This window comes from Vidua macroura, chromosome 4, assembly GCF_024509145.1.
Source record: "Vidua macroura isolate BioBank_ID:100142 chromosome 4, ASM2450914v1, whole genome shotgun sequence".
NCBI classification, from domain to species: Eukaryota; Metazoa; Chordata; class Aves; order Passeriformes; family Viduidae; genus Vidua; species Vidua macroura.
In genome coordinates, this window is record NC_071574.1 from 31,291,785 (window position 1) to 31,347,296 (window position 55,512).

Consider the following 55,512-nt stretch of genomic DNA (forward strand, 5'->3'; position numbering starts at 1 on the left):
CCTGATGCTGGGAGGCAGAAACCTGGCTGAAATGACAAGGTCTGTGTCCACAAGGATTCTTCAGAATCTCCCCATGCCAGGTAACAAACAAATAAATCCCCCAAAGATCTCCTGGCTACTAATGATTTTTTCAGCATTTAGAAATCCAGCCAGAATGAGGTTGGAAGCCCAGCTAGGCCTTTGGATCATAGACTTGGAACAACCTAAGACAGAGACCCTCAAAGGGTAAGATACTCTTCTTTCTCTGCTGATTACAACCCCCATCCAGAAAACACCTCAGCCTCCTTCAGATCTGGTTTCAAACATTTTCTTCCCATCTATGCTCCTTCCTCAGCTAACTCAGTGCAATGCTGCTGTTGATGGATTACACAAAACAGAGATATAAGATGAAGTATGTATTGTTAATGTGGTAAAGACTCTCCTATCCATATTTCTTTCCAAGGACCCCAATATCAATGAAGGCTGCTCCCCCTAAGCTAGAGAAGAACAATCCTCATATATTCTCTACAGGACTATTTTAGTTCATTCATGAATTATCATAACATATAAAAACATATGTAAAAAGTATCGGGTGAAACGCCTGCCTGACTGGAGTCAATGGCAAATCTCCCATTCACTCCAAAGGGACAAAATTTCATCCACTAAGTTCCAAAATGAACATTTTCTGCCTACATTTTCTTGGATATATATATTAGGCAGATGATCTGTGTTTGCTCAACAGCTAAAGAAAGTTATTCTTTTCATGCAAAATGCAGTCTTGTCTCCCCACTAGAAAACAGACTTTGAAAAATTTCTTCAGAAAATAATACCAAATTGTCAGGGTTTGTACTGTCTAATCTGGGTTTGGCATAACCAAGTGAACTCGCTGGCTGCTAGCCCTGCCATTAATAGTAACAGCACAGTTTGGGACTTCTTTGGTTTTCTACTTGTACATGCCTCTGTGTCCAATTTCAAACACAGTTAATCATGAAGCAAGGAATAAATGGCAAAGTGGAAAGGCTGAGGATGGGGAAATGCATCGAAACTCCTCTCGGTGAGTAAAAGGGCAATGAGCTGAGCACCAGGGAGATTAAACTGGGGCAGAAAAATGTGTTCAGAGAGGATACATAGCCATCCTGGCAGCAGTGTATGACTTGCCTCTCACAGCTTTCTGCTGCTCCTCCACACAGGTTGCTGCCCTGCAGCCACAGGACAAGATGCAGGCCAGCATTTCACGTTTTTGTGAGTTAACTTCAGCTGTCTCAATTTGCACCAATAAACTGGGCAGTGAATCACAACAGGCTGGGGCATAGGCAGACTCCTGCCAAGGGCTGCCTCGGCCAGGCCATGGAGGCCAGGCAGGTTCATGGGCGATTATCTGGGGATTGCAGCCAGTTCTCCCATGCACTCAAGTCACAGACAGCAACACGGCATATCCAAAGACATCAAACTGCTGCTGATCACAGGTAAAAAACTCCCCAAGAGGTGAAGATAACTGGGATAATAAGTATCTTTGGGGGGAGGATGAAGAGTGTTAAAATTCTCTCTTGAGAGACTTTGTTTTCCTACTAAATTACTCCTCTGTAAACTCATGCCTGGCTTTCCCTCTGCCCATCAATTAACATATTGAAAAGCCTCACCAGAGTGCTGGGAGATGCAATTCCTTCTTCAAAACCTATTTCTAAAGCAGCCATTCAATGCAGGGAGCTTTTGTGTGCCCAAGTTCAGAAGCCACTTCACTTTTTTTGACCTCTCTGTTAGAGAGACGAAACTCTTTGGCTAATATCTCAGCCTGGGGATTTTTTCCCTCTTTGAAGAAACACAGAGAAAAGGCAAAGGCACAACAATGAGAAAATAGTTCAAATTGGAATTTTAAACAGGTGTTTAGACAGAACAAATATTGATGCCTCGGTTCATCACCTTCTGAGGTGGGAAAGGACATGAAAGAAAGAAGCAATACATTAATGCAGTTAGAACATTTCAGAATTAATTGAAACACCCCATCCCAGCACACCCAGCATAGTCTCTCTGGCTGCCTCATCCCAATAAACATTTACTGATTATACAAAAATACAAAACCACTCAGTGTGGTAGAAATCACCTCCCCTGTTATGACTAGCAGATTCAGGGCACAAATGTAACTGCAGAATTTGCTGAAGAGGGCTTATGACCAAATGTGCTGGCAGAGAAAAGATATTTTACAAAATGCAGCCATGAGGACAATGTAACTTTTAAAGTTCTCTGCCAGTGTATGTTGGGTGGATTTATTTGGTCTATGAGGCAAGACTCAAGGCTTATCTGTTGGCTTAAATCTCTACTAAGGGAAAAGAGGAAAAATGGGGGTTCGATAGAGGAAATTTTATAGTATGAAGTTTGGGAGGTTTGATCCTATGGCCCTACTTCTGCGGTGGGTTTATAGGACACAAAAAGCACATGAAAAATCTTACTTCAGTGTTACTTCTCAATACTTATTCTCTTGTGTACTTTTTATTTCTACTTCCTGCTGTCAAAGGAGAAAAAGCCCAGAACAGATGTGGAAAATGTAAATAGATGGAAAGTGAGTGGATCAACCAGCCAAGACAGGCATTTCAAAAATGTTAGTGCTTCTTAATCACACCTTGCTCTTTTCACCATCTTGTCCCTGGTAACTCCAGTGTCCTGTTCTCAGCACACAGGTCAGCTGGGCAGAGCTCACGGCAGGCTTGGGTTCACACTGGGGGTTTCTGTGTGCAGTACCACACACATGAAAATACATTAAATGATGTATGCATGAGCAAAGCTGGCTTAAAGATGTGAATCAAAGCGAGAAAGAAGAAAAATGAGTGAAAAGAAAGACATGAGGCAAAGACAGCAAATTACACCAGTTTATCAGACCATTGAATGAGGGTGTTTTGTTAATTTAAAATGCAGTATTTAAAAATAATAATAATAAAGAAACTCATCATATTAACTGAGGCAACTAATGGAAAACAAATGCCTGGCTTCAATGAGCCAGATAACGGAAAAAAAGCCAAAGAAGAAATTTTGGCAACACAAAGAAGACTTCAGAGCAAAGCAAATACAAGAACACTTCCTCTCTCTCCTCCTGTTATGGGATGCAACAGCAAGGGTCACCATACCACAGAGTGCGTATCACAACATTCACGTCTTGATTTAAAAGGAGAAAAGAATGTGAAATAGCAACTGCAAATTTAGTTTCCCAAAATTTATTTCCTCAGGAATGTGCATATGCTTTGTTTTCTCCAAGCTTAATATCCAGCATGAAAAGTAGATGGTTGTATGGGGTTTACATGGCCAGGTTTTGGTAGTGTGTGTTGGTGGGGATGGATGATCAGGCAGCAAACAGCCCAAAGAGCTGGGCACATTTTCAAACAGCTGACACTGCCCTGCTGAAGCTGCTGTCACTGCCACTAGTTCCTAGGAAAGGGTGGCAAGAGGTGGGACATGTATGGAGCAGCACAGGCTGGATCTACCTCAGTACCTGAGCGAAAACCTCCAAACTAAGATATAGCCCCTAGGGCTGGTAGGTAAACTGAGGTACAGCCCCCAGGGCTTACACCACCTTGAGCCCTGTAGGAACATTTTGGTTTTTAGTAGCAAAAATGCTTCAATACTAATATTTGGAGCAATGGCCTGGATGCAAAGCCATCCTAGCAACCCCCAGAGATTTGTAAAAAACAAGCTTTGCAAGTAACTACAGTCGTGGAGCCCCTGAACAGCAACTAAGCATAGCATCATGGGGCAGGATCCATTCCTGTGCTATGCTTAGTTACTGCTCAGGCTGCGTATTTGTTAGGGACAATGATCACTGCAGGGAGGCAATGAGCAAAGCAGCTGTAGAATTTCTGTTTCCCAAACTGCATTGACCTTGCCAAAAAAAATTTAGAAATCCAATGGAGTGAATCAGTGATACTTCTCAGTCCCATTTCAAATGGGGAAAAAAAAAAAAAAAAAAAAGCATACAAAGCTATTTGGTGGAAAACGTGAAAAATGCAACTCCATGCTCAGTGCGCCTTATAATTGTGTCAAATTATAGATCACAACCATTATTCTTATTGTTGTGATGCTTTCAGACAGGAGAAACAACAATGTTGTCAGCAAAACAGCTTTAGAGTGTCTACAAACTGCACAGTGAATTTTAAAGACATTACCCTATAAACACAACTCCAGCAGGTGATCCCTTTCTAACCTCTAGGCATCAAGAAACCCATTTCTTCTTCCCCTGTAATGCACTCACTTCTCCGATGGTCTCTGGTGCTCAGGAGGGAAACAACAGATTATTATTTTATTCTGCTCATGAGCCAACAAAGAGGCTTTTGGTAGGAGTGGAAGAAGGGGCAGTGCTCTAGGCTGGGAGTACAGTGATGTGGCTGTGTCTCTGCCCACCACCTCCCTCCATTCTGGAAAGGGCAGGCTGAGAAAGAGGAAGCACAGGGTGAAAGCTGGGAGGAGGAAAGCAGCATCCCACTATGCTGACCACTGTCCTAATCAGACTCAGCACAGGGGGAAATTACAGCAGTCTAAGGAAAACTAAAAGCACTGAAAAGGAATTTTAAAAGCTGAGAATCAAATGTATTTTTGCAAGAGGCTTAGCTGAGTATAACTACTTATCATCAAAATGTGAGGCTAAGACTTTTTAATATTTTCCAAGGTAAGGTTCTATAGGAACATTACCTTTATTCTCTCTTGCATAATACAAATTATGTTCCCCTTGTACTGAAAGAGAGAAGTGACTTCACATGAACTGCATGTGAGAATCTACAGGAAAACCTTTCAAAAAAAAAAAAAAAAGGGAGAAAGAAAAGGAAAGAGGATGAGCAAAGTATATTCTTTATACAGGAACATTTCTAAATTCAACCACATACTACTTTGGTCCTGTCTACACTAGAGAAAAGCACCAAGTTAAAAAAAGTGAGAACTTACATGTCTTAAAGCAAGGAAAACAGTGTGAAAACACAGTACTGCCCTGAGGTAGGAGTGACAACAGCTGTTATTTTAAAACACGCTGGTCCCAGCGGTTAACTGTGAGGTGCAGAAAATCACTAGTTCTGTTTGTCACATCCCACACACCTCTCCACACAGGTATCAGTTATCACCAGAGTTGTTTCAGATTAACTGCTGCAGTATAAGCAGTGTGTAAGGCACACAGAGAACAGCACACAGACATTTATGTTCTGGCTCTTCATTTTATAAACACACCTCACCTCACCATCCTTTGTCTTCCCTTTGAACAGAGCAACAACATTTAGACTTTTCTTTTTGGAAGACATGTACAGAGATGCAATATCCTCCAAGCAGAAAGTTCTCCCATTTTCTACTTGTGACCATTATTGGTAATGGCTCCTTGCCTGCAATTTTTTCTTTTCTTTCTCTATAGGTAGAGAAACGTGTTATCATGAGACTTGTATGTCCTGAAATATTCCTGAGTCCAAAATTTTAAGACAATTTAGAAGTTTGACCACAATTTAAAGGTCTTTATTACCTGCAATACTAGATCTGTTTACTATTCACAGCAACTATTTATGGGGCTTAAGAAAGTAAGAAATTGTGAAACAATAAAGCCAGACATTTTCTCATCACAAAGACAGATTTTCACTCACAGAGATTTTGGGATTCTTCCACCAGAATATCCCCATCTCAGCTTCACCAATACAAAGCATCTGCCAGGACAGTCAGCCAGGTTGGCCTGAACATTTCTCAGTGGAATGCTGAGCTTTAGCAGACATGATTTACTTGAACATCTTCTTCACTTTGGTTTAGGTTTCAATAGGTGCCCCATTCCATCTCAGCCTTTACCACTTGCCTATTTTCTGTTACAAATGTGGAAACTGTTGTCAGATTTTGTTATTAAAACCAGTGTGAGGCATTGTTAACAACCACTGCTGCATCTTATACACAGTGTGCTGCAGTACTGTGATTTCTCAAGAAGAATCAAGAAGGGTGAGAGGAACTGTGAGGATGGAGGCAGAACTATTATCTATCAACATCGGGTTGTATATCAGGTTATTCAGTCAGTATTTTCTGTCTCCAAGAACAACTTCCCACCACAAAACACTCCCCCTGCATACTTCTGTCAGAGTGTTTGATGCAGCAAGGCCGAATCACACAGGGACCTGAAAGAGCAACCGATAGCACAGCTCACTGCACCTGGCCAACATGAAGCTCTCCAGAACAGCTGAGGATCTCACAGGCTCCTCAGGGATGTTGTTGATGGAAGAAGGCCAGGACAAGTTTGGGGGAAAAGGGAAAAAAGAAAGGAGTTACCAGATCATAATTAATCAGGCTGGAGATATGGGCTAGAGATAGTTTCCAATTTCTTAGCAGTGTTTTCACCATTAAAGTTTCCCAAGAACAAAAACTGAGAAATTGAAACCTGTGAGAGAACACAAAACTAAAATTGCACTGCCACAGGGTTATGTTACAGGCAGTGTGTGGACCTTCTCTTCAGTGTGTCAATTTTTGAAACTCACTGTGCCATTTTAAACACAGTCTTTCTATTTTAATCACTCCAGAAGAACTGCATCACTGAACTGGCAACTGCATGGCAACTAAAACTTCAGAAACACCAGGAGCAGTTTTCTTTCCTCTCATATAATTAAAGGACATTTACAACCTCACCTAAAAATCACAAAACAAGGAAAAAAAAAAAAAAAAAACAGGTTTGCCCAGGAAAACAAATAAACTGCACTTCACTACATTAATTTATGTGAGCAGCAAGCAATTTTATCTATGCTTTCATTTAGCTATTGTGATTGATTGCTAGTTACTTTCAAATTCCCTGTTAAAGTTTGATTTAGGGCAACACAAAACTCCTTCACTGGGATTCAGTTCCAAATAGAACAAAGTCATTAACAGAATTAATAGATTCTGGTCGGATCGCACTGCCAAGCTTTCTTTAAAAGAAACATGCTCATTAGCATGGTGCATGGGAAGAAAAGACATTGAATGAGCAGGAAAGAATTAATATACCTACAGGACATGAAATGTGACTCATCTGGCAGCTGAAGCTCAAATTTTTGTATGGAGTTCTTATATTCATAATCTGTATTGCTGCTTTATTGAGAGCAGATCTCTAGTTGTCAGTGCAGGAAGTTTGCTTGTCAAGGGGATTTATTTGGAAATAGTTAAGTCATGTTATGATTTGTAGTGTCTTTTCCCAGATTAAAAAAAAAACAAACAACAAAACACTTTTGGATGTAGCACAAAGGTTTTTCTGATCGCACAAGCTACACTCTTACTTATGACAACAGTCTCCCAACAGTAATACATCCTGTCAGCATGATATTCTGTGGCTATGAACTCACTTCTCGTTCCTCAGTTCACCACTTACCTGTCAGAAAAAAACAAACTCAGTGCTGTAAGGTAATCCCTACATTCAATCAGCTCTAAAAAAATTAGCCTTTTTAAAAGGATATTCATCATGCAAACTTTGGCTTCACTCTTCACACTTTACTTTTAAGCCTTGTTTAGAACTGTAACTGCAAGCGTTTCCTCAATGAAAATCCCAGTGCAGCTGCAAATCCCTCCAGGCTTATCATCCTGCAGTGCTCCACAATTCTTCACCTGCCACTGAATTTTCTGTAGTATACTGAGTTATAATTTGGAGCATGAGGGCACTGGAATATGCAGATACATACAACACCTGCACTTTTCAGAAATGCATTTCTAGCTTGGTGTAAAAAGATTTTTTTGCATAAAGGTGCCCACATTTTCATTTTCACCATTGGCTGCACCCCCATTAAAACACTATTGCTCCTCCATTCTTCCATTTATACTCATCTAATCCAGAAATGCCCCCTCTACTCCAGCCTGCCAGGTAAATATAGCAAGTTTTCAAATAACAGCTCTAGTCTCCTTTAGTCTTAATTCTTCCACGATCCTTTTCACCTCCCTGAGAGGTTTCAGTTAATTACAGTTTTCTCATCTGGTTTCTGGGAAGTCTTATTTTTCTCTACATGTAGCCTTTAGTACTCATAATTCATACTGATGCTGCATTGACTCTCCCTTGCTCTGAAGGACTTAACCCTTCATCCCTTCTCTTAGTGATGCATCACCTGGGAAAAAAAAAAGACATTTGCAGCATCTAAAAACTCAAGAATTGTTATTGGAGCAGAAAGAATACAGGTGACATGCCTTGCAAAGACATGCTCTCCCTAAAAAACAAAGGCTGCAAAAACACATTGGCAGAAATGAGCATTTCACACATTACCTGCACTTCTCAAACACAAGGGTAAGGTGTGGAAAGAAAAAACACCCCAGCACAATATGAATTTCCCAAGCATTTTCAACTACATTTTTTTTGTCAGTGATTTCAACCTTCCTTGCAAGGAGACAGACATTTAGCTCAATTATTTTACTGCTGAGGTTTAATTTGCAGGTGAGTGCCTCCAGTTAATCCACCCTTTAGATACAAGTTTGGGGCTTGTGTACTCATTATATTCAAACAGAAACTCTAAAGAAAGGTTAACAAAACCCTGGTGCTAATGTGCACCTGAAAGAAGTTAACTGACCTAAGTGCACAACTAAGTGTTACAAAGCCTACCCCACATAGATTCAGCAATAGAAGACAGTAACCTAAGGGATGATCCTGCCACAAAACTCTCACCCAGAACTCGTCCTAGAACTCACACTTAACTCCAGAGGTGTTTTGATATTTTATAAAAACACACTAGAGAAAATGCATGAACAATTCTGTATCTGTTTTGCTAATCCCTTCATGCAGACAGGAAGCTCTGCATAAAACAGCAATCAATAGTTTCTCTCTTCCCATTACAGCTGATGTGCAAAAGTGTTTCTTACTGTGCTATGGGAAACAGTCCATGTTGATACTGAGTTACTTTCACTTCAATACAGTTGTTTTTTCTTCTTCTTACTATAAAAACCATAATGGAAAAAAGACATGAATTCATATTGTATGGAAGGTTTTATTGATTGCTAAATTGCTGTCGCTTACATCAGGTATAGTACTTTAATTCCAATCCAACAAAACTAAAAAGAAGCTGCTGTTAGACACTTGTTTCTGTAAGCTTTTCAGTTGCCAAATACATATTGTTCTGCACAACTCTCATGTTGCCTGCAGCTACAACACTGTTGTGTTGCTCAGCTTACACTGTACGCTTCAGTATAAGCGGAGTGATCTGAAAATTCATCACTTTTACCAGTTACACTTTTTTATGTTACAAACAAAACCCATTTCCTCACTTCTCTGCAATTTTATACACAGTATAAAACAAATCTCAGGGTCTGTGGTAGAAATTATTTGATCCTATACAGAAGACAACATCAAATTTTATGAAATTAAGGAAAATAATTATTCTCTGTGATTAGACTCCCATTCAAGGTTACTCAAACTGACATAGCATTGTGACCCTTCCCAGAAGCATGGATAATCCATCCAGCAGATCAGATCCTCCTCTTTTCCTTCATCTTATGACTGACATGGACAAACCTAATGTCACTGCATATCCTACATGATCAGGCCCATGTGTGTCACAAATGACTATCCAGGCTTACTCAGCACCAGAGAAGTACTTTGATGAAATGTGATAATCTTGATGCACCATAAACAATACTTACATAAAAACATGTGATGATATTCACATTACTGTCAAGAGGAAGAAAAAACTGCTGGGAAGGAAATGAACAAGTCAATCAAATGTTCAAGAATACACTTAAAAAAAAAAAAAAATCACACTTCAAGCAGGGGCAGCCTATCCTAGGGCCAAAAAGGAAACACATTATCCCAATTAATAGTGCAAAGCCTTTAATGTATAAACAAAATCTTTACTGAGGGCACAAAAAAGAAATGCTCTCGTAACCACTGCCCTAAGGTATCAGATTCCTGCAGAAGTCCAGAGAAGAAACACAGGTTCTTAAGGAGACTTTCTGATCTCTCTTCAAAATTATAAAGAGTAAAATAAATGCAGTTTCTAAAGCAAAGTGCCCATACAGAAAAGATTTGCTAGAACTGTGGCACATAGCTAGAGCTGTAATTTCTCCTTCCTCATTCCAGACTATCAAAAAAAAATTAGACACTTCTTAAAAAAACCCAAAAAATGAAATGAAAAAAATCCTCAACAATCCCACTTCTTTTCAAGTTAAGTTGTTTCTCCCTGCTCTGGTTTCCTAAAGAGGATTTCACTGTGAGCAACAAAATTCTGTGTTAACACCAATAATTCATTGATTTGTGGAATGAAGCCTCAGTAGCAGTATACAACATGCATAAGCCACAATCTGGAATTTTAACTGTTATTATTAGTTAACATGGAAAGAACGGTCATCAAGATCCAGAAAAATTCAAATTACCACTCAAATAAAAGATGCTTAATCCAACTCGTAAATACCAAATATTCCCCCTCCTATTTTGTGAAGTTGCTTCTGATAGTAGCTGTCAACCAAAATTCAGTTATTTATGTAGCATGGACTCCCTTAAAATAACATTGTCAAACATTCAGATTATAAATACAAGACCTCCTATGTATCATAAAAAAGACAAAAAATTGTCATAATATAAACAACACCTAGTTTTACTAGCTTTTTGTAAATTACATTGCAAATAACTCTCTTCTCGAACATAAATCCTAGATTTGAAAGAAGTCAAACTGGTAGAGAATAGAAATAATTATTGTGAAGTGCTTGATATCAACGCTTTTTATCAATGAGGCCACAGACTAATTCTCAGCATCTACTCAGCGTAAAACCTGCCAGTGCAGCTATTAACACTGCTAGCAAATTTGCCAATAATGGACTGGCCAGATGACAATGATTTTCTCCACTGCCCTCTGAAAAGAAAGTACTTTAGAGCAGCACAGACATCACAGATAAGCAGTAGCAAGGAGGTTTACATGTTTACTGCTTGTTAGGTGACTATTTGTAAAGCCAGTGAAAGATTTGTCTCTTCAGAAGTACAAACTATCTTTCAGTAACAGTTTATTTTAAATTCCTTCCTAAGATCATGGGAGGACAGCAACCTATAAAAAAAGGTTTAAATGACTTAAGAGCTTTTCCTCTAGCTGAGTATTAGAAGTTCACTGCACTCTACTGTCATATATGCTTTAGATAGCTGGAAAAAACAAACAGTTCACCTACAAAGAAAGTCAACTGGTCCTGCAAACAAAATGATTTGGCAGCGGTCCTTGCTACAGAAGACCCATTCTGAAATAACTAAGTGAAAATGAATGCTTCCATTTGAACACTTTCCTGGGGAAAGATACACTCTGAAGATCCATTTCCGTCAATAACACAGCACCAGCAATGCTCAATGGCCATGTTTATAACAAGGTTTATACCATATTATTGTGTTGTTCTGCTTGTTTCTAAATTACTCTGTAACTCTAATTTAGTATAGATTTAGCCTATGCACAATAAACAATATTCGTCTAAAATCTGAAAGTGTCCCCAAGGAACTTCCAGAAGATGACTTCTATGCATAAGTTTGTGATTAACTTTTGAGGTCAAGCAAGGGTGTTTCAGACAACTTAGCTCATCAAAATATTTTTATAAGAATCTGCTGAGTGTAAGTCTAAAAAAAATAACCACCTGGACACCTATCTTTTTCATGAACCATGCATGCTCCACAAAGTTAAGATTCAACTGGTTTGCTGGAATCGCAACAAAAAAAGACAAAAGGAAAGAGAAATAAAATTTATTATAAAACATGTTGAAATAGCAATGACTTAGCTGACTTCTTGCTCTGCTGTTCTAGGCAGAACAAAATGTGACTGAATGCTCTCAGGAAAGCCAAAACAAAATTACAGAAGTAGTATGTTGCCACACTAAAATCGCTTTCTCTTGATAATTTCTGGTTTCCAGCTGACAGGATGGGTTTCTTCAGTCTAAAGGGGAAAAAAAAAAAAAGGATTATTTTAAACTTGAAACTCACCTATAATTAAGGTTTAGTTTAAAATACTACTTATGAAGTATATGTACTCTATTTCATATGTAGCATTATTAATACCTAATCTAATGTAATTAATTTATTCAAATTAAAATTTCTATCATCTCACTGTCTGAAGTACACAGCAATACTTGTTCTGTACTTGTCTTTTTTTTTTTCCAACAAGGAAAATGATCAGGTTGCCAGTGGCATTTCCAAAACAACACTGTGGTTATCAAAGCACATGAACAGGAGTTGCCAGTGACAGACATACCTACATCAGTATTGGTAGATGTCATGGAGTGTATTTTGCCCAACTTCAAAATAGATAAAAAATTCCTGATTTTTTATATCTAAGACTTACTCCTAGTTTAATTCAGTGCAAAATTCCAACATTTAATAAAAATTCTTACATTCTTTATATTGAAGACATACACTGATAGACTGTACAATCATCTGCTGTCTTCTCCACTGGTAAATTAATTCACATTTTAGAATAACAGTTTGAAAATAAGCTCTTGACTCTAAATTCTAAAAATTGTCAAGGGCAATAACTAATCCAAATAATATAAATAAGTACAGTAAACCTTAAAAGTGCAATCCTTTTGCTGATTCCCATGTTTTTACCAATACAACCCCACGCAGTTTCCCACTGGGTTCAAAACTCTATGTACAGGATCGTATTCAGATTTCTCCAAACTTGAACACAAAGGCCTTTTACAGAAGAGTTCAGAGACCTGACACTTATTTGTACTACAGCATATAACAATAATTAGGAATGCAGAAATTAGCTACTCTCCTGTTAATGCTAATACAGCGGTCTTTCAAACTTCAACAAAATGGTTTACGCAAGTCTGAACATGTTCCCTAAAGACATGTGTTATATTTGTCTGAATTTTCCTGATTTTATGAAAACACTTTAAAAAGACACTTTGACATACCGCAGTATCATCTTCTTTGTATACTTTTATGGTTTTATCAGCTTCAGCTGTTAGCAATCTGCTTTCTGACTGGTCAAAAACACAAGCAAATATTCCTGATTCACTGTCCAAAGAACCCGGCTGTACAGCTGCATGTACTCTCTGGAAGTTGTATCCAGTTCTCCAGTCCCAAAGGTGCATAGTGCCATTATCAGCTACAACAAACAAACAAACAAACTTAGTATTTTGACCAGTTAATTTCTATCTGTTTTCTAAAAACAGCATCATGAACAACTAGTAAATACATCAGGAATACATCACACAACATTCATGTAGAATAGCTCAGTACACCCTATAGATTTTCCTATTTTCTGCTGTTTTCCTTCCTCAGAATCTCATTCATATTTTCATCATATAACCCAGAGAGATGATACACTACATCACAGGGGAATTGCAGCAAGTTGCTTTGGAGGCACAGTAAGGACTGGTATTCTGAATATCAAGCTCCCTGCTCAGAAGTTGAATAAGGAGGCATCATCCTCCCAAAGAGATTAGAACATTAAGGACTTACTTAATGCAAAGTACATTTATTGTTTGCAGAGATTTTATTCCAAATCCAGTTTAAACCACTGCCAGTATTGCTGCTACTGGCATCAGCTACAGGGTATTCACAGCAATCTGAACTCTATTCAGAAGGATGCTCTCAAGAAAATTTTTCAGTTACAAAACCCAATATCCTTCAAAAGCATTATCTAGCCAAAACAGATCTATAAAAATTAAATTTCTCCACAGATACCAGCTAGACTAGAAATCCAGATGTTTCAAGAAGGGTGTTTCTACAGTAGAAAACTCCAAGGTAAAATCAACTTTTGATTCAGCATCATCTTCTCTGAAGCTGCTGTAGATAGCGTGAGGATGTAAAGGGGAGAACTGATACTCAAATTTTAATATTTTAGAAGTCACAATTAATATTAGTAAAAATGATAATAGGTTTTTTTAATGTGGAGAAGGTGTTTTTTAAGACTCAGCTACTACTAACATAAAAAAGTCTTAAAAGGATGCTCTGAAAGTGTCTTCAAATAATAATAATGACATGTAAGTCCATTCCAGTATTTTGTGAAGTTCTTGTTCTTACTGGGGATGAACCATTTGTAAAATACAGCTTTATCCAAATTTTAAAATCAAGGGCCCCTTTTACACATAGTTGGAAACATAACCAGAGTAAGGTGACTATGTAATTAGCTGTGTCCCAACTCCTGCTTAGCACATTTCCATCTTACTCCACATCCGTAGCCTACAGGACCAAGGGCACATTAGACCAAGTGCCTTATTCCAAATCACCTTCAGCAAGGTGCTTCTACATCCTCTATCCAGTCTCACTGCCCCAACATGCAGCTAACTCTAGAGGAGGCACTAATGACCAGCAGATCATAAAAGATGGACTCTGGAGCCCTGCAGCAGCAGCCAGCTGAGAAGAGGAAACCTCTTCCATGCAGTACGTTAGAAGTCCTTCAAATTTATTTTATTTGCATGCAGCTCAGAAACATCCAAGGAGATGAATGTGGCCCTGCTCACTATTAAATGAAATGATGTCCTGCAGCAGGCTGACAGGCCAAGGTAAAGCAGAGCTCCATGAGCATCCCTGCCTAAGGACCTCCAGCCACATGTACATGGGGGAGAGGAGAGGAATGTGTATTTCTCATTTTTACCTCCTGAGACCAGAACACCATCGGAATTTACAGCCAGTGTGTTTATAATAGCATTGTGACCAGAGAGATTCTGAATGAAGTTTCCATCTGGGAATTTCCACTGCTTAATATTATCTGGAGAGCCAGATGCAAATGTGTAACTGAAAGAAAATAAACACAGTATCTTAAAGCTCAAAATAGCTGTAGTGAGAGCAAATGTTCATTCTAAATGCTAGTTGCAAAATTACTTAATATTAAAACTGCTTTTCTGACATGTTTACTTCACATGAAATTAAACAATTTTATGAAGTCATGAATTACCTACCTACTGTTTTCCTTCCGCTTCATGAACTAAACTTTATAACATCCTATATGCCATAGGATTTAATATGCAAACAAATATTTAAAATGCACATTAAGTTCTCTTCAGTTGTTATTCTGGCAAATTTTCATGTATCAGGGCATCATCAGCAAAAGTAACAGGATAAAAAGGCAAGAAGCCGCAAGCATAGGTTAATGCCTAGTCTTCCAAAATTACATAAACAAGGAAATAGCCCTGCAAAAATGTAACTACGAAAGACAATTTCTTCCACTGAGTTACCCCAAAATAAGAATTTCCTTCATTTTAAGATGTGAAAGCAGTTACATGGGTATTTGGGTAGCCTGTAGGAATACTTTCATTTGCCACAATATCCAGAGAATTTGCTGTCTATTTAAAAGATACCGCAAATAAAAAAGTTGAGTATTACGAGAAAATACCACAACATTAAAAAAAATAGAAATACTGAACTACAGGCTGACGGTTGCTACCGTTTGACAAGAACACTTCAAGTTTATTTTCAGAAAGGTGTAATTGATGAAGCTGAAACCTGAATTACTTTTTTTTTCAGAATGTAAGCAAAATAGAGGCTTTTTCTATAGCTAACAGGCGATACAATTTTTCAGGCACACACTGGAACAGAGTTTATTCATATCAAAGATTCTGAATTTCTGACAGAAATGACAGAATGTAATTTTAAAATATTAAAGGCGCAGAAGTAATCAAGTTCTATGTGAACTCCTTTTCTCCATTGTTTTAATGGGGATCTAAACAGGCAACTGTTGTGCATCAAAATACAGCTTCTAAATTCAGAGCACTTCCAAGAACATCTGCTTCAAAGCTTCAGTTTTCACACTGAGGTTTTTTTTTAAGGCCAGTTAGATTGAAATGTCTCATGCAGTGAAACACATATTCAAAAGAAAGACCACTCTGTTCATCACTGTCTCCTTTAGCATTAATCACATGTGTGCATTGGCACATTACAAAACTACTGTAATTCCTGCTCACAACCAATCAGTTACATATTTATTATTACCCTTACATATCACTGAGTTTAAAGGATTGAATGAAAGGCACACACATAAGTAATTCTGTGGGATATAAGGCATTCTAAGGATTCCTAATGTACACCAATGCCAATACCAGGGAAGCACAATCAGTGCAGTAAAATATATCTGATAATTGATATGTACCTTTTTGCATCATCCTAAATGCATTAGTTTCTCACATTATTATGCTCTACCATTCTAGATGATCATTCACATTGGCTCTCTTCAATTCTCAAAAAACTGTGAAAGTGTAACAGAACAAAGAAAACTTACTGTCTTGGATGCAGCACTACTGCTCTTACTGATTTCTTGTGATTTGTTAAAGTAACACGAGTTTTTCCTGCCACCAAGTCCCAGAGCCGTATGGTAGTATCATGACTGCCTACAATGAGAAGAAAATAATAATTAAAAAAAAAAAGTAAAAATCATCACCTTGATTTTATTATAATCACTATGTTGCTAAGGCAGACAGAATGATGTGAGAGAGACATAAATACTGTGCTAATGCCACCTCAGACAAAGAAGATGCCAGATTGCAAAAGTATTTTTACTCAATTTTAAGAAGTGCCCGGTTTTGCAGGATAACTTTAAGAAATTACACTGCAAAGCTGGATTTTGACATAATGGGAATGAAGATGAACACTTAACCACAGTACTGGACACTCCTTAACTGAAATGGGGAGAACTGAAATATTACAGAAAATGCAAGTCTCAATACATATTATAACACAAATGAAAACATCAGAAAAAAAAGGAAGTGCAGAAAAGCATTCAAACAATGTACAGCCCTATTTGCTTAAACATACCATTAATAGTATGCAATAATCATTGCATGGCCCATTTTCAACAGAAACTAGTATGAGATTTGAGCAAATTCACCAAGATAACATTATGAACGTCACACAATTACTGAACAAACACATTCACCATTAGGTTTTTCAATCATGAAACCACACTTACTATACCTGTAATAATTTGTGGTTCTGCAGCTTGGCACTTCACAGTTGCTACTGCATTTGTGTGTCCTGACAGTGTGTGCACACTGGCTTTTGTCCTTACATCCCAAATCTATGAATTCACAGCAAATATGTCAGAGGTTAGTAACAGGTGCTTATTCAATGTATTTTAGGCACTGTCATTGTTTACATAATTTCCCTGCCACAGTCCTACAGATTAAAAAATGGTATTTAGGTGGTATTTTTCACTTAACCATTTATTACACAACTGCCTCAGCTAGCAAATTTCAAGGGGAGCAGGAACCTGCCAGTGAACTTCCAGGCATATGGATAATTCAAGTCACCATAATCCCATACCACCTTCTAGATACAAAGCAATCCTACATATACTATGTAGTCTACTTACTAAATTAAGAAATAAAACATTATCCTGATGTGACATGACATGTTCATGCATTTGGGCTTCAATTTTATCAACAATATAAGACAAAGCTAACACAAATCATCTTAGTATTTCATCTAAATTGATGATAATCTTTGCTAAGTGCTCATTTTTACAAAAGAAGATATTGAAATACACACATCAAGATGTTAAAACACAACAATGCTACACTTACTCGTGCTGTTGAATCTCTGCTGCATGTCACCAGCACATCTATTGTTGGATGCAAGTCTAAGCCATAAACAGCACTTAGATGACCGTGGTAATGTCTGATAACCTAGATGAATAAAAACCATGCAAACTAATAATTGAAAGAATATTCTAAATGCTTTGATTTCTGTATTTTCTACTACCAATTCCTTCAGTTAAAGAAACTGCAGCTTACCTTATTGTATTCAAGATCCCAGCATTTCACTTGTTTGTCTTCTCCACAGGAAAAGAGGTATGGACTTCTTGCACTTACTATCACCCCACGTACAGTACTGATGTGTCCCGTCAAAGACAATTTCAATTTGCCACTAGCAAGGTCCCAAATCTGCACCAAAATAGGTATTTTAAGGTAAACAGGAAAAAGCTACACTGTGAATCTGGGTGAACAGCCCAGATTTAACTGATCCTGCTGCAATGTTAGTTAAAAATACAGTCACATAAACACTTGTTCTCCAGATACTACCATGTAATAAATGAAATCTCAAGAAAAGAACTAGTGCTACTCCACAAACCCTTTATGAAAAAGCAATAAAAGAAAAAATGTTCTGCACTTCATTATTCTGCAAACAGTAAACAAGAAATTGTTTACAAGGGCTGGAAACATTTGTAAATAAGAAGGACAAAAAAAACCTCACCCCCTGCTAACTTTGTCAGTCATTTCTTCCAACCTCTTACCTTTATGGTTCTGTCAGCAGAGCCAGTAACAAACCACTGATTTCCTGGTTCTACTGCAATACATCTCACCCAGCCCAGATGACCACTGATAACCTTCAGAAAGAGAAAAAAAAAAAAATCTATATCAGAAATAATACAATACCTTTTGATGTAATTTTCCTTCTCCAACACTGAAATTTGCTAGTATTTACCAAGAAAAGTCAAATGTAAAATCAGATCTGGAGACAGCTTGATTTCTACTTCAGTTAAGGAGAAAACTAGAAATTTACATACACCAGACTTGGGGAAGCTGCAATTCAGAAAGACCCCATTCATATAACAAACATTTTCACATCCTTTGAGAGTCCATAACACTTCCAACACTTGAAGCTTTGCAGAGAAAGACTGTATTTGAGCAGATTCCTTATGCTGCTGTATAATCCTTATACAAAGAACAATTATAAAAACATTGGCTATTAAATCACATTTCTATATAATAACCTCTTAAAGCACACCATCATCTTCTTTTCCCCAAAACAGGGGTAATCTGAGAGTAGGACACTTTGCAATAATAAAATAATGGAGACTGATCTCACAAGAAATACTCTGCTGACATATGCTTTGCTTTCGGCAACCTGTTTCTCTAAATTCTCCAAAGTCATTCAGCTAAAATCAAACCCCATAACTGGTTTCACTGAATGTCATGTTCCATGTACTGTCATACAGCTCATTTCAAAAGATTTAAAACACAACAAAGCTTCTTAGGCAGAAATACAGCAAACCTTCCACCAAATTTATCATAACACAGCTACGAGAGTGAAAAAGATGTTCAAAGAGAGACTGTGTGTATACACAACTTAGTTGTGATCACTTTTCAATCACATTTTCAAATCATATTTGATTATATTTTTGTGAATGAGAACAAAAATATTTATTTGAGGTCTTACACAGAGTATGTTTGCTTTTATATGCACATTCATGTCATATAATTTCTAACTTACTCTGTACAGTTTCCAAGGTGGATGCCACTGAGGTTTGGGCATGGTTGGAGCCTTCTTTGGCATTAACGCAGAATTTTTGTTTCCACCAGCTTCCACCATAGCCTGTAAGTTAAAAGAAAGGTTACTCTTCTGGTTTGTATCTTATCTCTTTGTCCAAAGCCTAAAACCTTCTCATTCTGCCTTCTCAATACTGATTAAATTCAGTCAGTCAGGACATCTCTACACAACACACACGCAGATCCAGAAGCAATCTGGTCAACACCATGTCCTGTTTTCATCAGACGTGCAACAGACTCACCACAGACATCCCCGGAGGTTGGGAACGCTCAGATATTCCAGCATGCCTGTAAATGTCACCCACACCAGCAGCTGTCCGGTTTGCATCCAGCCTAGGGGGAGGGAAAATGGTTCATGAGTTGCAATCGACTTTCTCCTGCTAAGTGATGAGGCATCACAGGGCTGCACCCAGCTGAGTGTTGTACACCTCTCAGGATAGAGAGTCCACAACCTCTCTTGGCACCCTGTCCAGGGCCTGACCACCCTAAGGTACAGATACCACAAAGCTTCACATTTTTTTCTTCCAACTAAACAAAATTTCCCTTGTCCCAACTTCTACCTGCTCCCTCTTGTGACAATACAAAAAAACAATGCCTGTCCACACTAAAAGCAGTTTCTTTAGGAATATTGTAATTACTCCAAGTAGCTCTTATCCCAGCTTCTGTGATTTGCCTTGCAGTTCCCACAGAAAACAGTGTCAGCAGTACCTGGACTGGGAAGCAGGAAGTGCTACAGCTAAGGACTGTGCTGCAGATTCACTTGGCATCCTCTGGACCTTAGTATCTGCTGTCAAAGCCACACCTTGAAAAAAAAAAAACCACATAAGAAACAAAGACAGCTCCTTTAAACAGGATCTCAGAAGTGTATTATACAAACATATATACACTTATACCTGCAAACAAGTATCTGACACACCTGTAACATAAACTTTCATCCTTTAATAACATTTTCACATCCAATTCAAATCTACTGAATACTTTATTTTGGCACAAATCCTTTCCATCTTGATCTATTACATACGTGAGTATAAAATTTCTGGAGTATAAAACAGTATGTCAGTGGAAAGAAAAAAAAAAGTCTAATTAGGAGTAGCATCCATCTTTAAATCCAGCTTTAACTCCTATGAAAATCCAAACATCACAGAAATAAACACAATCTTATGAAGCATTTGCTAACATAGGCTCTTTAGTATAACCTATAATCCATCCCTATGCAGCGTTTGGTATCACACAGCAGCGCCAGAACCACAATAGGTTTAGTCCTACTGAAGTGAGAATTTCAGGCTACATCTTCAGATTTTTAACCTTATCTCAAGAACAGCACATATTGTCTAAAAAAATTAAAAACACTTTGTAAAGTATAGTTTTGGTGCAGACTGGTGAATTTAACTCATTGCTTTATTTATTTTCCTAACCAAACTTCTGCCAGTTGACAACAAACTCACATTTGAGCAAAATATTCGGGTTAAAGCAAGAAACAGCAAAGAAAGAAATCTGATTTTCAACCCTGATATAAATGATTCTATTAAAAGAACACTAAACTTAAGGAAGACACTGTGAGCAATTCTTGTCCCCACAGTTAGAAGCAACTATGCCTGTTTTTTCAATGGTTGAGGGTGCACTGAACACTCCCATCTGTTACGTTATAAATCAAGACAACAGATTTTCCACTATACTCATAATGAACTTAAGCACAATAAACAATCAACAGCTAAAACTAAGCTCATCCAAGAACACAGCAGGATCCATCAGTAACAATGGCAATGAGCAATGGCCATTGTAACAACACAGAAACATAACCCTTACAAGCACAGGCAAAATCACATGACACTAAAATTATTACACCCTCAAGTCTCTTCCCCAGAGCAAGGTGGTGAAACCTGTACTTTTCTGCTCAGGTGATGAAAAGTAGGCAACATTCCCCTACTATTAAGTATGGATTCACATCAAGAGAAAGCCTGCTCCTGCTAGGATGAAGGATATCTTGTTCATACAGGAACTCAAAAAATCCATAAAACACTTGCAAAACTTTACTTACCAGGCCCAGACGGGTATGGGTGTGTACCAGTTACCATATACTCAACTTCTTGTCCTACAGAGCAAGAGAATGTTATATTAATAATTACATTTTATACTGCACTGCAAACAATGCACTCAAACAGCAAATAGAGGAAAAGACAGCAGATCATACACAGCAAAAGAAACTAGTAACCACCTCCAATGTACTTAGATATTTCTCATTTTCATTAATTTAATTTGTTCTGGTTATCTCCATTTTAGAAAACTCAACTGTAAAAAAAATAATTAATTTGAACGGTGAAGCTACCTGTTATCAAGAGGACTCAAGAAAAAAATCTTTATACTGCCTCTGAAGTAGATACCATTTATTCAAAGACCACAAGTGTCTGAAATGTAAGCTAGTTAGTTGGTTGCCTGTACTGTCAGAACTGAAAAAGGTACTTTTCTTCTTAAAGGATTTTTCATTCTCTCAACACGTTTCACTTGCATAATACTTCCACATAAAGCACCTTGGGCAGAATCTCAATATCAACTGAATATCAACTACCTCAACCAAAATGAGGCAGCATTTTTAGTAGAGAAATTTTCATATGGGATCTACCTAATACATACACATTTTATATATCACAAAACATATATTGAAAAAAACTCTACCGATTTGAAATAAAGCATTTTCTGGTTTAAAAATTGCACAGCTAAAAGACTGTAAATATACTATGAAACAAAATAACCACCCCAAACAAAAAACAACACACAAAAATGCCAAAACAAACAAAAGTCAACCAAAGAGCATGTCCTTAATCATCATGAACTTGCAAACATAAGAAATACATTACTCAACTCTAACACCTAAGTACACCACACACTAACGTTACCAAAAATTACTCTTTTTACCAATTAATCACTATAAAAATCCACAGCACGTAATAACTCCTTTGTTAAATGCAGCTTTCCACTTTTTCTGAATCACTTACCACCTGTGGACCCTAGCACAAAAAATACCAATCAAAAAAGGTTTTTATTTGATTTCTGCATTTATCTCCAGTGGATTAACACTGGACTGCATTCTGCAGATTTTACGTCAGTGAGACTGTTACAAAAGAAAGGACAAATATAGCACTAAGGGCAAACTAACCTTGATTTCCAGAATACTGTTTGTGTCCATATGGATCCCCAGTGTTGGGGCCTCCTTTCTCCCTCAGGTTCTCTTTGAGCGTGGGCATGTGTAGCACTGAGCCGTACTCCGTGCGCAGCTTGACTGCCATCTTCACCTTGTGACTGTGGCAAGAGTAAAGCAAAATCCTCATTGAACCCCACTTTCTGAACTGTTACCAAGTTCTGAAACATTTTAGAGAGGATGTCATAAAACTTACTTTACAACTCTAGTATTTCTCTTCCCTCAAAACTACACTGTTGACAGTACAGAAACATCTGAATTTCTGACTTGGGTGGAGCAATCATTGACAGAGTTTAAAACTTCACTGAGTGCAGCAGCACTTACCTTTCTTCATCCAATGGTATAGGCTTGGCATTATCAGCTACAAACATGTCATGAGTTCTCTTCAAAGACCTGAACACAAGTGTGTGCACAGAATGCTTTTGGACTTCCTAAAATAAAGAAAAGAGCATTTAAAGAAGTTTGAACATATTTAAATAAAAAACTGAACACTGAAACATAAATTGAACTGAGTAGCAATTTCTCAGTTCTGTTATATGACATGCAACCATTCAGTTCATAGAAGACACTAATCTTCTTGGAAACTAAAAAAGTAAGTTATTATGTCAGTTGTTTTACTTTGGTGTTTATTCAAAACTGTATTCTATTCCTTGAAAACTTACAAGACTTTGAAAAGCAAGCCAAAAACTTTAATCAAACTTTCTGCACTGGTTTTTACAGGACAAATCCATGAGTATAATAGCTTTTATCCCATGTCCTCCCCAGTTCTGTTTTTATACGTAAGCAATATAGAAGCCAATTCAGAAAAAAAAAAAACCCAGCCTGTAAATTTTCCTTCACTACCACTGTAAAAAGAATGTGGGCAATAATGAATTTCTATGTACAGTACCACTTCATGTTAGCATGGCTAATTACCACCCAACAACAGCAGCTGTTGACACCATAAACAGAGGAGTAGGTACCATCATGTCTCCCCAACAGAGAAGAAACTTCTGCAAGTAATTTTTAACAGATGTTTTCTGTAAAAAAAACAGCTCACAGTGTTGCATCAGGCAGCAGTCCTTGCACCTTCTTCTACAACCATGACAGCCCCACATGCCTTCAGAAGTGCATGATATTCACCCCACAGTAAAGATTCTACAACCTATAAAACCAGTGGCCTTCTCCACAGGTGTGCTCCCAAGGCCTCACAAAAAAAGTTGAGGTTTCCCTTATGGGCTAACAGTCAGCAGTAAGTCTCTGGTGGTTAAACAACACAGCATCACTCCCCCACGATCACAGAACAGAATGTGCTGAGCTGGAAGTAGCTTACAGGGATCATCGAGTCCAACTCCTGGCTCTGCACAAGACACCCCAAGAGGCACGTCCTCTGTGCCCAAGAGCACTGCCCAAATGTTCACTGAACTCTGTCAGCCTTGCTGCTGTGACCACTTCCCTGGGAGCCTGTTCAAGCACACCACCACCCTGTGGGTGAAGAACCTTTTCCTGATATCCAACCTAAACTGCCCTGACACAACTTCAGGCCATTCTCTTGGATCCTGTCACTGGTCACCACAGAGATCGGATCAGAGCCTGCTCCTCTGCTTTCCCCTCAAGAGGAACCTGTAAACTGAAATAAGGTTTCCCTTCACCCTCTTCTCCAGGCTGAATATGGCAAATGACCGCATCCATTCCTCACTCCGACCATTCATTTACACCATTCATCTCCATATCCTTTATACCTTTTTCTGATGTTGTGGTACCCAAAACAAAACCCAGCACTCGAGGTGAGGCCGCCCCAAAGCAGAGCAGAGCGGGACAATTCCCTTTCTTGACGAGCTGGCGATGCGGTGCCCGATGGCCCCCAGCACCGGCATTCGGCACAAGTCTGGCAAAGCAAACCCGCTGCCCGCTGCTCACTCCCTCCCCAGACACGCACACTCCGATGAGCGGCACCTGCTGCGTTCTGCGGGCACCTCGCTGTCCCCGGGCCGAACCGGGCAGGGGCCGCGATGGAGGGGCCGCCACGGGCCATCCTCACAGCGGCCTTTCCCACCCGGGGGCAGCGAAGGTGGCGGGTGCGGGGCGGCGCTTCTCCCGCCCGGCCCCAACCCGCTCCCGCTCCTTGGTCTCGCCCAGAGCGTCTGAAGGACGCGACAGAGCGAACGCGCGGGGCCGCTCCCCCGTCCCTCACCTCCGCCATGGCGCCGCCGAACTCCCCCCGCCGCGGCCGCTATGGAGCCACTTCCGGCGCCTTCCCGCGCCGGACCGGAAGTGATGCAAAAAGAGGGAACTGGACGGAGGCCCTCAAGCGGAGGGGCGGGGCTTATGGCAACTCTTCCGCTCCATGCACGGGGGGTCGCGGGTTCGAGCCCCGCTGGAGCTGCCGAAGCAGCCGGTGCGAGTCACTTCATCAATGTGTACAAATATATAAAGGGGTGGTGACAAGAGAATGGAGCCAGGCTCTGTCGGTGGTGCCAGGCAACAGGACAAGAGGCAGTGGGCAGCACCTGATGCAGAGGAATTTCCACCTGAACATGGGGAAGAACTTCTTTACTGTGCAGATGATGGTGCAGCGGCACAAAGAGGTTGCGGAGTCTCCATCACTGGAGATAATCGCAGCCCTGTGCCGCGTGCTCTGCGATGGCCCTGCGTGATCCGGCAGGTGCGACGCGGTGACCGCGCTCCCCGCGGTCCCTCCAGCCTGAGCCATCCCGCGGCCATGCCCTGGCGGCGCTGTTCCCGGCGGCGGGCGCGGCGCGGTCAGCGGCCGGCAGAGGGCGGTGTGGCGCTGCGGGAGAGGCGCCGGCGCTGCCCCGCCGCCGGCCCGCTGAGGGGCCGCGCGCTGCCGCCTCAGGATGAGGCACTGAGCCTGAGCTGGGCAGTCCCGCTTCTTTGGGTCTGAAACTATCGGACCTGGCAAACGTTTAGGGCCGTGGAGCTACAGGTTTCGTGTATTGCCTTCCTCGTGACTCCTCAGGGGTAAAGCCATACAGTGTTGAACCGCGGTGATATTGGATGTTAGCCATTATAGCTGATCTTTTGGGAAGAGTGTCTTAAGTTTTGCTCCACAGGACCTCATTTCGATGGAGAGTGAAACGTGAACGAGCCGGCGACCCCTGTACTTCATGGCAAAGTGTTGGTTGTGAAAGGGCAGAGGCTGTAATTCTCTTCCAAACGTACCCTGTTACTCCACCAGATATTTCACTTCCATTCGTGAGCAGAATAACCAAATGCATTTGTGCAAATTTCAAATAGGCACCTACTTTCTCCACATATACTCACCTGCTCTTAATTCCAGGAAGTCTTGTCCTCCTAAGCAGTAGCTGAGATTAGGCAAGCTCATCTTTTGCAGCCACTCCATCATGATGCTCTTCTTTACTACCAAACCAGCCACTCACTCTGTCTGCTTGCCTGCATGCCTGAGCTGTGAACAGTTTACAAAACAATCTGAGCTAGAAGTAATTCGGTACAACGTAGTTGGTTCAAACCTGCTGCCTGTACTAGCTACAGGACTGCGTTAGCCTGGGATTATTTCTGGCACACACCTTGCCTGCTTGATATAAATATTGTATCTTTTCTGCAGTTGGTGGGTCACTTCTGGTAGCTGTGCTGCTGGTTTGTATTTAGTAATTTAGGGTGCAGTGATGGAAACTTGAAGTGGCTTTGAGCCCCAGCTCCCGTTCTAGGTAGAGGTGGGGAAGAGACGCCAATTACATTGTGTCAGTAGCGGTGGGGAACTACTGCCAGCTCCGCTTCAAGCCAAGGCAGCCAGGTTTCAGGTTTAACAAGTCAGCCTATTTTGGTAGTCCCTCTGGTGTGGCTGGCAATCCCCGTTGGATTTCAGAGCTTGCTATAAACACCAGCACAGCATCTCGCAGAGAGGGAGCTTTGTCTGTCCTTGCTTAAAGTGCAACCTAGAGTATAAACTCCAAAGGGCAGTGTGTCAAAATGGGGCAAGTCTCTTACATCCTCTTGGGCTGATGAGGTTAGACTGAAGATACACAACGTTTGAAAGGAAACTTGGGGAGAGCTAGGAATTTCAAACAGGTTTATCTTTCTTTTTTAAAGTTGCACGCAGAGTAGCATGTGCCTGCTTGATCACTCAGTTGACTGGTGGATTTGATGTGTGGAAGTGGTTTAAAGGGTAGTCTCTGGCTGTTTATAGAGTTGTTTCCTTCCTATTTGCTGTTGAAAGAAATCAGATTTATTTCCACTGCCTTTTAAAGGGAAATAAAATTTGAAATATGCACTCTGGTAGCAAAATAAAAAAAAATATATTTAGCAAGAAAACTTGTCCTCACTTGTTATTACTATTAATAGAAGTATTCACATGGCCCTGGAGTTGCTGTAGTTTTTCTGGTTTTTTTTACACATAAACATTCCCCTCAGAAATTTATAATCTGAATTTGTTTCCTATTATCCTTGTAATGCTTTAGAAACTCAGAGGACCAATTATTCTTTTCAGAGTTTTCAGAATCCAGTTAGAGGACAATTTTTTTTTTTTTTTTTTCCTAGAAGGTTTAGTCTAGGGTGAAATTTAGTCCTGGAACATCAATAAATCATGTCAGTAATACTAATAAGAATATGCACCTCATTAATTTTCTTTGTTGCATATGACTTCTTGATGTGTGCTTGCATGTCAGCTACAGCTGCAATTCTGGAAATAGCTAACAATGTATTTTTTATAAGTACTATTTCATAGAAGGTGACTAGCAAATTGGATGAACTTTTAGTGTTATATTAAAGCCAAAGTGAATAGCCCAGTCATTAATGTTGCTCCCAGAACATGGAGATAGCATTCATTATCATTTACAAGAAATCTTTGAAGTAATATTTGCTACCAATAAAAGCAAATAAGAAGGATGTTCATCTCAGCAGGGGTGAATTTAAGTTTTCATAGGATGACACTATTACAACACAACTGTTTTAAAAGGACATTTCTAAATCAACAGCTATTTTAAAATTGAAACACTATAGCTCAATGTAAGCCAAGAAGGTTCTGTTCCCTAAGACCTCTTTGGGGATCCATCCAGCTCTGAAGAGCCATGATCTGGTGATCACGACTCGCCTGGGTCGGGGGGTTTGTGTAAAGAGGGTTGCATCACTGGCCAGCACTACAAACACCAGGGCAGCGAGCAAACAGTCGTTCCTCAAAACACACACACGCCTCTGCCAGTAAGTGCTTTTTTAGTAAAAAATACTGTACACAGGGATGTCCTGGAACACCAACAGGTACATGGAGTATTACTACAGTTTCTAGCAGACATGCTGTGGTATCACCACCACATTAGCTCTGGGAACACCTTCTCATTAACCACGTGAGTTGGAGGATGGAGTATGAAGGAAGAGAGGTTGTTTCTGTTTTGAAGAGAGTGCTTCTTTGATACCATTTTTAGAAGAAATGTAAGCTATAGTTTTGGTTCTTCATAAGGCTTTATTCAATCCTTATAAAGTGTCAGCCTGACTGTAATGGTTGCAAGCATGAGCGTAAAATCACTTCTCATAACCAAGATGCTAATGGAGTTTAACTTCTGCTGCCAAAATGCTTTCCTGTATGTGTGTATGTTTGCCAGGATAGCCTCCTCTGTATGCCAGTCCAATTTTGGACTGTTTTTGTTGATAAAAGTCTTCAGGCACAACCTCTGCAGTGCAGACAAGGCCCTTGCTTACCAGATGGACAGTCACACGATCCCTGCCCTGAGGCATCTGGTCATTTGGCACATAGCTGCCAGCCTGCTGGGGTGTGACATACACGTGTTGCTCATGGAGAATCCTCATGGAGACACCACCACCCAAGTCTCCTAGGGAAGCCAATGAAAGGTACTAAAGCTGGGAGGGGCAAAGGCTGAGTTTCAAAGGGGAAATCCCATCTGAAGGCAGAATAAGCCTGGGGATTTCCCATGATGGGGCTCTGCAGTTGGCTTGGTGGCTCCTGCACCAACCCTCGTCATCCAGTCTGACAGCCTCCGCACAGACACAACCAGGGCTCTCCATCAGGAGCTAAAGAGAGTTTAATGCCTGAAGGAGAACACCATAAATTACTGCAGAGCATGCTGGTAGTTTAAAAACAGATTTTGCACAAACATTACTTGATGTTATTAATATTTAATTAAGATTTGTGTGAACTGAGCTGGGATAATTTGAGTTTCTAGCTCAGGAATAGTGAGACCTAGTTTTAGTTCCACTGTACCACAGGCTGCTCATAAGCCCTGGGCAAAGGCTCAAGGACTATGTCCCTTCCATATGTAAGATGAGGGTGGCTGAACTTCCCTCAGAGGTACATGGAGGGAAAACTGTATTAAAAGTTAGGATATTCCCAAAATCAATGATAACACCTTTGCTAGCATCCATAAGTGGAAATAACTTGTTAATGATGTCAGTGTTGGCCTTAGACAGATTTCTTAATGTCTGTAGGGAGAAGTTTGTGTTCTTCCAAATCTAATAGTGTTGGTGATGTCCTCATGCAGGAGATCCAATTCAGTGGAGTTTCAGCTCCTTGAGCCATGGCTGATTTAGGGCCAAACTGTTTAATAATTAAACCAGTCAGGTTAAACAGTTTTCATATTTTGTGAAACTCCATAGTTTACTAGAATTCTGACAACAGCACGGATACAGGAAAAAGGCCTAAACCAATACATTTTAGCTGTTCTTAACTTTGCTTCCTGTAAAATCCTCCCCTCCATCAAGTTAGTCTTCGAAATGGAAGCTCAGACCACAGTTTACATCCCTTCATTGGTTCAGACATTGATATGAATGACTTCAGAAAAGTGTGCTGGCTCCCACTGGGCAAATTTAATTTAATTCAGTACATTACAGTAATTTATAATGCCCGAGAAAATCACAGAATATAAACACACTGAAATGTTAAAACTCTGCTAATATGAGAGCTGTGATATGCAACTTCCTATAAAACATTAGAAAGTATGCTTGAGTATTTCACTATGATTTCAAGTAACTTCATGCTGTTATTCTCTTAAAAGATTATTGAAAACATTTCAATAATATTTGAAAGATGTAATTTTTTGTATTAAAAAAGGAAACCAGCAAATTAATATGTAAAATTGAATTATTTTAATTTATTTACAATATCACAAGGCTATATTAATGGAATAATGAATAATATTGGCTTATGCTTAAAGTATTCATCTGATCTTTAATAAATCAAAACATTGCTTTTATTCAAGATTATTAATGTAATGAATATAATATACCTTTCTTTTCACTTTTGTGTTAAAAGACCCAAAGATTTGCATACCTATCAGGCGCCATCAAACTATTTAGAAAAATGCAGAAATCTATATGATGCGAGTTGTCTTCACATTTAATATGATATTTCTGAAACATTCACATTTTCAGCAGGGAAAAAAAAAGGAGCCATTACAACATGACATCTAATAATTTTTTTTCTTTGGCCATTCACTTTTCCAGCTGCTTTAAAACACTTGTGATTTTTGAGAAAATGGTAACCTTGTGTAATCTAAGCAGGAGGTACTTTTAAGGATCTGAACATGTATTTGATGCCAGCATCAATAGAGGTCTCTGGGACATATAGATAAGAGTTTTCCAGAGGAATTGCTCAACAACTTGATGTATTCAGGCACAGAGTGAAGAGTTGAATATTAACAGAGAAACTCTGATTGCTCAGAAGGGTTGACCCTATCACTGTGAATCTGGAAATTAGTGCTGCTGCATATATATAAAAGAACAGAGGAGACCTCTTCCTGATAGAGCTGATGAAAAAAGAAGATCACTGAGCTACTCAAGCAAGCCAGTACCATGAAACTGCTCCTGCTGTTCCTGCTCTGTGTTTCCTCCGTTCAGTCCCAGGGCTCCGTTGACTATGACGAAGAGGTTGTAATACTGATATTGATTCATAATTAATCATCAATAATTAATTTAATTTAATTGCATGCATGACTTCCTCAGCTTATGTGAGTTATGGGAAAAGATAATCCAGTGCATATTCTTTTTCTGATTGAATTGTTCAAAAAATTAACTTTTTGTATGTAACTCCACAATAGTTATTTTCTGAGTTTGGAGATATTTTCTTCCTATTTCTTTTTCTGTAGGGAATGAAGACTGTTTGATTAGTAAGATTAGGTAAGATTAGTTATTTAGCTGAATTTATTTAAGGATACTAATTGAACAATGTTGACATGTGATGTTACAGACAATTAGTATTAGGTATAAAGGAGTAAATTGTGTAATTAATCATCTCCTTTCTCAAAGACAGTAAAAACTTCTCTGCAGAGTCAGTAGACATTAAAAAAATCCCAAAACCAAACAAGCTACCAGTTCATACAGCTTAACATTGGAAATTAAGAGGTAACAATTGCTGAACAGAAGGAAAAGCAATGAGAATCAATATAAAATAATGGTGTAATATATATATTTTGTTTAAGTAAAATATTTTGGGGGGAAACACAATTTAGAATTTTGGTACACTTTTTTAGTGTTTGAAAATCCCTGTAAAAGTTGGTCAGACTTTCAGACAATCTGAGTACTTGTGTCTACACATTGACTACTCTTAACACTAATGTGTTAAATTTCAGCAATTTTGTGTTTTGTATGCTGCTTATTTTTGAAACTACTCAAAGCCTCTGATGCTGGATCCTTTCAATTTTTTTTTATTTGGAGCTAAGTCTGAGGGGGATTGGAAACGACTGTAGGTTTTGATTCAGTAGCTCAAACAAGTATTAATTCAAATGGTTTTGTTTGAAAAAATGCTTAGGGACCAGGCCTGTTTTCCTTATTCAGCCTCTTAGGCTTTGCTGTTTCTGGTAGATATGGGGAATGTATGTATCAGAGAGAACTCTACAAACCTACTCTGAGAGATGTTATTAAATGGTTTTCCTAATTTCACCAGTTAACAACTGGTATGTGGCCTGAGACCTGATGATGTATTTGACTGTGGCCTGATTTTCTGAGACTTTACAAATATTCCTGTAGCCCAATAAAAAACTGGGACCCTGAAAATGTGCTGCTGAATACAATTCTTAGTCCCAAGGATGTCTACTTTTTCTTTTTTTATAGCGTACTATTTCAAGTTTCATGGTGCTTAGTAGCTCTGAACTATGTAAGATTTATTCCTTGGTAAAAATTGGCTATTGAAATATAATTTTACTTTGGTTTGAAATATAATTTTACTTTGGTTTTTAGTTTATCTATATCTAGGTATGGAGAGTGTGACTAGTCTTACAAGGGAGGAGATAGCAATGACTTTTACATAATGTCAGTATAATATTTCCATTATGGCTTTTTCATTCCATTTCCTGGTTTTCCTTGCTGTTTAAAATACTAAAGAGTGCTGAATGGATGCCTCCACCCTGTGCATCCCATTTTGCAATAGCAATCCCAGATTCAGAGAGTTTCATCTCCCCTTGGCTGTGCAGGATGAGAGCCCCGTGATTGACGTCCGAGGCCACCGACCAGTGGACAAAAGGCGTGAAATGGCGCCCACGCTCCGACCTGTGGCACCTCCCATCAGCGGGGCCGGATACCGGCCCCGGCCCCCGAAGGCGGGGAAGTCGGGGGACAAGAAGGAACAGATCGTCTATTCTGATGCCGGAGGCTGCAAGCATGCGCTGGAGGAGCTGGTGGGTGTCTGGCTGTTGAGACAGCTGGTGGCATACTGTCCTTTCCTTCTAGTTACAGCCAGCATGGGAGTTTTCCTTGCCAAATAAAGGACGATCATTCATTTAAAGCAGTCCAGCTTTTCTACGCTTTGCTTGGGTTTGCTAGGACTGCATTATGAAGGATGATATGTCAGAGTCCATGGGATTAGTAGCAGAGTCAGCCTACAGCAAAGATGGGGAGATGAGAGTTGAGCCATAAACCAGGAAAGGAAGTGTCTGTGGGTTAGCCTGTGCCTTCCGCCTGGTTTTGCACAGGTAACTATTCAGGATAGAAAAAACCTCTGGAGAAGTGCTGGATTCAGTTTCAGACAGTCTTAAGGAATTCTAGGGACCAAAAAAAACCCCATCCTCCCATGTCTTTCTTAAGATTAGTTTCAAAATGTAGTTCTAGTCCACCCTCAGTCACCACTGCAGCTCTTACTGCATACAAGCATGCTTGACATCCAGCACAGCCCTTGCAGCAGTCTATCACACTGTCTCTGCCACGATCCCTGCTGGAAAATGCAAGCTGTAACAATGCTAGGAGGCATCTTAGTGACGGAGCACAAGTTTGAGTGTGGAAGTTGCCAACAAATGCAGTTTGTTAAAGCTTATCTAGATGCTAAAATACCTGTTCTTACATTACAAACTCTTTGCTGTGTTCAAAGGTATGGCTGTTCACTGATGGGACTAGAACTTCTTTATTCACAGCCCTTTTTCCTTCTTTTCAGGGAGTGCTGTGTCCAACTGGATGTGAGCTGCGAACTACACTGCTAAAACAGGAAAAAACAGTGAAACCAGTTATTAATGATCTAAAAGTTAAAGTGAACACACTTTCAGAGAGCTCCTCAACTTTCTACGAATATGTGACCGTTCTAGAAGATAAATTGGTAAAGAGGCAAAAACAAAGAAAAGGTATGCTATTTCTATGAACTACTAGTGTAAATGATATTGAAGTCTTATTGGCATTCGTACAGTTACTTTTTAGTGGGACTGCTTAAAAAAATTAAAAATACCATGGAATATCTGGCAAAGCAGGAGTCTGTGATTGTGGCCTCTTAAATCCTTAAAAACATCCTTTGAGATAGGCAAAGGAACGGATCTCATATTAAGGCAAGATTCATATGAGGCCTCTAAATGTACATCATTAACGTGTTCCCCTTACCTGTTTTCCTATGTCCATCCAATCCATTTATGACCAGCCTCTGGATTGGCACCATGGCTCCCCAGAAAGATGGGAATTACTGCTCTTTGGCAGACTAAAGCACCACTGATAAATCTATTAGGTAGCAATGAAACAACAGTACACATGTACTTCTTCTTTGAGAGTATCTGCATAGTTTTTGCACACTGTAGAAAAGTAAGCAAAAGAAATGCCCTTCCTGCATTCCTTCCTAGTGGCATCTCAAATTGTACTTATAAACTGCTCTTCATCATTTCCTAACTGGGAAATATGTTGAAAACTAATCTGTTTTTTATCTTTTTGCTTTTCTAGACAATGATGATTTACTTTCTCAGTACAACACAGAAGTGGAATTGCAGTATAATTATATAAAGGATAATCTGGACAATAATATCCCATCCAGCCTCAGGGTCCTTCGTGCAGTTGTGGATACTTTACATAAAAAGATACAAAAACTGGAAAATGCCATTGCAACCCAGGTGGACTACTGCCGTTCCCCATGTGCTGTTTCCTGTAATATTCCTGTGGTTACAGGCAAAGGTACTCATTCAAATCTAATGACATATTTTCTCCCATTTATGTCACTATGCAAATTGATAGCTGCATCTGAAGCCTGTACAATTGATTAGGGTATTAGGAAAGATGGAAATCCTAGATGAAAAAAAAATATTTTCTGGATCACTATACTGGTCAGGCCAAAGATCCTCTTATTCAATATCAGTCTTCGTAAGTGACCAGCAGGATTTTAAAGATATGAGTGCTTCAGGGCCTTTGTAAGGTGGATTTGTGACTATCATAGTTGTACTCTTGATTTTTTTCAGTCAAGAAAGGTTCCTCTTTCAAAAGCTTATCTAATTCAAGAAGTCATTGAAAGGTATACAGTGTTGCATCACTTAGTTTGAAATTTCAGAAATTCCTCTTTGGAAAAGCTGCACAGTGCAGTATTCTTTCTTCCATGATTCTTTCACTTGATGTAATACAGAAATCAAAATGAAAGTAAAATATTATCTATAGATATTTAAAACTGTTCCCATATAACCGCAAACCAAAAGATAAGAAAACTGTTCAAGTTCACAGATCTTTCAGTAACAGTCTCTGTTTTATTCTTGCAGAATGTGAGGATATCATCAGAAAGGGAGGCGAGACATCCGAAATGTACCTCATCCAGCCAGATCCTTTCGTCAAGCCATACAGAGTATACTGTGACATGGAAACAGATAATGGAGGTTAGTGTGAAATAGCTATGTTGTGATAATATTAATATATCGATGCTACCAAAAATCATATTAGTAATTTGTATTTTTATACAAAGAAATATGAAATTATGCCTTTTGTAATTACTTGATAATTAAATCTGATTGACTCATTCAGGGAAGTCTTGCTGAGGTCATCTGCTGATGCAGAATAGGATACTTCTATAGTGAAACTGGAAATAAATTGTATATGTATCTTACCATGACCATCATGGATGGTGCATAGGTGGGCCGACAAGGACAGCCTGGCTCATTTCTTACCCTGCTCCAATGCACTTGACAAAAGACCAGGGCTGTCCTTCAAGTTCTGCTTTTTCCACCTTTCCTTATGAAGCAAGGTTCTACTTAAGTGTGAGCAAAAGGAGGAAAGCTGAGATCAAAAGCAGTGAAAGGACCTGCTGCAAGGAAGCCATATGCTCCTCTGGTCCTGAGGCAAAGTTAAAAAGGCTGTATCTTAATGTTTGATGCTCCTTTTGTACTGGTAATTGAATTTAAATACTCTTGCTCCTGCAGGCTGGACTTTGATTCAGAACCGCCAGGATGGCAGTGTTAATTTCGGGAGAGTATGGGATCAATATAAAAAAGGATTTGGAAATGTTGCAAAGAGTGGAGGGAAGAACTACTGTGATACACCAGGTAAAACACCAAGCATAAAATGCGAAAAGCAGCTCTTAATGAAACCATTTTCTCCTATTTTTTGAAGCTCTTAGATTTTTTTAAAATTAACTAATCCACTCCAGCAGACCTATAGGCAAATAATAAAGTTTCCTTGAAGTATATTGCAAAGTCTGTTTCACAGACCTCTCACTTGCTCCTTCTCAGGTGAATATTGGCTTGGAAATGACAAGATCAGCCAGCTTACCAAAATAGGGCCCACTGAAGTTCTAATTGAAATGGAGGACTGGAATGGTGATAAAGTATCAGCTCATTATGGAGGTTTCACCATACAGAATGAAGGAAACAAGTATCAGCTTTCAGTTAGTAACTACAAAGGCACTGCAGGCAATGCGCTGATGGAAGGAGCTTCCCAATTGCATGGAGAAAACAGAACAATGACAATTCACAATGGCATGTACTTCAGTACTTATGACAGAGACAATGATGGATGGTATGTACTTGCACTAGACATTTAAAATAAAAATAGAGCTGAATATAGAATATTTCTCTAATTTGCCATTAGTTTTCACAGCATTTTGTAGTATGTCAAAATATGTTATGTCCCTGCAAGTTACCAGCTAAATGCCTATGCAGTTCTTTTGGCATAGCCAAGGACAGGTAAAACTATATATTAGGTTAGTGACAGTCCACAACCAAGTAAGAAGCAAGCATGCTGAATTTTATTGATTCCATTAATGACTTACCACAGACAAAGCAGCAAATCTGGATGCAATATATTCATATTCAGGGACTGACAGCAGCAGTGCTGAGGACACTAACTAGGAGTATTGGTACTCACTCCAGTAAAATAGAACAGGTCCTGAAGGAAAAGGCAGGTAGCATGTCTATTTAAAAAGCAATGTTCTGCCTACTCAGAAGACAGGAGTTCAGTTGTAAAGTACATAACAGAGCACTGTATCTCTAACCTGTGCTTAATACCTGATTACATATTCATGAATAAAGGAATTGTTTAGGTTGGGGAAGACATACATTTCTCATTGCTTTCTATCTTTAAATTTCATTGATATTGTAATTATTATTATGAACTCCAAATAACAGTAATTATCAATCAGTAAACTAAAATGACATTCCCCAAGAGGTGGAATTAAAGTTTGATTTGTTTTTCTTAGCTGCTTTACTTTCTGAGTGCACCGTGTAGCACATGCTTGTGATGGTCAATCCTTTGTAGAAAGTTCAGAGAGAACTTAAATTGTTTATTATGGTTTGAAAATTTCAGTACATGGGCAGGTATATGTACTCTGTTGATCTGTTAGCGTGTATTACAGATGTCACTCTCAATGCCTTTTTTTTTCCCCCCGTCATCAGGTTAACTTTAGATCCAAGAAAACAGTGCTCCAAACAAGATGGTGGTGGATGGTGGTACAACCGCTGCCACTCAGCCAACCCCAATGGCAGATACTACTGGGGAGGGACCTACAGCTGGGACATGGCAAAACATGGGACAGATGATGGTATCGTATGGATGAACTGGAAAGGGTCGTGGTATTCAATGAAGAAGATGAGCATGAAAATCCGGCCATACTTTCCACAGTAACCATTATCAAAATGTACAGAGTCAGGGATTTTCTTTTAGTATTTGTACGTGGTTGTCTTTTTAGCATAGTACTCAGTGTTATCTTTACACATGAGAACCAAATCTGTATGTACAACCATATTGTGACCTAAAGTGAAAAGCTATGTCAAATGTAACTCTAAATCTGTCTGATGAAAATAACTCACAAGTGTATTTTTCCCATTTTTCGTTTGTGCACAAGACAGAATTAACTATTATGGAATAACACTCATAAAATAAAACCAACTTGTTTCACTCTTTTACAAAGGTCTTTTGTATCTCTTTTAAAGAAGGAGAGGATTATTTCTAAATATTTTGTAAAAACTAATGAAGTCTTAAAACTAAAGTATTCTTAATATTATTCCTAAGTATTTATGCATAATCTGGGGAGAAGGAAATGCATTCCACTAAATAAGAGACAGTTATCTTCTTTTGTATTATAGAAGTAACAGTAACTACCTGTGTAACAAGTTGAGAAGGAATAAAAGTGAAAAGAGTATTGAACAAACCAGTAGCTCACTGGTCCCTTGGCTCAAATCCTGTTGCTGGATAAAGTATGTCCTTTTCTGGGACCTGGTCATGTACTTGCTTCCACACATACATGTTTTTTACACAATCCCTATCATGGGATTAGAATAATTAATGTCTCCAGTCATAGAGTAATGGAGGTTGAATATTTCACCAAACCGAGTAGTCTGTGCTCCCTTGAGCAGGCAAAGACAAGACTTCTCAACCCTGGTAGACAGGATGAACATCTCTCAAAGGGGTCTGCCTTCCTCCACAAAGGAAGAGACCCAGATCACTAGGCGTGGATGGATCCCACCTTTAGTGTTTATTTAATCTGTGAAGCCCAGGAGGACAAGAAGGAAACATAATGGCAGCTTCTCACTGAAGGAGCACATGGATGTTCAGCATCACACAGGCAGGCTTCCATTGAGGCTAAGGAACAAAAACTTAATGTGCAAGTGGAAATCCATTTTCCAAAAGCACAGACCTCCTCCTCACATGTGAGTGTAAAGATGTCTTTGCTCTTCAGCAATCTTTCTAAAAAGATTAGACAGTGGCTGTATTTGAAAAAAAGGCTAAAACTGAGCTTCTTTACCAGTATTTGATGATCTTGTTAAATGGTATGCAACATGTCAGTGAGATTAGAGGTAAGGAAGTTTGCTCGTGCCTCTTTCTAGAAGCACAGAGATACTACTCAGTGTAAATAATTGTGTAATTTTATGCCATAAAGTATAAAGGTAAATACAATGTGGTCTTCTGTAACTGCGACCAATATCACTGATATTCCATCCAGCCAGCTTTTTTCTAGAAGATCCTTACCAGACACTGTCAGCAAGCTGATTTACAACCCTTACCCTTAGAAGAATTCTTGTTTGGCATATGTGCTGAGAAACATTCAGGTAGTTCCTCATCTTGCTTTTTCTGGTTAGAGTCATAACCTTTTAGTGGTTGCTAGAAAATAATAGCCTGTTTTGGGGGTTGCATTTTGATGAGTTATTATGGAGTTGTTTTATTTTGAAGCTACAAGTATGCATGGTAAGCTGTCTAGGATTCATCAATGGGATGGAAGGTCTATGTCCATATTTATAAAATCAAAGCTTTGGAGATTCTTAAAGTCAGTCCTCAAATGCATGCATTCTTTATCAAAGTGTACTCCATGTTGGGTGTGTGGCAAAAGTGAGAACCCACACCACCCTTGGTTCTGTCTGAGACCTGACTCCCACTGCTGCTGTGCTCCCCTTGAAATGGAAATGAGAAATGAGACTGTGAATGTTGAACTTCCTTAGACTTTCACAGTCCAGGTTAGTAGAGGCAGGATTTCATTGTGAACATACTTCTAAATATTTTTACTTATTTAACACCCCTAAAACGAAGTAAATAATTACAATTAAAAATTTTATCTCCAGTCAATTTGTGAGCTGCCAAAGACATAGGCAAAGTTCATATCAAAAGGGTTTTTAAATCAATATTTCCTTGTCAGTTAAAAATAAGGTCAAAAAAGTCTTTTTGATAATTAATCATTGTTTATTTTTTAATCTCCAAACATCCTAAGTTGCCTTCAAATTCACAGGGTAAAGGTTCATCATACATACATATATAAAAAAATCTTTTCAACTTGTAGTCATGACACGCATTAAAGGCCTGTCTTTCTACAGGGTTTCTATGGGCCTGATTTTCATTCTAACAGTTTTTAGGGAATAGTCAGAGGCTTTAAATGGCAGCCAGACTACGCCATTTTCAATCTCGTAGGGGACATTGTACCTGGGGTCGTAGTGGCCTCCCAGGTAGTAAATGCCATTGAGGTTGGCAGCCTGGCAGCTGTTGTACCACCAGCCCCCCCCGTACATCTCAGCACAGTTCTCCTCCCAGTGGTCCTGGTCCCGGTCAAAGGTGCTGAACTTCATCTGGGCATGGGATGTGTACTCGGTGCCCTCTTCCAGCCAGCCAGCAACCAGGGCGTCCCCGGCGGTGCCCTCGTAGGAAGACACGGCAAGGGTGTACCCTTCAGCTTCAGACCCTACCCGTACAAGATACTCTGCAAACACAGCATTTCCATCCCAGTCCTCTAACTCTACCCGAAGGACAGTATCATTCTGAGTCAGCAAGTGTAGGTTTTCATTGCCCAGCCAAAACTCTCCTTGCCCCCTGCCATCCACGCTGCCGAAACCTTTCTTGTAGTCTTGCCAGGTCCGGTTAAAATTCACTGATCCATCCATTCTCTGTTGGACCAATAGCCATCCTCCCAAAGTGGTCTCTTGGTCGCAATAAACTGACAAAACCTTATTGGATCCCGCTGGCTTGATTTTGAAAATGCCACTTTTGGCACCAGAAGTGTGTTTCTGGCGGATATCATCACAGTCTAAAAAAAAAAGTTGATCTGGTTTGACAGAAGATATCAGCAAAATTTAATAAAGGGTTCAGAGGAATCCAAATACCAATAGCTCAGAGGAAAATTGTTAAACACATCTTGGAATACACTAGGTATAGTGACAGGCAACATTAAAAAGAATGCAGGAAAGAAAACTTTACATATTTCTTAAATTGTGAATTGTCTATGTAATACCCGAGTATTAATGAAATATTTTCCCTTTTGTTTCCGAGGTGGTAACAGACACAGTGCTTGCGTTTAATCATCACACTGTTGTACTACAGTATCTAAAATGAATGTGTCAGTTTGGTTATGGATGGAGTTTTGCTCCATTACCTCAATAACTACCTTTCCCAGTGCTGGGTGTCCTTCGCTTCCCTCCTGACGGTCTGAAGCTGCGTGCCTGAAAGTCTGGGGTATCCTCTGCACTCTGATCATGTTCCAACCCACCTAGCTGCTCATTTATTTCACGGATCTTTACTGATTTGGTTTCAAAAGTAGAGCCTGCCTTGCTCTTGGTCGCTACAGTCTTGGAGTGACTTGCACTGCCAGATGGGAATCCAGATGGCTGAAGTCTTCCAAAGTCATCTTCCTCCTCCTCTCCTAAGTCTCCAAATTTGTCTTTTCCCCCATATGCCCCTGAGTGACTGGATACTCCTGTACCTATGTGGCTACTGCCTGTGCCAGTTGTGCGTCTGCTGGTTGTGAAGCTGCTAGATCCACTAACGTGCTTAGTAGCAGTGGATGGAGAGTCAGGGGCAAAAAATGACTCTAGCTCAGGGAATACAGTCTCTAGCTTGTGCAAGCCATCTGCACCACTAAAACGGTAGGTGCTCCCTTCCCCTCCAGCATTTCCAGGTAAATAGGTGCAATCTGAGCCATCAGAAGAGACTGTTTTCTCAACTACTTCTTCTCTAGGGCCATCAGGCCCAGAGACAATTTTTCTGGTGGTAGTTTTGGTGCATCTACGAACAGCGGAGGAGGTTTTGCCTTCCAGACTAAGGGTTTCTCTCCCATGAGTAGGAATAACTAATTTGCTGGGGTATGAAGATTCATCCCCCCTTGCTTCTGCTGTGTGATACGAGCTGTCACCTCGGGAGGGTTTTGTGTCTGTTTCTGGTCTTTCTAATACCACTTCCATCTGCTTGATGTCATTAATTATGTTCAGAGCTTGCATTTCTGGCAGAGGCTTATGCTTAAAATGATCAGGAACATTAGAGTCCTTAAGTGGCCTCATTTTCAGTGTGCTCAAGGTGGTTGTTTGAAGCTCGGGGTGCAAGTTGATGGAGTTGGCTTGGGCAAGCTGCTTCTGGATGTTGTCGTAGCTTTCTTTGTCCACCTTGTAATCAAAACTTCTAGCACAGGTTCCTTTGCAAGCTCGTATCTTAATATCAATGTCCACCTACATAATCAGAGAGAAGTAATTTGGTTAGGGAGCTTTCCCAACTTTCTCAGGCAAGGATATCTTCTACTGAACAGGGGAAAGGTGAGAGCTGCCCTAGTACCTCCCACCTACAGCTGAGCTTTTCCAAAGTTCTGTTTTGATGTCATCATAGGTTTATTTCTGTTGTAAATACAACATGTGCAATAGCACCATGCATGTGAGTTCCATGGAAAAGAAGATTGTAGAAGGTTCCCAATCTCTGCTACCTTTATTTTTGGGGTTTAGAAGTGTCTTCCTGGTTTTAGAAGGAGTGCTGCAGAGTTGGACATGGTCCATGGGGACTGGGGCAGAAATAGGCCCTCCAAAGAGAGAGGAAGACTCTGTCATGGCCCTGCTGTGAGGTCTGACATCTTGGGGTTACCATTGTTTTCTCAAATGATTCAAATGATAGATTTCTGTTCTAGGAATCAAAATGAGCCTTTGAGCAAAACCACTGTTTGTGTCATGACTTTTCCTTGCATTACCATCAGAAGAACTGGCTGCAACCTGGGAACACAGGTTCTAATGCCAACCCTAGCTGTGGGCAGCAGTGGCAGCACTGGGGATGGACAGAGCACATCCCTTTTCTAACTACTCAACAACTCCTTCCAGGAGGAGAAATGCCTCATATAGAAGCAGTTATCAGTAGATGGAGCATCCTTGCGGCCTGAGAGAGAAGCAACAGATGAGACTAGGAACTCACGGAAATCACGCTGGTTCCTACAGAGCAGAAGCAGAAAACCAGGATGGATAGAAAGCAACTCATCTGGGGATTTGTCTCAGCAAGTCAGGTCCTGTGAGAGTTGTACCATGTTTTCTCTCAGCTGGAGTACTGCTCACCATAATGGACAGATCCCCTTTCTGTAGCTAAGCCCTGGAGAGAATGGGAAGTGCATAGCAGACACCTACCTCTAAGCGCTTCATCTCCACCACTTGTTCCTGGATGCTGCTCTGCAGAGCTTTAATTCTGTTCACTTGAGTGACAACTCTCTGCTTTAATGTCACAATTCTCCGTCTCAGTTCTCCTGACAGGCGACCGTAAGTCTCATCAAGCTCTGAAACAAAAATGTTTCACAGTCAGCTATGCCCATGTGCTTTTCTTTCCTAAATGTGTATCAGATTTAAAAATATGTAATTAAACACATAATTGAGAACATCTCATAGTACTGAGCAGATTAAATTAATTTTTGATAACTAGTTAAGAGTCTAATAATATTATTGTTCTGTTTCCTGATAATAATATCCAGCGCAGCCCCTACTTTCACTACATATGGCTTATTCACAAAAAAGTAGTAATTCAGTAGTGGATAGTAAAACTGGGTGCGAGATACTCACCCTGAGCACTGTCCAGGTTTGGTTTTAGTGCATTTACAGTTTCCACAACTATGTGATTTGACTTCTTATAGTTGTTTTGATTATCTGAAAGCAGTTTCTTGATTTTGTCTATTCTGTGACTAAACTCCTGGTCCTTTTCATCAATCAGTCCTTGCATTCTGCATCCTGATGGACATTTGGTACCCTAGAATTGAAAGAGGGAAATAATTGTGCTGAAATCCTCAAGAGTAAACATATTGTATAATGGAATCTGTGAAGCACATACTCAGAAACTGCCATAATCGTGGGGTGTGGAACAAGTAAATCTTTAGTTTCCCCTCTCCTCTGTTCCTCATAGGTGAGATTTTTTTGTGTATGTATATATATATATATATATATATTTCCTAAAGATCTGCTTTAAGAAGTCTGTCATCCAGTTTGAGGGAGGATGTTAGAGACTAGCACTTTTAAGCAAAGTTTTCCTCAGAAAAGCTTAATGTTCTGACAGACTTAAGCTCTTTGCCAAGAAGTCATGAAATAAATGAGGCATAGAAAAGGACTGAGATGCAAGAGGCAAGAAAGAGAAAAATTAGTAGTTTATATGCATAGACATCTAGGAAATTATTGTGAAACATTTACTGAGCATCTTGTAATCTGACTTCCTAAAAATTAACTAATGAGTGTATGTGATTTCTAGCTACTTCTTTTCTTTTTCTCACAATTCTCTTTCTGGTGCCTTTCTTTTATGAACTCCAAAAGTGGCAATACCAAAATTCTGAAAAGAAACAGTTCTTATGTTTTTCTAGGGTGAGCCTTCGTTTATTTAATCCTTCTTTCCCAGACTTCCTTTCTCTTCTCATTCTGCACCACTGCAAACTTCTCCCTGTTTCTTTTGTCTTCATTTTTCACTTTCTTCCTTTGTTTCCCACAGGAGATCTGTGCAGGCTGCCCTGACCTGAAGTGTTACCTCAGCCCTAACCCCATGCTGGTCTGTGGCACCTGATGTAGTGATCCAGCTGCTGATCCAGCTGAGGCCCATGAGTGCCCTAGGGATGAGTCCCCCTTTTCCCCCGAGTGTCAATCGCTCACCCAGTCGTCATCCGCGCAGATGGGCCAGCCCTTCTCAGACTGGCAGCTGGACGGGGACTTGTGCTCCACAATCCTGGGACCACGCACTCCTCCACCTATCTGTTCAAAGGTACTCTCTCCACCTTGTGCCTGCCAGGAGGAAAAAGGGAAAGAGTAAAACCAGGGTTCAGTGAACAGATGTCGAGGGAGCAGGAACACAATGCTCAATGTCCTCACACACTCAGCTGGTGGGTGGCAATCGCAGCCATCCGGTAAGCATCACACCCAACAGTGCCAGGATTTTATTCCAACATCTCTTGTAAGATATGATATTGTTTGTTTTGTCAGAATAAGCTTTACATTTCTTAAAATTAATGCTTTTATGTAGATAGCTAGTGATGCTCAGCTACTGATGATATTATGATAATATCATTCCACAGAAATAGTTTGTCCTGTGTGTAAATATAAAATTAACTTGAAAGTAGACTGAAACTGGAAGATTAAAAATAAATACTTAAAAAATACTATTCCTATTAGATGCAATACTCACTCTAAAATTCTTATTGTCACTTTACCACCTTCAGTCTACACAAAAGTAGCTTACAGATTATGAGTTTTTCCACTAGTGTTTCTGATTTTAATCACAGTTGCTAACTGGAAGCTTGTAGCATGGTTTTGCCTGACGAAAAGAGCAAGAAAGCTACTAACACAATTTAAAAAACAATTTCAGTGATGGATGGATTTCACTGTGTTAGTGGAAAGAAAAATAAATACACTGAGGTTTTCTTCAAACCTGAGAAGAAAAAGTGATATACAAGCTAATTCCAGGCCAAAACACAATAAAGATTCCTGCAATGTTATCACTTAGCAAAAGACCATAATTTTTTTTCCTTTTTTTTTTTTTTTTAATTAAAGAAAGCTATGTTTAAGATGTAATTAGGTCTGACTGGAATCCTCTAGGCACTTTTTGTGCTTTTCAAACATTATAATTAATGCTTGAAAATATTAATGACTACTTTTTATTATGATTGATAATTAACTCTGAAGCTGAGAAAGTGATCTTAATTCTAATCTCCAGGGTCAGAACCACTCTGAGGAACTGGAATGTTTTTATTAAAATCAGCAGATTCAAATTTAGTAGTTTGATTAATTAATGATTTGATCTGGCCCAAGTGCCTCCTAAAAGTAGCACATATATCCAAAAATGCCCTTTAGGCATTGACAACCCCAATATGACTGTTTCTGTTTTGTCCTGACTGCTTCCTATAATTTCTGTCATTTGTTAAAACAAGCTCTTTCTTTAAAAAAAAAAAAAAAAAAAAAAAGTCGCAAAGAAAAATGTGAAGAATATGACATAAGATTATGGACTGAGTCCTCAATGGGGAAAAAAAAAGTTATATTAGCACAGGTGAAAATCAATTTTATCTCCTTCCTTATCAAAAATTAGATTCTTACTTAGCTGTAGTTTAAGCTGATGTTGCTGCTACAAGAATCCTTGTTTTTAAATGTGTCTTTCATAATAAAGGTATTGTGTGCCATTTGTAGGTAGAAGATCCTGCTGAAATAATGTCCAAAGGAAAGCACAATTCAACCCAATAAACATGAAAATTCCTGAATGGCTGGAGCCACTAGCATCCAGCTAGTTATGTTTAAGACTTAGAGCATCACCTACGAATGTTTGAATTCATGTTAATGGATTTGCTTTGCTGCTCCTGAAGCCGGGCAGATTCAGCAAAACCGAGTTCAGCAAAACTACAGAGGGCTGGATACTCCAAAAGTACTGATGAAACTTCATCAGTGAAGTGGTTACACTGAGCTGCAGCATATGTGTGTGCACTGAATTTTACAAGCTAGGTGATAGACAAAATTTATCTATCTCGTGAATGAACAATAATAAATGCTTACTATTCAAAACAGAAAGATACAAAAAGAATCAAGTAAGCAAATTCATACCCAGGCTATGCTGAGGCACAGGAGCACACAGAGGATCCTCACAGGTATCATCTTCAAGAGAAGAGCAAGAACTCTGACTGAAAGGATGCTCTTTGCCACTCTTTTGGTGCAATTTAAACCTGAATGAGAAGCTGAGATTAATCATTATGTTCCCTTCTGTTTGTAGAAAAAACAAACATGCCCCCCTCCCCTTTTGGTGATTACTTAAGGCCTCTTGCACAACTTTCTGGTGTTATTTGCTCCAGATAAGTTTGTTCAACACCAACATGCGGGCAACACCAAGAATTCCAGGAAAAAAATCTGTCTAAAACTATTTCTTGTAACTGGACAGTCAACCAAGATGTATGTCAGCACTAGTGGGATCCAGCAGTGCTTACCTGCTGGAAAACACACACAGTGTGATGGGCATTTAACTGCATAAACAAAGAGCTGATATTTGAAAAAGGAAGTCATTGCTTTGCCTGCATGTTGGTGTTGAACACAATATACTGAGGTCCATGGAGAATCTCCTACTCAAACTCAAAAAACCTCAATTTTTGACTCTATAATAGACACAAAAGTCTAGTGAAAAATCACAAGCTTGTGATCTTCATGCTCAGGAGCACAAGAATTGCAGGTGCAACCTTCATGGGTTCTCCTTGGGCATACAGTCATGGACTGTGCTCTGCCACAGGATCACATATGATATTTCTTCCACTCAACCCCTTCTGCCTCACATTGAGCATGGGGATGGTGCTCCACAGGCAAGCATCTGCCCAGAGCTGTCCACTCCTTGTCATTGTAGGATGATGCTCTGCAGACTGCTTAAAGCTTCAAGGATTTTCCTGTGGTACATTACATTTGTTCCCTGGCCATAACTTTCCCCTTTTCACAGTTGTAGAAACCAGGTGAGAAGGTTAAGTCAAAAAGTAGCTATTAATTTTTGGGATCCATTTTGATAGTCTGAAGTCTTCAGAGCACACCCAATGTGCAGATCCTATTGCTGGCAGCTGCCTCTCGGTGCCGGCACCACAGCTCAGAGGGAACAGCTGGCAGCCAGCTCTGAGACACGTGAGTGTCTCGCCTCTGGTCCCACAGGAACTGGGTGATCAGGGCAGGAATAGCACCTAATTCTGCAAGGTATCAGCTTTAAGGAAGGGACCACTGTGCCCCACCCTGTCCTGCTAACTGTATGTGTTACAATCTATGTAACAGCTAAAGCATCCTTCATATTGCAGACGTGACATGTCACTTGGGTTCTAACTTTTCCCAGTTTGTCGATGCTTGATTTTGTGATCATCAATAATAACATTATATTTGTAATTTAATAGGCCTTAAAAATCAATAGTAGTAAGAGCACATAAACCACAAGAATTTCTGCCTTTTCAACCATGCCAACATAGGATGTGACAATTTGCCAGGTAGTGTTCCAGGCACTGGTCACCAGGGTAACAGGGGACATGGCAAGTAGCATGTTCCAGACCTCTTTTGACCCTGAGGGATGGCACAGCTCTCTGTGACACTCAAACACAGTCAATTTAACTCTGGTCCATGTAAAACTTGGCCACCAAGGCTAGAGGGAAAGAAGTTGATATCAGATCATAAACATTAGGTAAGCTAAGAGGGGTTTCCTGCTCGCTGCAAAGGCAACGGCTGGGGGAAGCTGGGGTGAAGGAGGAGCTTCTCAGGCTCTACAGTCAGGGGCTGAATCTGTGTGCCTGACCTTCAGCCTGTACCTCTGCTTGCATGCTGCAATCATTCAGTCACTTCTGCCAGTGTTTGTTTGAAAGGCTGGAGGCCAAGAGGTAGATGAACTTTGGATTTAACTTTAATTCAGGACCAAAGGACAGAAGTGCAGTTCACTACTTCATCTGCCCTGCTCTTGGCTGAATGCCACAGTAACAGTCAGGGAGTCTGGGATTTAGAGGTGGTTTGTGTGCCATAGATGTGAGCCTCACCTTGTTTGCCCAGCGCTCTCTGGTGCCTTCTGCTCTTCTTGCCTGCTCATTCATGACCTGTCTATGGGTGCTTTGTCTTAGACTTCATTCTCCTTCAGACTCAGCTCTCATCTTCACTTTCTCTTCATATGCTCCTCAGACTACTTAACCCTTTTGAAGTCATTACTAGTCAGTCCCAGCACTTTGTCCCACATTTTCCCAATGCAATATCCGAGAAGTCCTGCAGTTCATCCACTTTGATTCTTTCTTCCTCTGCCTCTTCCTCATTCCCCTTGCCTTTGGAGTGAGATTCCTCTGTTTTGTGCTACAGTGGTCTTTGGAAGAGTCACTGCAAGCTCAAGGTGTGAATAAACTTTTATAAAGTGAGAGGTACAGACTTTTCTAAATACAGATAACTTTTACTACAGACTACAGTCGGAGGGTCATGTATGATAAAAAATTATTTTGAAAAGAGAAATATGCTCAGCTCTCAGCATACAAAATTGGGGCAGTAAGTTCAATTGCAATGTACTTGCTTGCAAAAAAATAATACTGAGAGTATTATTCTATTTTTAGGAGTTAGTAAAAACAGGTCTTTTCTGGCCTCTTTCTGATAGACAGGGTATTGGATACCATAGCACGGAGCTTCCAGATGCACAGATTGACAGATTTCTTTCAGGGCCCAGAGAGCACAACAGTGGGCTGGGATCCTGCAGACTCCCTGATTAACTCTGGCATAGGACTTCATTGAAAGATCAGGCTTCTTGGATTCGCTGACTCTGACCCTTCTGACCACTGGAGAAAATGTTCCTCTCCAAAGATTAAAATGATCTGTGAAAATTTAAAGACACCCATCAGCAAACCAACTGGAAGAATAAGCCAATCTTAGTTATGGTGAGCAATCCATAAAATGCCAGCTCATATCCATGAAATTTGTGTAATTACAGCAGATTGCCATCAAATCACAGCCAAAATCTAAATCAGGAGAGGCAATAACAATTCTGATCTAGCAGAGTGTAAAAACAGGTATCAAAGTGACAGAGGTGAAAGGAATATTTTTTAAATCCATGTTGCAAATATATAAATAATATCAACTTAAAGTCATGTCATAGGTGGCATAAATTGAAAACAGAAGGTGGAAGGGACTCAACCAATGCTACTCAAGTGGCTATTTGCAGAACAAGGAGTAGACCAGGCTTGCCAACCCTTCTCTTTCATCCTTCTCTCCAGCCTCTCTACACATACTGCTTCAGCTCCATGGAGCCACAGGAGCAGCCTTACAGCACAAAATGTTCAGGAAAACTGCTTTGCTTGGTGAGGAATTGAGTGTCAAGGCTGGCAGTGAGCTGTGCATCATGGCTGGTTGCATGGGTGCAACTAAATTGTGCAAATATACCAGTTCAGTGGTGTGGAGGGGTCATCCCTCCTCTCAAGCCGTTGTTAACCTCATCTGACCCTAGCTAATGATGACTTCTTTCCTGAGAAACCTGTCTTCCACTTAGATTTTGGTCCAAGAGTAAAAATTCAACTATGTCAAAATCTTAATTAAAAATGAGAGGGAGCTGGCAGTTTATCATGATGTGGAGACTCAGATCCAGGGAAGATGCTCAGCACCAGCCTCACCAGACATCTAGGCATCAAAACTGGAAAACTGTTGAGGCAGCACAAACTGTCTGTAAGGTCTCTTCTATCACTGCAATGTCCTTCTGTCTCTAAAATAAAGCACTTGAATGTGCTATTTAGAGAATACCAGGCAAACTTCTGGTCTTTCATAAGCAGCTAAAAATAAAGACCAGGACACACTTCCTATTTCACTTCTTAATGCATCAGCTTGAGATAGTGGTAGTTTTGAGCTCTGGATATATCTTTTGTTGAGCAATTTATCCACCAACATAATTTGGTTTGCTAACACACCCCTCAAATGCACTCATCAGATTTTGAGGAGGTACATTCAGACAGCATTAGAAATTCTTTGCTGGTCATGATCTGTGCTGCAGATTTGCTTATGTGGATCACATGGAAAATTATTATCAGATCCAGAGAAAGAAAGTAACATGCAATCAATTTCTGCTGAAAATTTTAATATTTTTTGATTGCATGGCACTGAATACGTTGAAGCAATTTTTAAATATTTGTGGAAAAAAAAGAGGATTGCATGGGAATAATAGCTGTACAGTGTCATATAGCAAATGAAACTTATTCCTCATAGAATTTGAGAAACTTGTTAGTATGTATGGTCTGGAGTAAAACACCTGTTCTTGGTCACTAATACTACCTAGCACATCCCAACTGAAACTGTATTCGTTACTTTGTAGGAAGCTAAGTTAAATAGTCTTCAGCAATAAAATAGGCTACTTTCAAGTTGCTATGTACTTTGATCTATGTCACCAAACAACTTTATTAGAAGACTTGAAAACTTATGGATACTAGTCACGTGAAGAAATAGGTCAAACACATGCCTCTAAAAAAAGAGCAGGAACTGATGGTGTAAAGTTCATGAATGACTGAATCAAGTAGGTTTGATCCAACTATCAAAAGTTTTCTTTATTTTGTTTGGCTGGCTGTAGACCACAGATAACAAATTCAGACTTTTTTTTGTAATAATCAAAAATTTATTGAGAATGTGTACAGAAAAAAAAAAAAAAAACCCAACCGTCTACAGAGGTATGCACTGCTCAGGGAAGAGTTTTGGGTATCTTACAGTCAATGTTGCTTTATAGTCAAAACTGAACTGTGTAACATTTGATAAGTTCAGTGTCTAAGAAAAGATTTGCTTTTCTTGTTCAAACTGGTCTTTTTCAAATCGTCCTTTATGCGTCTCCAACCTAAAACAAAAAAAAAAGAGTATTTTAATGTTCTTCTAATGAAAGAAGTATATAAGGCTATGATGACATGTTGATAGTGTTCATACATAGTTATATTAGTTGGGAATTAAAAATGCAGCATTTAAAATTCACAAAGGCAAGGGATTATTCCTGATCATGAGACTATCCATTTATCTATCTATTAAAAGAAACAGTAATATAGAAGGTGCACTAAAATTAAAGTACCAATACTTCTGTGACAAAATGGTAAAGCCAACTTCTCTAAGATGCAGTGTGCTTAACTTCAGCTGCCCATGCTCAGTGTTTGAAATTATTACAATGTTCTGTGTTCATTTTAAATATCTCCTTGGCCCTGTGGTCGAACCTGTTTGACATTGCCTAAGTTGTGCTGCTGTCCATCTACTGACAGTCTGTTGAATGGGATGATTTTCATTGCAGATTTCTTCATGGAGTACCACCGGTCACGCCAGGTTGCCCAGATAATGCCATTGTCAAATCCAGACGGACCAGCATCTTCTGATGTGTACACACCACCTAAGAAACACCAGTTGGAGCAAAACAGTTGGTTGCTTTCTAAAATAGTTACTGTGCCCATACATTTTTCTGGTCCTGACACCTCCATGGCATCCCTGGGTGTCCTAACAGACCCTGTGCACTGCCTTTCTCCCCCTATTTTGTTTCTCTCAGGACTGATTCTCCCACTTTGGAATGGAGAGCAGTCATAAATTCTGACTACTGGTGCTAACCATTATTGCAAAGAATGGGCCATGCCAGCTTTGGGAAATCCAGAAGGCAAAGTGTACTCTATAGACGTGACCCATTTTCCTTTGTCACTGAGATGTGATGTCCTGTACTACAAGCACTTAGAAGACACCTTACCTACATAATATTTGCCATTGAGGTGGCCGGCATGGCATCTATTCATCCACCACCCGGATCCGTCTTGCTCAGCACAGTTGCCTTCATAGTTATCATTGTCATTATCATGGGTACTGAACCGCATGCCGTTGTGGTAGGTGTAGGATTTATCACTTGGGTCATCCCCAAAATTGTATCCATCAAAGGCATCCCCGGCGTCACCCCCGATGAAGTAGGCGTAAGTCAGTCGATACTTGTCCTCTTCACTTCCCACTCTGAATACGGCATAGTCAGCAGTGCTGTGAACAGAGGGCAGTGCTGAATATGAGCATGCTGCATTCCCAGCACATGCACAAGTGAAAAATGCATCAGTGTTAAAACTGCAGAAAAGGCATTTATTGCATCCTAGCATTTTAAAACTAATTGTTTTTATGTGACTGTGGGCCTCAGCTCAGTGACACGCATACAATCAACTTCTGTGCTCCAGTACCAGACATATTTTCTGACTGATAGTCTTTAGTGATGTATGAAATATCCACATTATCAACACACACACATATATATATATAATCTCCCAGGTTCATAATAGAAATAGAAATAGAAATAGAAATAGAAATAGAAATAGAAATAGAAATAGAAATAGAAATGAAAATAATAGAACCAGACCAATAATAATCATGTGGTCCATAAGATATGTAAGACAAAGAAACTTGAAGAGAAGAAACAGATTCCTTCTCCCTAATGAATGAGTGCTGACAGCATGCGGCCTCTGACAGGCACATGTGCCCGGCAACAAGTCACACCCAGTGACTGCTGTCACAGCTGTAAGTTCAGGAGCCAAAGCAGTTCCATGCACATATTAGCTGGTCTAAGAGTTCATAATTTTTAGGAGTGACCTTTTGTCAATACAAACTGATGCAGCAGTGGGAGCAGTAGGTTTTAAGCTGTCATTTTCAGAAGCATCATAAGCAAATACCTTTTTTTGCCACTCCAGTCCTCCAGCTCTATTCGTAAGGTGTATGGCAGAGTGGACTGTGTAGTTATTAAATGCATCTTTTCATTGCCCAGCCAGAACTCAGTGGTGTCATCTGGAGACAGATGTCCAAATCCTTCCTTGTACTGAACCCAATTTTTACTGAAGTCTTCGCTCCCATCCAGTCTCTGTGGGAGAAAACCAAGAACACCAAAAACAAAAATAAAAACCTCAGTCAAAAAGATATGTATCATATGTAAGTAAATAAAAACAGTGCTGATGCAAAAAGTTTGTTTATAGCAATAATACATAAGTGGCATACCCTTTGTAGTACTGTCCAGCCATTGCCATACGAGTCAATCTCGCAGTAGACTAGGAATGACTGCTTTGCTCTTTGAGGCTTGATAAAGTACAGACCACTTTTCCTTGCACCCTTATTTGCAATGTCTTGACAATCTGAAGTAAAGATATTCCAAAGATCATTTTCAATCTAGCTACAAATCTATCCTTGCATTTATTTTATATTGTAACTTTCTTAGTGCAAGAAATGCAATTTATCTAAGTACCATTGTTGCAAAGTTTGCTATTTAGTCCACATACTTCAGTGTCATTGCCATAAAAAATACTACCAAGAGTCACAGGACTTGTGTAAGGTGAAGATGAATTTAATCTCACGTAGAGTTTAAGCAGTGTAAAACAGTCATTGCATTGATTTCCACAGCAACAAAGAAAGATACTTCTGGATCTAATGGAATAATTTTTTTTTTTTCCACATGGCTTAGTAGAAATGTGATAATGAGTTATATTCTTTTTGTCCCAGGTCCATGGAAACTCTAGTCATGTCCCTCATGTTTAGCACACATTTTGGGATAATTGTATTTTGGCCAAAAAGGCCAAGCAAGAACTAAGTTCCACCTGAATCCTTGCCTGCAGAGCATCTAGCTTGTACTGACCGGTTTTACAATTTGCAATTTTATATATCCTTGCAGAAGTCTATGACCCATAAGATTCCAAGTAAATTATTGCTGTGATGCCAAGCGGCAGCACTTGCAGCTGAATTAACCCTCCACCATACAGGAAACATTCTGCACACCTCTTCCAGTTATCTCCTGAATTTCAGCCTGGTCCTTGCACGGCTCCTGACAGAGTGACTCAAGCTGGGCAATCTTCTGTTTCAGCTCTGTGATCCTGTTGCTGTTCATTATATGTGTGTCTGTCAACTGTCTGGACAGAGAGACATAAAAATGGGTTGTTGTATCCGCTGTTTAGGAATGTGTAATACTCATTAATTTCCCTGGACGCATGCCTCATGTATCTAATGTGCTGCTACATGCACCCCTGTAAAACAGGTTGCCTCTATTAGCACTGGTATTCAGAGTTAAGGGCAGGCAAAATAGGAAAGCACATGCTTAACCTCATGCAAAATCTAACGATAAGCAAAACTTGACTCTAATCAGCAAAACTCGTACCAGTAATTAATGTATTAATATAACTCTATGGAAAGTTTTACTTTGCTCTCCTGAAGTAAATGATAAACTCCTCTTCAATTATGGATGTATTTGTAAAATATATGTGCTGTAAATAAACTGTTGTGTCAGAATGCCTAAATAATCTTTGACATAATGTCATAGAAGTGGAGACCTGTCAAAAAACATATCCTTATGATTTAGAAACATGAATGATGTTTTCAATTCTATTTCCAATGTCAACTTATCAAAGACTCTCACTGAGTTTATAGTTACTTATGATTTAGAACTAGGTAACTGAGGTAATTTTCATGGATATGTGCAGCAAAATTGGCCAGAGTGAATGACTGCACAAACATTCCACATCCTCTGCTTTACAGCAAAAACTCATGACCTCCAAAGGTCATGAAAAACAATTTAAGGATAGCTGGCACAGCAGGAGAAACATAAATAAAAATATTGCCAGGCTTCATGGCATTCTTATCTTGCACTTCTTGCACAATTAATGGTTTATCCAGGTGAGCAGAGAATTCAATATCAGCTCCTCATGATCCTTCTGTGTCTTGCGAGGCAACTACTAATGGCAGTGTGGGCAGAACTGTCCTCAAGGGCACAAAAAACCTTTCTGAGAGAGGCTTTTTGGCACTTGACAAAAGAACAGAAAGAAAACAATTTGTATTGTCACTGGCAAAAGAAGTGGAAGATACCTACTGTATAGTAGTTTCATGAGACAATATAGTGTTTTCATATCTGATAATTTCTTCAATTATTTTCCTGGACTTTTGAGTGAAATCATCAATTGAATCTGTAAAATAGAAAAGGTACAAAATAAGTATAAAAAAGAAAAAGAAAAAGAAAAAAAAGTAAAACACATAAATACTATTTTTCAGTTGTGTACATATTTTTATATGCTCACTTGGTAATGTCTGCTTTTCTGAAGGATAGAGGCCTTGGATGTGTTGGATCAGATGGTCTGCTGTTACTGTGGCGTTAGAAATCCGCTGCAAAAGTCTCTCCATTTCCTGCAGGTCATTATCCACAGTGGGATGGTACTTACTAAGGAAATCTGCAATGCCACAAGTTGTTGGGCAGAAGCTACCCTGAGGAGTAAAGAGACATTGTTGGCAATGTTTCAGGGGCAAAGCAAGCAGAGCAGAATATTTGGGCAAAGGAATCTTCAGACACTGCTGACACAAATGATAAAGGATAAAAAAGGGCAGGCATTCACAGCAGACTTTGTCTGCTGTAATTGAATTTTCAGAGACAGTTTACTTTCACACTATGTGCACACAGCAAGAAAACAGTGCATGCCATTACTGTAGCATCTGCTGGATATGTGCTTTCGTCCACAGTGGAGCCTCCCATACACTTTTACCAAGCATATACTGCTATCAGTAAATGACAGGTTTAAGCAAAGCGCACTTAATAAGTACTGAAAACAATGATGAGGTTCAAGTGATAACACTAGTTAATAATCAGCATAGAAAAGCTTTGGTTACATTCTTAAGATAAAAGAAAATTGTTCAGGTACTTACAAATCTCTCATCCAATATGCAGCAGTTTTCTCTGGTAGCAATGTACTGAAGAGAAGAAAGAGGGCCATTTTTAGTGGATTTTCTCCAAGACCACTTTCTGTGCTAAGATGCAGTTTCCTAAACACCGTCTCTTCACTTACCGCCATGCTGGTAGAAAAGAGCAGGGAGAGGAGAGACCCCAGGGGAGCCCAGCTGCACAGCTTCAGCCCCATCATGTCTGTCCCACCGGGCGCAGTTGTGCAGTCAGCAGCCGAGAATGTTCAACCTAGCACAGGGTGGCAGCAGTTTAAGGCAGCAGGCTGAAGCTGGGGGCGGGCACTGGGAGGTGGTGGGAAGAGGTGGGGAAGGGATCTGAGGTGGATTCCCAGAATTTGCACATACACTCCTCCCATTTTCAGAACCCGCTTTGCACTTAGTCTCCTGATCTCTGCTCCAGCCAGGTCTCAGGGGAGGCAGGAAGGTGAGACAAGGCATGGAGATGCTACACCTAGTCACAAGCATAATCAAACTCACATTGCTTTGTAACGGGGGCTGGCAGAAGTATCACTCTAATAGCACAGGGAAATGCCACAGTAGTAATCTGAATTATCTGTACCAACTATCAACTGCCTAACAACAAACGATATTTTAGGATTATGTAGGCCTGTCCCGCCACAGAACTGTACGTGTTTTGCAAAGAGACTCGACACCATTTTCCCA

The 55,512-nt window shown here is 39.7% G+C and overlaps 4 protein-coding genes across 4 annotated transcripts; 1 reads left to right on the forward strand and 3 right to left on the reverse strand.

Annotated features, from left to right (window-relative positions):
- Positions 1 to 11,607: 11,607 nt before the first annotated feature.
- PLRG1 (pleiotropic regulator 1) lies at positions 11,608 to 24,586 on the reverse strand. Its single transcript, XM_053976012.1, has 15 exons — positions 24,519 to 24,586; positions 22,670 to 22,776; positions 22,304 to 22,446; positions 21,188 to 21,241; positions 19,858 to 19,951; positions 19,392 to 19,482; positions 19,094 to 19,195; positions 18,114 to 18,206; positions 17,614 to 17,763; positions 17,404 to 17,505; positions 16,796 to 16,898; positions 16,104 to 16,212; positions 14,484 to 14,623; positions 12,796 to 12,989; positions 11,608 to 11,813 (listed from the first exon to the last, which is right to left on the reverse strand). The coding sequence occupies exons 1-15, from the start codon at positions 24,525 to 24,527 to the stop codon at positions 11,754 to 11,756; spliced, it is 1,551 nt and encodes a 516-aa protein (XP_053831987.1). The 5' UTR covers positions 24,528 to 24,586; the 3' UTR covers positions 11,608 to 11,753.
- A 5,456-nt stretch (positions 24,587 to 30,042) lies between these two features.
- On the forward strand, positions 30,043 to 36,874 carry FGB (fibrinogen beta chain). Its single transcript, XM_053975833.1, has 8 exons — positions 30,043 to 30,178; positions 31,720 to 31,923; positions 32,673 to 32,856; positions 33,437 to 33,664; positions 34,237 to 34,350; positions 34,891 to 35,013; positions 35,200 to 35,485; positions 36,361 to 36,874. The coding sequence occupies exons 1-8, from the start codon at positions 30,104 to 30,106 to the stop codon at positions 36,587 to 36,589; spliced, it is 1,443 nt and encodes a 480-aa protein (XP_053831808.1). The 5' UTR covers positions 30,043 to 30,103; the 3' UTR covers positions 36,590 to 36,874.
- Positions 36,875 to 38,615: 1,741 nt separating this feature from the next.
- FGA (fibrinogen alpha chain) lies at positions 38,616 to 45,347 on the reverse strand. Its single transcript, XM_053975834.1, has 6 exons — positions 45,241 to 45,347; positions 43,309 to 43,437; positions 42,241 to 42,424; positions 41,815 to 41,960; positions 39,831 to 40,884; positions 38,616 to 39,473 (listed from the first exon to the last, which is right to left on the reverse strand). Exons 1-6 carry the CDS (start codon positions 45,289 to 45,291, stop codon positions 38,764 to 38,766), a joined length of 2,274 nt encoding a protein of 757 aa, XP_053831809.1. The 5' UTR covers positions 45,292 to 45,347; the 3' UTR covers positions 38,616 to 38,763.
- Positions 45,348 to 49,745: 4,398 nt separating this feature from the next.
- FGG (fibrinogen gamma chain) lies at positions 49,746 to 55,074 on the reverse strand. Its single transcript, XM_053976770.1, has 10 exons — positions 54,954 to 55,074; positions 54,814 to 54,858; positions 54,195 to 54,378; positions 53,990 to 54,083; positions 52,906 to 53,036; positions 52,135 to 52,268; positions 51,816 to 52,000; positions 50,861 to 51,138; positions 50,346 to 50,515; positions 49,746 to 49,981 (listed from the first exon to the last, which is right to left on the reverse strand). Exons 1-10 carry the CDS (start codon positions 55,026 to 55,028, stop codon positions 49,967 to 49,969), a joined length of 1,311 nt encoding a protein of 436 aa, XP_053832745.1. The 5' UTR covers positions 55,029 to 55,074; the 3' UTR covers positions 49,746 to 49,966.
- Positions 55,075 to 55,512: the final 438 nt, after the last annotated feature.

Bases quoted from the DNA above. Each gene is read 5' to 3' on its own strand.
- PLRG1 (XM_053976012.1), bottom strand. The intron at 19,196-19,391 runs GTGAGTCTGTTG...TTTAACTTACAG, and splicing joins AACCTCCGGGGATGTCTGTG to GCTATGGTGGAAGCTGGTGG. The intron at 11,814-12,795 runs GTATGTCAAAGT...TTTCCCCTTTAG, and splicing joins ACAAAGAAGATGATACTGCG to ACTGAAGAAACCCATCCTGT.
- FGA (XM_053975834.1), bottom strand. From the start codon at position 45,291: ATGATACCTGTGAGGATCCTCTGTGTGCTCCTGTGCCTCAGCATAGCC. The intron at 43,438-45,240 runs GTATGAATTTGC...TCCTCCTGGCAG, and splicing joins TGTGCCTCAGCATAGCCTGG to GCACAAGGTGGAGAGAGTAC. The intron at 41,961-42,240 runs GTGAGTATCTCG...TTTTTGTTTCAG, and splicing joins AAACCTGGACAGTGCTCAGG to AGCTTGATGAGACTTACGGT.
- FGG (XM_053976770.1), bottom strand. From the start codon at position 55,028: ATGATGGGGCTGAAGCTGTGCAGCTGGGCTCCCCTGGGGTCTCTCCTC. The intron at 54,859-54,953 runs GTAAGTGAAGAG...TCTTCTCTTCAG, and splicing joins TCTTTTCTACCAGCATGGCG to TACATTGCTACCAGAGAAAA. The intron at 54,084-54,194 runs GTGAGCATATAA...TCTATTTTACAG, and splicing joins AGAAAAGCAGACATTACCAA to ATTCAATTGATGATTTCACT.
- FGB (XM_053975833.1), top strand. From the start codon at position 30,104: ATGAAACTGCTCCTGCTGTTCCTGCTCTGTGTTTCCTCCGTTCAGTCC. The intron at 34,351-34,890 runs GTTAGTGTGAAA...TTGCTCCTGCAG, and splicing joins CATGGAAACAGATAATGGAG to GCTGGACTTTGATTCAGAAC. The intron at 35,014-35,199 runs GTAAAACACCAA...GCTCCTTCTCAG, and splicing joins GAACTACTGTGATACACCAG to GTGAATATTGGCTTGGAAAT.